This window comes from Ranitomeya imitator, chromosome 1, assembly GCF_032444005.1.
Source record: "Ranitomeya imitator isolate aRanImi1 chromosome 1, aRanImi1.pri, whole genome shotgun sequence".
NCBI classification, from domain to species: Eukaryota; Metazoa; Chordata; class Amphibia; order Anura; family Dendrobatidae; genus Ranitomeya; species Ranitomeya imitator.
In genome coordinates this window covers 813,530,669-813,602,757 of record NC_091282.1, presented here as the reverse complement: position 1 = coordinate 813,602,757, position 72,089 = coordinate 813,530,669, and positions in this window count along the sequence as shown.

The following is a 72,089-nucleotide window of genomic DNA, read 5'->3' as shown; positions in this document are numbered from 1 at the left end:
GGTGAAACCTGGCTCAGCCTCAGGAGTCCAATCCTTAGGTTTGGCACCTTTACAGGTCAAGGCAGTGAGTGGACTTACCAAAGAGGAGAAATGAGGGATGAATTGCCGATAATAGTTGGCGAATCCCAGGAACCGCTGAATGGCCTTGATTCCCTCAGGTCGGGGCCACTTAAGCACGGCAGAGACCTTCTCTGGATCCATCTCGAGACCTGTATCGGAAATGATGTAGCCAAGAAAGGGTAAAGACCTCTGTTCAAACAGACATTTCTCAAACTTTGCATAGAGACGATTCTCCCTCAATCGTTGAAGAACAAGACGAACATTCCTCCTGTGACTTGGTAAGTCGGGAGAAAACACCAGGATGTTGTCCAGATACACCACCACACAAACATAGAGCAGGTCACGGAATACGTCATTGACAAACTCTTGGAAGACGGCGGGTGCATTGCTTAACCCGAAGGGCATCACCAGATATTCATAGTGACCATCTCTTGTGTTGAAGGCAGTTTTCCACTCATCCCCAGATCGTATCCTGATGAGGTTGTAAGCCCCACGGAGATCCAACTTGGTGAAAATTTGGGAACCTCGAAGACGATCAAAAAGCTCTGGAATTAAGGGAAGAGGATATCTATTCTTTACAGTTATTAGGTTGAGACCACGTTAGTCGATGCACAGGCGAAGAGATCCATCTTTCTTCTTGACGAAGAAGAATCCAGCTCCAGCCGGAGAGGAGGACTTCTGGATAAACCCTCGAGCCAAATTCTCCTTAATGTACTCGGTCATGGCTTGAGTCTCAGTGGGAGAAAGAGGGTAGATCCTACCTCGAGGCGGAGAAGATCCAGGAACAAGATCGATGGGACAATCGTAAGGCCTGTGAGGAGGAAGAGTCTCGGCTTCCTTCTTGTCGAACACATCTGCGAAGGACCAGTAGGCACGAGGTAACCCGGGTAAAGCTGCAGGAGGCCGCGGGATAAAACCAGGCCGAACCGGTTTGAGGCAGTGATCGAAACAGGACTGACCCCAATGAAGGATATCCCCAGACAGCCAATCCAGGACAGGTTCATGGAGACGCAGCCACGGAAGACCTAGTAGAAATGGTGGAGAAAGATTCGGTAACACATAGAAAGAAATCTTCTCCCTGTGGAGTGCTCCAATTTGAAGTTCCACCTCCTCGGTGATGCCAAGAATGGAATCCTTCAGGGGTCTTCCATCTACAGAGATAATGCACTGGGTCCACTGTAGAGGAATGATTGGGATCCCGAACCGCCTGGCCACAGTTTCCTGAAAGAAATTTCCGCCAGACCCAGAGTCCAGATAGGCCATCTCGGAGAACCGCACCTTTCCGTTGATCACCTGTATGGATATAGTTAGTGGAGGAGAGGAATCATTCTCACCTAGGGAGACCTCCCTTACCTGTCCTAGGCGGAAGAGTTCTTCCGGCCTCTCAGCTCCACTGCATTGCTCGGGAGCGAAGCATCCGCTATAACAATACGGATTTCTAGCGGGCATCTCCTGCAGATTCCTCTTCACCTTTACGCGATCAAGCTCCATGGGTCCATCCGCAGAGACAAGAGCATGAGAAGGCGGAAACCGAGGCTTCGGTGAAGAAGATGCTGGATGTGGAAATTGCTTCTCGAAGATCCTCTCTCTGGAGCGCTCCTGAAGACGCAGGTCAATCCGAATGGCGAGGGATATGAGATCATCCAAAGTCTCGGGTAGGTCCCTGACTGCCAACTCATCCTTAATTCTTCCAGATAGCCCTCGCCGGAAGGCTCCAACCAGAGGCTCATTGGTCCACTGGAGCTCCGAAGCTAGGGTGCGGAAACGGATGGCATACTGACCGACCGAGAGCGAGCCCTGTTGCAGATTGAAGAGAGACTCCATGGCAGATGTAGCACGACCAGGCTCGTCAAATATCTTGCGGAATGTGTCCAAGAACACCTGCAGATCAGACACGATGGGATCATTCCGCTCCATTAGGGGGTTGAACCAAGCTAAAGCCTCTCCCTCCAGATGAGAGGCAAGGAAAGCCACCTTGGCCATGTCTGTCTGAAAATGCTGAGGCAAAAAATGATAATGCAGCAAGCATAGGTTGAGAAATCCTCTGCACAACTTGGGGTCACCATAGTAACGAGGAGGCTTGCAGAGACGAGGACAGGGTCTCATGGTGGGCTCAACCGTCAGATGCTGTACCTTAGTTAACCGGTCATCCACAGAGGTCATGTAGTCCAACAAGCGGGTCTGCGTCTCAAGTTGGCTATTGAATTCCAGACGGAGCTCTGCTAGCTGTGTCATGTTGGTGGACTCGGCAACCTGTAGAGTAGATAAGCGGGTATCCAGAGTTTGCATGAAGGAAACTAGCTGATCCTGGCCCTGACAAAGCGTAGCCAGCGCTCTCTGAACTGAGTATCGGGTATCAGCGGAATCCATGGCCTGGACAAACTGTTACGCCCACAGGGCATGGGGAAATATAGTGGACTCACTAGACCACTGATGGAGCAGTGGTAGCTGTATACCCGGTACATAAGAGACAGGAGAATGGCTTCAAAATGCAAAGGTATTTAATTAAATGAAGTTTTAAACAAACAGAGAGAGGTGCCTTAGAGAAGAACCCTCTGGACCACAACACTGAACCACGTAGTGGAGCACCGGGCAAGGTGTACCCCTATACAGGGATTCCCCCGTCACAACACCAGATGGCCTAAATGCTGCAGTACCCGAACCAGAGGGACGACCCGTACAGACCATATAAACAAGACAGTGGAATTCAAGCTCTATCAGTGAAGAGGATCCTGGAAGCTCTGTGTAGTTTCGGAAAGGCTGATCCAGCCGGCAGCAATATCTGGATAGTTCTGTGAGGAGCAGCTCAGTCAGCCTGGAGTGGAAACCGGGGAGTCCAGAAGGATCCAGAATAGGGAACTGCCAGCGGAGGATACTGAGGAGACAGAGGGATTAGAAAACCAAAAGTAAACTACACTTTGCAGAGCAGAGCACAGCAGAGTGTGGAGTGAGCAGAGGGCCATAAACAATAGAATGAACACATTGTCCAGGCACCTCCCATAATGGGAGGATGCCTTTTATGCACAGAGCATCATAGCACAGAGAGCCTTAATAGAGAACAGGTGCTCTGCTGTTTTAAGTTTGTGCAGGAAGCGGGGCGCGCCTCCTAAGAGCATTTCCAGGAGACCTGCCAAGAGGATGCAGGTTCTTAGCAGAGAAAGGAGCCGCTGATCATCTGGAGCCACGGACAGGGTGAGTAGTACCAGTGGAGCTGTGTGAAAGGTGCCGGTCTCCCTTCACAGCAGAGACTGAACCTGCAGCTGAGGGCATGATAGTCCCCCAATGAGGCGAAGGAGAAATGTTAATTTAGCCAATATTTTTTATTTTCACAAGGGTGACAGGAAAAAATCGAACCCAAAATTTGTTGTGCAATATCTCCTGAGCACGAAGATGCCCCATATGTAGAGGCAAACTACTGTCTGGGCACAGGGCAGGGCACAGAAATGAAGGAGTGACGTTTTGTAATGCAGAATTTGATGGAAAGTTGTGCAAGTGTCATGTCACGTTTGGAGAGCCCCTGATGTGCCTAAACAGTCGAACTCCCCAACAAGTGACTCCATTTTTTAAACTAGACCCCATAAGGAATTTATCTACATGTGCGGTGAGTAGAGATGAGTGAATATTTCAATGTTCGGTTCGAATTACGTTGCCCAATTTGCAATATTTACAATTAATTTATCGAATATTCACCGAACATAACCGAACGCCATTCACGTCAATGGGAGGCAAAAAGAAACGTATGCATAACACCTTATAATGTCCCCAAATGCTTCCAAAACACATCAAATGAGGAACAGACACCAGGAGAGGGGCCTCAATTCACCCACAGTACAAATCGAAACATGAAACAGCAGCAATCAGCCAGACATGAGGTATCCGAGTCTGGGACAGCATTTACAGATTTCAATTGAATGTCACAGTAAGACAAGGTGGGTGAGGGATCGGTGCAGGCCCCCTTTGCTGGGAGCCCTGATACCACATGCAACACCTCTACCTGCTTTCATGCTGATCCTCACTCAGGTGGCACAAATATCGGTTTTGTAGCCTGCAATTGTCAAAAAAATGTAAGAATAGTAACACGGGTAGTTGATTCCAAGGGAGTGGATGCCTCAGAGGCCTACTGCTACAAGAAAGACACGAAGGAGACCCAACCAGGAGTGTTCACATTTCCAAAAATTATTGGCAGACACCACCAAAGTGGCATCAATTTAACCACAGCAGAAATTGTATAATAGGGACCGACAGTTCTTCCACTACACCCAATGCAGCAGATGGACACTCAACCAGGAATGTTCACATTTCCAAAATTTATTGGCAGACACCACCAAAATGGCATCAATTTCACCACAGCAGAAATAGTATAATAGGGACAGACAGGTCTTCCATTACACCCAATGCAGCAGATGGACACCCAACCAAGAGTGTTCACATTTAAAGAAATGAGGGCCTTACACCACAGAAGTGGTATCAATTTCACCACAGTAAAAATAGTATCATAGGGACCGACAGGTCGTTCACTACAACCAATCCAGCAGAAGGACACCCAGCCAGGAGTGTTCACCTTTCCCAAAATATTGGCAGACACCACCAAGGTGGCATCAATTTCACCACAGTAGAAATAGAATAATAGGGACCGATAGGTCTTCCACTACACCCAATAAAGCAGATGGACATCCAACTATGAGTGTTCACATTTCCAAAAATTACTGGCAGACACCACCAAAGAGGCATCAATTTCACCACAGCAGAAATAGTACAATAGGGACCAACAGGTCTTTTACTACACCCAATCCAGCAGATGGACACCCAACAAGGAATTTTTCTCATTTAAAGAAATGAGTGCCTAACACCACCAAAGTGGAATAACTGTCACGAGAATAGAAATAGTATAATTGGGACCGAGACATCTTCCATTACAGCTAACCCAACAGATGTAAACCAACCATGACTGTTCACATTTCCACAAAATTGTGTTAACATTAGAGATGAGCCAATCTCAAATTCGAGCTGTTTTGGGCGGTGTTCGAGTCGTTCGACGAACCGGAACAATTTGCTTAAAATTCGGCTGTTCGATTTTCTGTTCGATAACTTAGTTCAGCAAAAGCCTCGCTTGATTTGCACATTAAAATTGTTTATCATTGTTAATAGACTGTTTCAGTGTATAGTGTGTGTGTGTGTGGGGGGGGGGGGGGGCGGTGGATAGATCTGTGCTGAAATAACGCCGATCTCCATTTTTTTTCTTCTTTCCCGCATTTACAGTGGGGTGGTGCAGTCTCTCAGCCTATCAGCAGTGCGCACACACACAGCAATGTGCATGTGATGCACACAAGCAAGGGCATGTGTCATTGGCTGTGTATGTCACATGTCCTTGCCCTATAAGAACAAGCCATTTGCCCCGTCGCCACCATTTCCTCTCTGATGCAGCTTAGCGTTAGATGGCACCGCTGCTGCTGTGGCCACAATACAGACAAAGAGTGTTTTTTTGGAGCGAATTGTCAGAGAGATAGGTTTAGGGAGTCAGGAGGAGTCGGGACTAGTTGTAATATCAGCTCTTTTCAGGGTAGGTTACAGCAGTTCATAGCACTGTTTGCCAGGCAGATCTGTGCCAGTGCTGTGCAAGTGTTTGTCACAGCATTTGGTGTAATCTAGCTCAGCCAATCCTTTTGGGCTAGTAGCATTTACTGATAGTCATCAGAGTAGCCCGCCTGTGAAACAAACTATACCGCCTGTATCTCTATTTTCACTGTATCTAATCCAGTTAATAGTTTAGGGCCTAGGAGCAGTGTCTGCACGTCAGCAGAGTAGCCCGCCTGTGAAACAAACTATACCGCCTGTGTATCTCTATTTTCACTGCATCTAATCCAGTTATTAGTTTAGGGCCTAGGAACAGTGTCTGCATGTCAGCAGAGTAGCCCGCCTGTGAAACAAACTATACCGCCTGTGTACCTCTATTTTGACTGCATCTAATCCAGTTATTAGTTTAGGGCCTAGTAGCAGTGTCTGCACGTCAGCAGAGTAGCCCGCCTGTGAAACAAACTATACCGCCTGTGTATCTCTATTTTCACTGCATCTAATCCAGTTATTAGTTTCGAGCCTAGGAGCAGTGTCTGCACGTCAGCAGAGTAGCCCGCCTGTGAAACAAACTATACCACCTGTGTATCTCTATTTTCATTGCATCTAATCCAGTTAATAGTCTAGTGCCTAGGAGCAGTGTCTGCACGTCAGCAGAGTAGCCCGCCTGTGAAACAAACTATACCGCCTGTGTATCTCTATTTTCACTGCATCTAATCCAGTTATTAGTTTAGGGCCTAGGAGCAGTGTCTGCACATCAGCAGAGTAGCCCGCCTGTGAAACAAACTATGCAGCCTGTGTATCTCTATTTTCACTGCATCTAATCCAGTTAATAGTTTAGGGCCTAGGAGCAGTGTCTGCACGTCAGCAGAATAGCCCGCCTGTGAAACAAACTATACCACCTGTGTATCTCTATTTTGACTACATCTAATCCAGTTATTAGATTAGGGCCTAGGAGCAGTGTCTGCACGTCAGCAGAGTAGGACACCTGTGAAACAAACTATACCGCCTGTGTATCTCTATTTTCACTGCATCTAATCCAGTTATTAGTAGTGTTGAGCGATACCTTCCGATATCGGAAAGTATCGGTATCGGATAGGATCGGCCGATATTCAAAAAATATCGGATATCGCCGATACCGATACCCGATCCCAATGCAAGTCAATGGGACCAAAATATCGGAATTAAAATAAACCCTTTCTTGCCTAGTAGGTTCATTCTACATGAAGGAAAACAACTAAGAATAATGTAGGATGTATTGTGGGAGGTGGCGGAGACATTAAAGGCAATGAGGTTTAGCCCAATCAAATAGAATAGCATGTTTTTTTTTTTTTTTAAGACGTTCGGAGTGAAAAAGATATTGAGTATGTAAATTTTTTTTTATTTTGTCAGATATTGATGTTTCACTATTCCACGCCCTTCCCATTCTTTTTTTTTCTTTTTTTTTTTTTCTTTTCCCACACTTTCATCTTCATCATCATCAGCATCTTTGACATCAACTTCTTCTTCACCTTATTCATCTTCTTCTTCATCTTCTACCTATTTTTTTTTTTTATTACATTCTTCATATTCATTTTATTCAACTATTATTATTCTTCCTATTCTACATATTCTTTTTATTCCACTGTTATTATTCTTCCTATTCTACTTCTTCATCATATTCTCATTTGTGACAGGCATTCCCGTAGTTGTTATCTATAAAAGTTGGAAGATTACACCTTCCGTTCTGCCAGTCACAAAAGTTACATTTGTCCGCGTTCAGTTTGGCCTGCAGCATCAGGCTTTATCCAGGGGCACCACGAGGAGGAACGGACTCACCCCCATACACTGCTTAGTCTTCTTCTGCATATAATTTAGATAATATCTTTTGCTCTGATATTAAGTCTTATGCTTAATGTTCTTCTGCTCTTTGTTCTGCAGCCTCTTGTTCTTCTGCTTCTTGGTCTTCCATGTCGTCGTCTCCAGGGTCGTCGTCTCCAGTGTCGTCATCTCCGCCGTCGTCGTCTCAGCCGTCGTCGTCTCCGCCGTCGTCGTCATCGGGGTGGTCTTCCGGGTCGTCGTCGTCGTCATCGGGGTGGTCTTCCGGGTCGTCGACTTTAGGGTCTTCAACTTGGAAATGTAGCAGAAGGTACAAGAAGGCTGAGAAAATGCCAAGAACCAGCTGATGGAACTGGAACTCGGATGGCTACCCGAAGGTTCAAGAGCCTATGGAACTACTGAGGACCAGCTGACGTTACTGGAACCCGGTTACTAAGCAGGAGGTACCCGTGCTAAAAAGCACTACCAAGGACCGCCTGACGTTGGCGGAACTCGGATACCCAGAGGGAGGCACCTAAGCCAAAGGCTCTGCCCAGAACCAGCTGACGGTACTGGAACCAGGATGGGGAGCAGAAGGTACAAGAGCAAAAGACACTGCCGAGAACCAGCTGACGGTACTGGAACCCGGATGGGTAGCCGAAGGTCCAAGAGCCAATGGAACTACCGAGGACCAGCTGACGTTACTGGAACCCGGTTACTAAGCAGGAGGTACCCGTGCCCGAAAGCACTACCAAGGACCACCTGACGTTGGTGGAACTTGGATACCCAGAAGGAGGCACCTAAGCCAAAGGCTCTGCCCGGAACCAGCTGACGGTACTGGAACCAGGATGGGGAGCAGAAGGTACAAGAGCAAAAGACACTGCCGAGAACCAGCTGACGGTGCTGGAACCAGGTGGTGGACCTGAAGGTCCACAGGAGAGGAGAGAACAGCTAGGCCGCGAGGCAGCCGCAGTTACTGAACCCCAACAGTCCTACAGGGGGAGCTGGGCCTACTGGCACTACAGAACCAGCCTTGACTACCAGTTCACGCAGCCCACATAGGAAGCTCCTAAACTGGAGGCACCCTGGAGTTGGCTAACCCGACCGCACCACGACGGGGCAAGCATAGGCGTCTCAGTGAGCTTGACACAACCCGGAAACAGCTGGCGGTGCTGAAACCAGGCTTGGCACGAGGGAGTACCTGTGTCAAGAACACTGCCGAGAACCAGCTGGCGGTGCTGGAACCCAGATGCGTTGCCCCAGTGTGCAAGAGCCAATGGCACGACCGAGGACCAGCTGGCGGTGCTGGAACCCGGTTACTAAGCTGTAGGTGCCCGCGCTTAAAAGCACTACCAAGGACCGCCTGACGTTGGCAGAACTCGGATACCCAGGAGGAGGCACCTAAGCCAAAGGCTCGGCCTGGAACCAGCTGACGGTGCTGGAACCAGGTGGTGGACCTGAAGGTCCACAGGAGAGGAGAGAACAGATAGGCCGCGAGGCAGCCGCAGTTACCGAACCCCAACAGTCCTACAGGGGGAGCTGGGCCTACTGGCACTACAGAACCAGCCTTGACTGCCAGTTCACGCAGCCCACATAGGAAGCTCCTAAACTGGAGGCACCCTAGAGTTGGCTAACCCGACCGCACCACGACGGGGCAAGCATAGGCGTCTCAGTGAGCTTGACACAACCCGGAAACAGCTGGCGGTGCTGAAACCAGGCTTGGCACGAGGGAGTACCTGTGTCAAGAACACTGCCGAGAACCAGCTGGCGGTGCTGGAACCCAGATGCGTTGCCCCAGTGTGCAAGAGCCAATGGCACGACCGAGGACCAGCTGGCGGTGCTGGAACCCGGTTACTAAGCTGTAGGTGCCCGCGCTTAAAAGCACTACCAAGGACCGCCTGACGTTGGTGGAACTCGGATACCCAGGAGGAGGCACCTAAGCCAAAGGCTCGGCCCGGAACCAGCTGACGGTGCTGGAACCAGGTGGTGGACCCGAAGGCCCACAGGAGAGGAGAGAACAGCTAGGCCGCGAGGCAGCCGCAGTTACCGAACCCCAACAGTCCTACAGGGGGAGCTGGGCCTACTGGCACTACAGAACCAGCCTTGACTGCCAGTTCACGCAGCCCACATAGGAAGCTCCTAAACTGGAGGCACCCTGGAGTTGGCTAACCCGACCGCTCCACGATGGGGCAAGCATAGGCGTCTCAGTGAGCTTGACACAACCCGGAAACAGCTGGCGGTGCTGAAACCAGGCTTGGCACGAGGGAGTACCTGTGTCAAGAACACTGCTGAGAACCAGCTGGCGGTGATGGAACCCAGATGCGTTGCCCCATTGTGCAAGAGCCAATGGCACGACCGAGGACCAGCTGGCGGTGCTGGAACACGGTTACTAAGCTGTAGGTGCCCGCGCTTAAAAGCACTACCAAGGACCGCCTGACGTTGGTGGAACTCGGATACCCAGGAGGAGGCACCTAAGCCAAAGGCTCGGCCCGGAACCAGCTGACGGTGCTGGAACCAGGTGGTGGACCCCAAGGCCCACAGGAGAGGAGAGAACAGCTAGGCCGCGAGGCAGCCGCAGTTACCGAACCCCAACAGTCCTACAGGGGGAGCTGGGCCTACTGGCACTACAGAACCAGCCTTGACTACCAGTTCACGCAGCCCACATAGGAAGCTCCTAAACTGGAGGCACCCTGGAGTTGGCTAACCCGACCGCACCACGACGGGGCAAGCATAGGCGTCTCAGCGAGCTTGACACAACCCGGAAACAGCTGACGGTGCTGAAACCAGGCTTGGCACGAGGGAGTACCTGTGACAAGAACACTGCCGAGAACCAGCTGGCGGTGCTGGAACCCAGATGCGTTGCCCCAGTGTGCAAGAGTCAATGGCACGACCGAGGACCAGCTGGCGGTGCTGGAACCCGGTTACTAAGCTGTAGGTGCCCGCGCTTAAAAGCACTACCAAGGACCGCCTGACGTTGGCGGAACTCGGATACCCAGGAGGAGGCACCTAAGCCAAAGGCTCGGCCTGGAACCAGCTGACGGTGCTGGAACCAGGTGGTGGACCCCAAGGCCCACAGGAGAGGAGAGAACAGCTAGGCCGCGAGGCAGCCGCAGTTACCGAACCTGTTATGGCTGGCAATCAGGCAACACAGCGTGCAGTAATCAGCGCACATACAGAGATCTGGCAATAACCAAAAACAATAGGACGAGCTCTGAGACGTGGAATCTCTGTAGACTGCAGTACCTGATCTATCCTCACACAACTATAAGCAGCAGTGGATTGCGCCTATCACTACCTATGCAACTCGGCACTGCCTGAGGAGCTGACTAGCCTGAAGATAGAAATACAAGCCTGACTTACCTCAGAGAAATACCCCAAAGGAATAGGCAGCCCCCCACATATAATGACTGTTAGCAAGATGAAAAGACAAACGTAGGAATGAAATAGATTCAGCAAAGTGAGGCCCGATATTCTAGACAGAGCGAGGATAGCAAAGAGAACTATGCAGTCTACAAAAAACCCTAAAACGAAAACCACGCAAAGGGGCAAAAAGACCCACCGTGCCGAACTAACAGCACGGCGGTGCACCCCTTTGCTTCTCAGAGCTTCCAGCAAAAGTTAATAGCAAGCTGGACAGAAAAAACAGAAAACAAACTAGAAGCACTTATCTAGCAGAGCAGCAGGCCCAAGGAAAGATGCAGTAGCTCAGATCCAACACTGGAACATTGACAAGGAGCAAGGAAGACAGACTCAGGTGGAGCTAAATAGCAAGACAGCCAACGAGCTCACCAAAACACCTGAGGGAGGAAGCCCAGAGACTGCAATACCACTTGTGACCACAGAAGTGAACTCAGCCACAGAATTCACAACAGTACCCCCCCCTTGAGGAGGGGTCACCGAACCCTCACCAGAACCCCCAGGCCGACCAGGATGAGCCACATGAAAGGCACGAACAAGATCTGGGGCATGGACATCAGAGGCAAAAACCCAGGAATTATCTTCCTGAGCATAACCCTTCCATTTGACCAGATACTGGAGTTTCCGTCTAGAGACACGAGAATCCAAAATCTTCTCCACAATATACTCCAATTCCCCCTCCACCAAAACAGGGGCAGGAGGCTCCACAGATGGAACCATAGGTGCCACGTATCTCCTCAACAACGACCTATGGAATGCATTATGTATGGAAAAGGAGTCTGGGAGGGTCAGACGAAAAGACACCGGATTGAGAATCTCAGAAATCCTATACGGACCAATAAAACGAGGTTTAAATTTAGGAGAGGAAACCTTCATAGGAATATGACGAGAAGATAACCAAACCAGATCCCCAACACGAAGTCGGGGTCCCACACGGCGTCTGCGATTAGCGAAAAGCTGAGCCTTCTCCTGGGACAAGGTCAAATTGTCCACTACCTGAGTCCAGATCTGCTGCAACCTGTCCACCACAGAATCCACACCAGGACAGTCCGAAGACTCAACCTGTCCTGAAGAGAAACGAGGATGGAACCCAGAATTACAGAAAAATGGAGAGACCAAGGTAGCCGAGCTGGCCCGATTATTAAGGGCGAACTCAGCCAACGGCAAAAATGACACCCAATCATCCTGGTCAGCGGAAACAAAACATCTCAGATATGTTTCCAAGGTCTGATTGGTTCGTTCGGTCTGGCCATTAGTCTGAGGATGGAAGGCCGAGGAGAAAGATAGGTCAATGCCCATCCTACCACAAAAGGCTCGCCAGAACCTCGAGACAAACTGGGAACCTCTGTCAGAAACAATATTCTCAGGAATGCCATGTAAACGAACCACATGCTGGAAGAACAAAGGCACCAAATCAGAGGAGGAAGGCAATTTAACCAAGGGCACCAGATGGACCATTTTAGAAAAGCGATCACAGACCACCCAAATGACCGACATTTTTTGAGAAACGGGAAGGTCAGAAATGAAATCCATCGAAATATGTGTCCAAGGCCTCTTCGGGACCGGCAAGGGCAAAAGCAACCCACTGGCACGTGAACAGCAGGGCTTAGCCCTAGCACAAATTCCACAGGACTGCACAAAAGCACGCACATCCCGTGACAGAGATGGCCACCAGAAGGATCTAGCAACCAACTCCCTGGTACCAAAGATTCCTGGATGACCGGCCAGCACCGAACAATGAAGTTCAGAGATAACTTTACTAGTCCACCTATCAGGGACGAACAGTTTCTCGGCCGGACAACGATCAGGTTTATTAGCCTGAAATTTCTGCAACACTCTCCGCAAATCAGGGGAGATGGCAGACACAATGACTCCTTCCTTGAGGATACTCGCCGGCTCAGATAACCCCGGAGAGTCGGGCACAAAACTCCTAGACAGAGCATCCGCCTTCACATTTTTAGAGCCCGGAAGGTATGAAATCACAAAATCAAAACGAGCAAAAAATAACGACCAACGGGCCTGTCTAGGATTCAAGCGCTTGGCAGACTCAAGATAAGTAAGGTTCTTATGATCAGTCAAAACCACCACTCGATGCTTAGCACCCTCAAGCGAATGACGCCACTCCTCGAATGCCCACTTCATGGCCAGCAACTCTCGGTTGCCCACATCATAATTACGCTCAGCAGCAGAAAATTTCCTGGAAAAGAAAGCACATGGTTTGAACACTGAGCAACCAGAACCTCTCTGTGACAAAACCGCCCCTGCACCAATCTCAGAAGCATCAACCTCGACCTGGAACGGAAGAGAAACATCAGGTTGACACAACACAGGGGCACAGCAAAAACGACGCTTCAACTCCTGAAAAGCTTCCACGGCAGCAGAAGACCAATTAACCAAATCAGCACCCTTCTTGGTCAAATCGGTCAATGGTCTGGCAATGCTAGAAAAATTACAGATGAAGCGACGATAAAAATTAGCAAAGCCCAGGAATTTCTGCAGACTTTTTAGAGATGTCGGCTGAGTCCAATCCTGGATGGCCTGAACCTTAACCGGATCCATCTCGATAGTAGAAGGGGAAAAGATGAACCCCAAAAATGAAACTTTCTGCACACCGAAGAGACACTTTGATCCCTTCACGAACAAGGAATTAGCACGCAGTACCTGGAAAACCATTCTGACTTGCTTCATATGAGACTCCCAATCATCTGAGAAGATCAAAATGTCATCCAAGTAAACAATCAAGAATTTATCCAGATACTCACGGAAAATGTCATGCATAAAAGACTGAAAAACAGATGGAGCATTGGCAAGTCCGAACGGCATCACCAGATACTCAAAATGACCCTCGGGCGTATTAAATGCCGTTTTCCATTCATCTCCCTGCCTGATTCTCACCAGATTATACGCACCACGAAGATCAATCTTAGTAAACCAACTAGCCCCCTTAATCCGAGCAAACAAGTCAGAAATCAATGGCAAGGGATACTGAAACTTAACAGTGATCTTATTAAGAAGGCGGTAATCAATACACGGTCTTAGCGAACCATCCTTCTTGGCTACAAAAAAGAACCCTGCTCCCAAAGGTGACGACGATGGGCGAATATGTCCCTTCTCCAGGGACTCCTTCACATAACTGCGCATAGCGGTGTGTTCAGGTACGGACAAATTAAATAAACGACCCTTAGGGAATTTACTACCAGGAATCAAATCGATAGCACAATCACAATTCCTATGCGGAGGTAGGGCATCAGACTTGGACTCTTCAAATACATCCTGAAAGTCCGACAAGAACTCTGGGATGTCAGAAGGAATGGATGACGAAATAGACAAAAATGGAACATCACCATGTACTCCCTGACAACCCCAGCTGGTCACCGACATAGAGTTCCAATCCAATACTGGATTATGGGTTTGTAGCCATGGCAACCCCAACACGACCACATCATGCAAATTATGCAGTACCAGAAAGCGAATAACTTCCTGATGTGCAGGAGCCATGCACATGGTCAGCTGGGCCCAGTACTGAGGCTTATTCTTGGCCAAAGGTGTAGCATCAATTCCTCTCAACGGAATAAGACGCCGCAAAGGGTCCAAGAAAAATCCACAACGTTTAGCATAATCCAAATCCATCAGATTCAGGGCAGCGCCTGAATCCACAAACGCCATGACAGAATACGATGACAAAGAGCACATTAAGGTAATGGACAAAAGGAATTTGGACTGTACAGTACCAATAACGGCAGAGCTATCGAACCGCCTAGTGCGTTTAGGACAATTAGAAATAGCATGAGTAGAATCACCACAATAGAAACACAGTCTGTTCAGACGTCTGTGTTCTTGCCGTTCTACTTTAGTCATAGTCCTGTCGCACTGCATAGGCTCAGGTTTACTCTCAGACAATACCGCCAGATGGTGCACAGATTTACGCTCGCGCAAGCGACGACCGATCTGAATGGCCAAGGACATAGACTCATTCAAACCAGCAGGCATAGGAAATCCCACCATTACATCCTTAAGAGCTTCAGAGAGACCCTTTCTGAACAAAGCCGCTAGTGCAGATTCATTCCACAGAGTGAGTACTGACCACTTCCTAAATTTCTGACAATATACTTCTACATCATCCTGACCCTGGCATAAAGCCAGCAGATTTTTCTCAGCCTGATCCACTGAATTAGGCTCATCGTAAAGCAATCCCAGCGCCTGGAAAAATGCATCAACATTACTCAATGCAGAATCTCCTGGTGCAAGAGAAAACGCCCAGTCCTGTGGGTCGCCGCGCAAAAAAGAAATAATAATCAAAACCTGTTGAATAGGATTACCAGAAGAATGAGGTTTCAAGGCCAAAAATAGCTTACAATTATTTCTGAAGCTCAGGAACTTAGTTCTGTCACCAAAAAACAAATCAGGAATCGGAATTCTTGGTTCTAGCATCGATTTCTGATCAATAGTATCTTGAATCTTTTGTACATTTACAACGAGATTATCCATTGAGGAGCACAGAGCCTGAATATCCATGTCCACAGCTGTGTCCTGAAGCACTCTAATGTCTAGGGGAAAAAAAAGACTGAAGACAGAGCTAAGAAAAAAAAATGATGTCAGGATTTCTTTTTTCCCTCTATTGGGAATCATTGGTTGGCTCCTTGTACTGTTATGGCTGGCAATCAGGCAACACAGCGTGCAGTAATCAGCGCACATACAGAGATCTGGCAATAACCAAAAACAATAGGACGAGCTCTGAGACGTGGAATCTCTGTAGACTGCAGTACCTGATCTATCCTCACACAACTATAAGCAGCAGTGGATTGCGCCTATCACTACCTATGCAACTCGGCACTGCCTGAGGAGCTGACTAGCCTGAAGATAGAAATACAAGCCTGACTTACCTCAGAGAAATACCCCAAAGGAATAGGCAGCCCCCCACATATAATGACTGTTAGCAAGATGAAAAGACAAACGTAGGAATGAAATAGATTCAGCAAAGTGAGGCCCGATATTCTAGACAGAGCGAGGATAGCAAAGAGAACTATGCAGTCTACAAAAAACCCTAAAACGAAAACCACGCAAAGGGGCAAAAAGACCCACCGTGCCGAACTAACAGCACGGCGGTGCACCCCTTTGCTTCTCAGAGCTTCCAGCAAAAGTTAATAGCAAGCTGGACAGAAAAAACAGAAAACAAACTAGAAGCACTTATCTAGCAGAGCAGCAGGCCCAAGGAAAGATGCAGTAGCTCAGATCCAACACTGGAACATTGACAAGGAGCAAGGAAGACAGACTCAGGTGGAGCTAAATAGCAAGACAGCCAACGAGCTCACCAAAACACCTGAGGGAGGAAGCCCAGAGACTGCAATACCACTTGTGACCACAGAAGTGAACTCAGCCACAGAATTCACAACACGAACCCCAACAGTCCTACAGGGGGAGCTGGGCCTACTGGCACTACAGAACCAGCCTTGACTGCCAGTTCACGCAGCCCACATAGGAAGCTCCTAAACTGGAGGCACCCTGGAGTTGGCTAACCCGACCGCACCACGACGGGGCAAGCATAGGCGTCTCAGTGAGCTTGACACAACCCGGAAACAGCTGACGGTGCTGAAACCAGGCTTGGCACGAGGGAGTACCTGTGACAAGAACACTGCCGAGAACCAGCTGGCGGTGCTGGAACCCAGATGCGTTGCCTATTAAAGATTGTCTTCCTAGAGCCCCAACTAGCGGTGTTGGAGCTAAGGGTAAGCAGGGGGAGCAGAGTGTAGGCCGAAGCCTGCACTGGAGGCAGCTTTGTGTCTGCGTTGCGTTTGCAGGACACTTTGCCGGCTACACAGTGGGGGAACAGCTGGCGTTGCTGAACCCCACTAACACAATGGCGTGTGTTTTTCTCTGTGCAGCTAGCACTTGCGGTCAAAAACTAGCGATGTTAGAGCCCGTGTTGAAGCAGGAGGAGGAGGAGAGGAGCAGAGTGTAGGCCGAAGCCTATTTGAACCAATTTCAAAGGAAACCTTTAACCCCCCCTCAGGTGTTACAAAGTACAAGAGACACACCTTGTGCAGTATTAATGCTGCACAAGTGAAAGGTTGCTCTATTAATTTGTCTACTTGCACACGCTGAATGAAAGACGTACACAATTTAGCCCATTCTACAGTCAAACTGTAGTGGATGCGTGACTTGGCTTTTTAAGGAGACGCAGCACAGGTGTCCCAAATAACGCCTTGGTGCTTGGCGCAGCTTCCTGAGCGTTGTTATTTGCTGTACAGGAGTCTGCGCTCTTGTGTTATCCTTTGGCAATGCCCTGTTAGAGCTGCCCGTCTTATGACCTCATTTCATGTTGGCCGGTGCGGTTAACGATGGCCATAAATCCCAGACCCACAGTGCCTTTTCATAAAGTCACACTGCGGTGCTGTGATTCGTGGCCTTGAGCAGTAAATATTTTGGCCGCTCACACACGTCCTTACACCTGCTTCAGACTGGGCGGCCTCTGCTGATCCCTTCTCGCATGCCGCGGCCATGAGGCTGCACAGTCTGAAGAAGGCGGAAGGAGATGAGTTAAGACAGGTGAAGATATGCACTGCTCGTGCCCATCAATCACACCCTCGCAGTCAAAATAAGACAACGAGGAGCATTGTTTCAGGCAGGGCGGACGCACAGGCGCAACAAGCCAACCAATGATGTCAGAAGACGGGAAGCGCTACCAAGGGGGGTGCTGCGTATCATTAGAAAGGAAAGTCACACCTCAGGGACAGTGGAATGGTCTCAATGAGACACATTTTGTACGTTTTGAGTTCCACGTGGGCAAGGACAAAAAGTCAGCCACCTTGTACAAATGCAGCAGTACTGCTGTACAAGGTGGCTGTTATACATAGAAACACCTGGGGGTTGGGGGCAGGCTCCCTTCAATTTCAGTTCATGTGCCTGCGTGGCGTTTGCAGGACACGTTGCCAGCTACACAGCAGGGGAACAGCTGGCGGTGCTGAACCCCACTAACACATTGGCTGGTGTTTTTCTCTGTGCAGCTAGCATGTCCGGGCAGAAACTGGCGTTGTTTGAGCCCAGGGTCAGCAGGAGGAGGAGAGGAGCAAAGTGTAGGCCGAAGCCTGCACTGCTGGCAGCTTTTGGTCAGTTGTGCCAGCGTGGCTTGTGCTAGACACGATGCCGACTACACAGCAGGGGAACAGCTGGCGGTGCTGAACCCCACTAACACATTGACTGGTGTTTTTCTCTGTGCAGCTAGCATGTCCGGGCAGAAACTGGCGGTGTTTGAGCCCGGGGTCAGCAGGAGGAGGAGAGTAGCAGAGTGTAGGCCGAAGCCTGCACTGGTGGCAGCTTTTGGTCGGTTGTGCCAGCGTGGCTTGTGCTGGACACGATGCCAACTACACAGCAGGGGAACAGCTGGCGGTGCTGAACCCCACGAACACATTGACTGGTGTTTTTCTCTGTGCAGCTAGCAGTTCCGGGCAGAAACTAGCGGTGTTTGAGCCCAGGGTCAGCAGGAGGAGCAGAGTGTAGGCCGAAGCCTAGTTGAACCAATTTCAAAGGTTACCTTTAACCCCCCCCTCAGGTGTTGCAAGGTACAAGAGCCACACCTTGAACAGCATTAATGATGCACAAGTCAAAGGTTGCTCTATTTAATTTTGCTCCTTGCACACGCTGAATTAAACACGTACACTATTTAGCCCATTATACTGTCAAACAGTAGTGGAGGCGTGACTACTAGTCTTTTTAAGGAGACGCAGCACAGGTGTACAAATTTACACCTAGGTGCTGTGCGCAGATTCCTTACCGTTGTTATTTGCAGTACAGGAAACTGCACTCTTGTGTTATCCCTTGGCAATACCCTGTTAGTGCAGGCCGTCTCATGACCTCATTTCATGTTGGCCATTGCGGTTAACGATGGCCATAAATCCCAGACCCACAGTGGCTTTTCCTAAAGTCACACTGCGGTGCTGGGATTCGTGGCCTTGTGCAGTAAATATGTTCGCCGCTCACACATGTCCTTACACCTGCTTCAGACTGGGCGGCCTCAGCTGATCCCTTATCGCATGCCGCGGCCATGAGGCCGCACAGTCAGAAGAAGGCGGAAGGAGGGGAGTGAAGACAGGGGAACATATGCACTGCTCGTGCCCATCAATCACACCCTCGCAGTCAAAATATATGAGACAACGGGGGGCGTTGTGTCGGGCAGGGGGGACACACAGGCACAGCCAGCCAACCAATGATGTCAGGAGACGGGCAGCGCTAACAATGGGGGTGCTGCGTGTCATTAAAAAGGAAAGTCACACCTCAGGGACATTGTAATGGTCTGTAATGAGACACATTTTGTACTTGTTGAGTTCCACGTGTGCAAGGAGAAAAAGTCAGCCACCTTGTACAAATGCAGCAGTACTGCTGTACAAGGTGGCTGTTATACATAGAAACACCTGGGGGGGTGGGGGGCAGGCTCCCTTCAATTTCAGTTCATGTGCCTGCGTGGCGTTTGCAGGACACGTTGCCAGCTACACAGCAGGGGAACAGCTGGCGGTGCTGAACCCCACTAACACATTGGCTGGTGTTTTTCTCTGTGCAGCTAGCATGTCCGGGCAGAAACTGGCGTTGTTTGAGCCCAGGGTCAGCAGGAGGAGGAGAGGAGCAAAGTGTAGGCCGAAGCCTGCACTGGTAGCAGCTTTTGGTCAGTTGTGCCAGCGTGGCTTGTGCTGGACACGATGCCGACTACACAGCAGGGGAACAGCTGGCGGTGCTGAACCCCACTAACACATTGACTGGTGTTTTTCTCTGTGCAGCTAGCATGTCCGGGCAGAAACTGGCGGTGTTTGAGCCCGGGGTCAGCAGGAGGAGGAGAGGAGCAGAGTGTAGGCCGAAGCCTGCACTGGTGGCAGCTTTTGGTCGGTTGTGCCAGCGTGGCTTGTGCTGGACACGATGCCAACTACACAGCAGGGGAACAGCTGGCGGTGCTGAACCCCACGAACACATTGACTGGTGTTTTTCTCTGTGCAGCTAGCAGTTCCGGGCAGAAACTAGCGGTGTTTGAGCCCAGGGTCAGCAGGAGGAGTAGAGGAGCAGAGTGTAGGCCGAAGCCTAGTTGAACCAATTTCAAAGGTTACCTTTAACCCCCCCCTCAGGTGTTGCAAGGTACAAGAGCCACACCTTGAACAGCATTAATGATGCACAAGTCAAAGGTTGCTCTATTTAATTTTGCTCCTTGCACACGCTGAATTAAACACGTACACTATTTAGCCCATTATACTGTCAAACAGTAGTGGAGGCGTGACTACTAGTCTTTTTAAGGAGACGCAGCACAGGTGTACAAATTTACACCTAGGTGCTGTGCGCAGATTCCTTACCGTTGTTATTTGCAGTACAGGAAACTGCGCTCTTGTGTTATCCCTTGGCAATACCCTGTTAGTGCAGGCCGTCTCATGACCTCATTTCATGTTGGCCGTTGCGGTTAACGATGGCCATAAATCCCAGACCCACAGTGGCTTTTCCTTAAGTCACACTGCGGTGCTGGGATTCGTGGCCTTGTGCAGTAAATATGTTCGCCGCTCACACATGTCCTTACACCTGCTTCAGACTGGGCGGCCTCAGCTGATCCCTTATTGCATGCCGCGGCCATGAGGCCGCACAGTCAGAAGAAGGCGGAAGGAGGGGAGTGAAGACAGGGGAACATATGCACTGCTCGTGCCCATCAATCACACCCTCGCAGTCAAAATATATGAGACAACGGGGGGCGTTGTGTCGGGCAGGGGGGACACACAGGCACAGCCAGCCAACCAATGATGTGAGGAGACGGGCAGCGCTAACAATGGGGGTGCTGCGTGTCATTAAAAAGGAAAGTCACACCTCAGGGACATTGTAATGGTCTGTAATGAGACACATTTTGTACTTGTTGAGTTCCACGTGTGCAAGGAGAAAAAGTCAGCCACCTTGTACAAATGCAGCAGTACTGCTGTACAAGGTGGCTGTTATACATAGAAACACCTGGGGGGGTGGGGGGCAGGCTCCCTTCAATTTCAGTTCATGTGCCTGCGTGGCGTTTGCAGGACACGTTGCCAGCTACACAACAGGGGAACAGCTGGCGGTGCTGAACCCCACTAACACATTGGCTGGTGTTTTTCTCTGTGCAGCTAGCATGTCCGGGCAGAAACTGGCGTTGTTTGAGCCCAGGGTCAGCAGGAGGAGGAGAGGAGCAAAGTGTAGGCCGAAGCCTGCACTGGTGGCAGCTTTTGGTCAGTTGTGCCAGCGTGGCTTGTGCTGGACACGATGCCGACTACACAGCAGGGGAACAGCTGGCGGTGCTGAACCCCACTAACACATTGACTGGTGTTTTTCTCTGTGCAGCTAGCATGTCCGGGCAGAAACTGGCGGTGTTTGAGCCCGGGGTCAGCAGGAGGAGGAGAGGAGCAGAGTGTAGGCCGAAGCCTGCACTGGTGGCAGCTTTTGGTCGGTTGTGCCAGCGTGGCTTGTGCTGGACACGATGCCAACTACACAGCAGGGGAACAGCTGGCGGTGCTGAACCCCACGAACACATTGACTGGTGTTTTTCTCTGTGCAGCTAGCAGTTCCGGGCAGAAACTAGCGGTGTTTGAGCCCAGGGTCAGCAGGAGGAGTAGAGGAGCAGAGTGTAGGCCGAAGCCTAGTTGAACCAATTTCAAAGGTTACCTTTAACCCCCCCCTCAGGTGTTGCAAGGTACAAGAGCCACACCTTGAACAGCATTAATGATGCACAAGTCAAAGGTTGCTCTATTTAATTTTGCTCCTTGCACACGCTGAATTAAACACGTACACTATTTAGCCCATTATACTGTCAAACAGTAGTGGAGGCGTGACTACTAGTCTTTTTAAGGAGACGCAGCACAGGTGTACAAATTTACACCTAGGTGCTGTGCGCAGATTCCTTACCGTTGTTATTTGCAGTACAGGAAACTGCACTCTTGTGTTATCCCTTGGCAATACCCTGTTAGTGCAGGCCGTCTCATGACCTCATTTCATGTTGGCCATTGCGGTTAACGATGGCCATAAATTCCAGACCCACAGTGGCTTTTCCTAAAGTCACACTGCGGTGCTGGGATTCGTGGCCTTGTGCAGTAAATATGTTCGCCGCTCACACATGTCCTTACACCTGCTTCAGACTGGGCGGCCTCAGCTGATCCCTTATCGCATGCCGCGGCCATGAGGCCGCACAGTCAGAAGAAGGCGGAAGGAGGGGAGTGAAGACAGGGGAACATATGCACTGCTCGTGCCCATCAATCACACCCTCGCAGTCAAAATATATGAGACAACGGGGGGCGTTGTGTCGGGCAGGGGGGACGCACAGGCACAGCCAGCCAACCAATGATGTCAGGAGACGGGCAGCGCTAACAATGGGGGTGCTGCGTGTCATTAAAAAGGAAAGTCACACCTCAGGGACATTGTAATGGTCTGTAATGAGACACATTTTGTACTTGTTGAGTTCCACGTGTGCAAGGAGAAAAAGTCAGCCACCTTGTACAAATGCAGCAGTACTGCTGTACAAGGTGGCTGTTATACATAGAAACACCTGGGGGGGTGGGGGGCAGGCTCCCTTCAATTTCAGTTCATGTGCCTGCGTGGCGTTTGCAGGACACGTTGCCAGCTACACAGCAGGGGAACAGCTGGCGGTGCTGAACCCCACTAACACATTGGCTGGTGTTTTTCTCTGTGCAGCTAGCATGTCCGGGCAGAAACTGGCGTTGTTTGAGCCCAGGGTCAGCAGGAGGAGGAGAGGAGCAAAGTGTAGGCCGAAGCCTGCACTGGTGGCAGCTTTTGGTCAGTTGTGCCAGCGTGGCTTGTGCTGGACATGATGCCGACTACACAGCAGGGGAACAGCTGGCGGTGCTGAACCCCACTAACACATTGACTGGTGTTTTTCTCTGTGCAGCTAGCATGTCCGGGCAGAAACTGGCGGTGTTTGAGCCCGGGGTCAGCAGGAGGAGGAGAGGAGCAGAGTGTAGGCCGAAGCCTGCACTGGTGGCAGCTTTTGGTCGGTTGTGCCAGCGTGGCTTGTGCTGGACACGATGCCAACTACACAGCAGGGGAACAGCTGGCGGTGCTGAACCCCACGAACACATTGACTGGTGTTTTTCTCTGTGCAGCTAGCAGTTCCGGGCAGAAACTAGCGGTGTTTGAGCCCAGGGTCAGCAGGAGGAGTAGAGGAGCAGAGTGTAGGCCGAAGCCTAGTTGAACCAATTTCAAAGGTTACCTTTAACCCCCCCCTCAGGTGTTGCAAGGTACAAGAGCCACACCTTGAACAGCATTAATGATGCACAAGTCAAAGGTTGCTCTATTTAATTTTGCTCCTTGCACACGCTGAATTAAACACGTACACTATTTAGCCCATTATACTGTCAAACAGTAGTGGAGGCGTGACTACTAGTCTTTTTAAGGAGACGCAGCACAGGTGTACAAATTTACACCTAGGTGCTGTGCGCAGATTCCTTACCGTTGTTATTTGCAGTACAGGAAACTGCGCTCTTGTGTTATCCCTTGGCAATACCCTGTTAGTGCAGGCCGTCTCATGACCTCATTTCATGTTGGCCATTGCGGTTAACGATGGCCATAAATCCCAGACCCACAGTGGCTTTTCCTAAAGTCACACTGCGGTGCTGGGATTCGTGGCCTTGTGCAGTAAATATGTTCGCCGCTCACACATGTCCTTACACCTGCTTCAGACTGGGCGGCCTCAGCTGATCCCTTATCGCATGCCGCGGCCATGAGGCCGCACAGTCAGAAGAAGGCGGAAGGAGGGGAGTGAAGACAGGGGAACATATGCACTGCTCGTGCCCATCAATCACACCCTCGCAGTCAAAATATATGAGACAACGGGGGGCGTTGTGTCGGGCAGGGGGGACGCACAGGCACAGCCAGCCAACCAATGATGTCAGGAGACGGGCAGCGCTAACAATGGGGGTTCTGCGTGTCATTAAAAAGGAAAGTCACACCTCAGGGACATTGTAATGGTCTGTAATGAGACACATTTTGTACTTGTTGAGTTCCACGTGTGCAAGGAGAAAAAGTCAGCCACCTTGTACAAATGCAGCAGTACTGCTGTACAAGGTGGCTGTTATACATAGAAACACCTGGGGGGGTGGGGGGCAGGCTCCCTTCAATTTCAGTTCATGTGCCTGCGTGGCGTTTGCAGGACACGTTGCCAGCTACACGGCAGGGGAACAGCTGGCGGTGCTGAACCCCACTAACACATTGGCTGGTGTTTTTCTCTGTGCAGCTAGCATGTCCGGGCAGAAACTGGCGTTGTTTGAGCCCAGGGTCAGCAGGAGGAGGAGAGGAGCAAAGTGTAGGCCGAAGCCTGCACTGGTGGCAGCTTTTGGTCAGTTGTGCCAGCGTGGCTTGTGCTGGACACGATGCCGACTACACAGCAGGGGAACAGCTGGCGGTGCTGAACCCCACTAACACATTGGCTGGTGTTTTTCTCTGTGCAGCTAGCATGTCCGGGCAGAAACTGGCGTTGTTTGAGCCCAGGGTCAGCAGGAGGAGGAGAGGAGCAAAGTGTAGGCCGAAGCCTGCACTGGTGGCAGCTTTTGGTCAGTTGTGCCAGCGTGGCTTGTGCTGGACACGATGCCGACTACACAGCAGGGGAACAGCTGGCGGTGCTGAACAGCATTAGTGATGCACAAGTCAAAGGTTGCTCTATTTAATTTTGCTCCTTGCACACGCTGAATTAAACACGTACACTATTTAGCCCATTATACTGTCAAACAGTAGTGGAGGCGTGACTACTAGTCTTTTTAAGGAGACGCAGCACAGGTGTACAAATTTACACCTAGGTGCTGTGCGCAGATTCCTTACCGTTGTTATTTGCAGTACAGGAAACTGCACTCTTGTGTTATCCCTTGGCAATACCCTGTTAGTGCAGGCCGTCTCATGACCTCATTTCATGTTGGCCATTGCGGTTAACGATGGCCATAAATCCCAGACCCACAGTGGCTTTTCCTAAAGTCACACTGCGGTGCTGGGATTCGTGGCCTTGTGCAGTAAATATGTTCGCCGCTCACACATGTCCTTACACCTGCTTCAGACTGGGCGGCCTCAGCTGATCCCTTATCGCATGCCGCGGCCATGAGGCCGCACAGTCAGAAGAAGACGGAAGGAGGGGAGTGAAGACAGGGGAACATATGCACTGCTCGTGCCCATCAATCACACCCTCGCAGTCAAAATATATGAGACAACGGGGGGCGTTGTGTCGGGCAGGGGGGACGCACAGGCACAGCCAGCCAACCAATGATGTCAGGAGACGGGCAGCGCTAACAATGGGGGTGCTGCGTGTCATTAAAAAGGAAAGTCACACCTCAGGGACATTGTAATGGTCTGTAATGAGACACATTTTGTACTTGTTGAGTTCCACGTGTGCAAGGAGAAAAAGTCAGCCACCTTGTACAAATGCAGCAGTACTGCTGTACAAGGTGGCTGTTATACATAGAAACACCTGGGGGGGTGGGGGGCAGGCTCCCTTCAATTTCAGTTCATGTGCCTGCGTGGCGTTTGCAGGACACGTTGCCAGCTACACAGCAGGGGAACAGCTGGCGGTGCTGAACCCCACTAACACATTGGCTGGTGTTTTTCTCTGTGCAGCTAGCATGTCCGGGCAGAAACTGGCGTTGTTTGAGCCCAGGGTCAGCAGGAGGAGGAGAGGAGCAAAGTGTAGGCCGAAGCCTGCACTGGTGGCAGCTTTTGGTCAGTTGTGCCAGCGTGGCTTGTGCTGGACACGATGCCGACTACACAGCAGGGGAACAGCTGGCGGTGCTGAACCCCACTAACACATTGGCTGGTGTTTTTCTCTGTGCAGCTAGCATGTCCAGGCAGAAACTGGCGTTGTTTGAGCCCAGGGTCAGCAGGAGGAGGAGAGGAGCAAAGTGTAGGCCGAAGCCTGCACTGGTGGCAGCTTTTGGTCAGTTGTGCCAGCGTGGCTTGTGCTGGACACGATGCCGGCTACACAGCGGGGGAACAGCTGGCGGTGCTGAACCCCACTAACACATTGGCTGGTGTTTTTCTCTGTGCAGCTAGCACTTCCGGGCAGAAACTGGCGGTGTTTGAGCCCAGGGTCAGCAGGAGGAGGAGAGGAGCAGAGTGTAGGCCGAAGCCTGCACTGGTGGCAGCTTTTGGTCAGTTGTGCCAGCGTGGCTTGTGCTGGACACGATGCCGACTACACAGCAGGGGAACAGCTGGCGGTGCTGAACCTCACTAACACATTGACTGGTGTTTTTCTCTGTGCAGCTAGCAGTTCCGGGCAAAAACTAGCGGTGTTTGAGCCCAGGGTCAGCAGGAGAGGAGCAGAGTGTAGGCCGAAGCCTAGTTGAACCAATTTCAAAGGTTACCTTTAACCCCCCTCAGGTGTTGCAAGGTACAAGAGCCACACCTTGTGCAGCATTAATGCTGCACAAGTAAAAGGTTGCTCTATTTGTTTTGCTCCTTGCACACGCTGACTAAAACACGTACACTATTTAGCCCATTATACTGTCAAACAGTTGTGGAGGCGTGACTTGTCTTTTTAAGGAGACGCAGCACAGGTGTCAAAATTTGCACCTAGGTACTGGGCGCAGATTCCTGAGCGTTGTTATTTGCTGTACAGGAGTCTGCGCTATTGTGATCCCTTGGCCATGCGCTGTGAGCGCTTCCTGTCTTCTGACCTCATTTCATTTCGGCCGTTGCGGTTAGCGATGGACATGAATCCCAGACCCACAGTGTGTTTTCAAAAAATCACACTGCGTGGCTGGGATTCGTGGCCTTGTGCAGTAAATAGGTTTGCCGCTTACACATGTCCTTACACCTGCTCCAGACTGGGCGGCCTCAGCTGATCCCTTATCGCCTACCACGGCCAGGAGGCCGCACAGTCTGAAGAAGGCGGAAGGAGATGAGTTAAGACAGGCGAACATATGCACTGCTCGTGCCCATAAACCACACCCTCGCTGACAAAATAAATATGACAACGAGGGGCGTTGTTTCTAGCAGGGCGGATGCACAGGCGCAGCCAGCTAACCATGATGACAAAAGACGGGAAACGCTACCAAGGGGGGTGCTGCGTATCATTAGAAAGGAAAGTCACACCTCAGGGACAGTGGAATGGTCTCAATGAGACACATTTTGTACGTGTTGAGTTCCACGTGGGCAAGGAGAAAAAGTCAGCCACCTTGTACAAATGCAGCAGTACTGCTGTACTAGGTGGCTGTTATACATAGAAACACCTGGGGGGGTGGGGCCAGGTTCCCTTTAATTTCAGTTCATGTGCCTGCGTGGCGTTTGCAGGTCACGTTGCCGGCTACACAGCAGGGGAACAGCTGGCGTTGCTGAACCCCACTAACACATTGGCTGGTGTTTTTCTCTGTGCAGCTAGCACTTCCGGGCAAAAACTAGCGGTGTTTGAGCCCAGGGTCAGCAGGAGGAGGAGAGGAGCAGAGTGTAGGCCGAAGCCTGCACTGGTGGCAGCTTTTGTTCTGTTGTGCCAGCGTGGCTTGTGCTGGACACGTTGCCGACTACACAGCAGGGGAACAGCTGGCGGTGCTGAACCCCACTGACACATCACCTAGTGTTTTTTCTGTGTAGACAACACTTCCAGGTGGCAACTGACAGTGTTGAAACCCAGGGAATCAAAGAGGAGCAGAGTGTAGGCCGAAGCCTGCAGTGGAGCAAGTTGAAAGGGAACCTTTAACCCCCCCCCAGGCATTTGTTGCTGAAAGAGCCATCTTGTACAGCAGTAATACTGCACATGGAAAATGGTGGCTCCGAAAATTATGCTCCTTGCAAACGCTGAAGTACACACTCATATAATGTGTCCCCTCACACCGTCAAACCATCCCGGAAGTGGGACTTTCCTTTGTAATGTGACACAGCACAGCCGTCATTTCAACCCCCTTGGTGCCGGGCGCCACCTCCTCAACGTTGTTTGGTTCTGTCACGGAGCCCGCGCTGTAATGTTATCCCTTGGCCATGCACAGTTAGCGGTGCCCGTCTTCTGACATCATGTAGGTGTCAGGCTGGCAGTGCCTGTGCGTCCAAGCTGCCCGAGATCCAACCTTGCAGTGTCATCTAATGTAGTCCCACTGCGGGCCAGGGATCCATGGGCATGCGCAGTGCATATCATCGCCTCTCACTCACCTCCTTCCTGCTTCTTCAGACTGTGCGGCGTCACGGCCGTGGCATGCTATTAGGGATCAGCTGACGCCGCCTAGTCTGAAGAAGCGTGAAGAAGGGGAGTGAGAGGCTAGTATATGCACTGCGCATGGCCATGGATACCAGGCCCACTGTGGGATCACATTAGACGACACTGCGAGGTGTGATTTCGGGCAGCGTGGACGCACAGGCGCAGCCAGGACGACAACAAATGATGTCAGAGGACGGGCAGCGCAAACTGTGCATGGCCAAGGGATAACATAACAGCGCAGGGTCCATGACGGAATCAAACAACGCTAAGGAGGCAGCGCACGGTGCCAAGGGGGTAGCAATGACGGCTGTGCTGCGTCACATTACAAAGGAAAGTCCCACCTCCGGGACGGTTGGACGGTGTGAGGGGACACATTACATGAGTGTGTAGTTCAGCGTTTGCAAGGAGCATAATTTCAAGAGCGACCTTTCCCTTGTGCAGTATTAGTGCTGCACATGGTGGCTCTTTCAGTAACAAACGCCTAGGGGGGGGGGGACAGGTCCCCTTACATTTTAGTTGTGCCAGCGTGGCGGTCGCATGACACGTTGCCGGATACACAGTTGGGGATCAGCTGACGTTACTGAACCCCAATAACAGAGGAGCGACTGTTGACTGTGCACACAGCACTTCCAGGCACCAACTGGCGGTGTTAGAGCCCAGGGACAGCAGGAGGAGCAGATTGGAGGTATTGCCGCACACACAGCTGGGGATCAGCTGACGTTACTGAACCCCAATAACAGAGGAGCGACTGTTGACTGTGCACACAGCACTTCCAGGCACCAACTGGCGGTGTTAGAGCCCAGGGACAGCAGGAGGAGCAGATTGGAGGTATTGCCGCACACACAGCTGGGGATCAGCTGACGTTACTGAACCCCAATAACAGAGGAGCGACTGTTGACTGTGCACACAGCACTTCCAGGCACCAACTGGCGGTGTTAGAGCCCAGGGACAGCAGGAGGAGCAGATTGGAGGTATTGCCGCACACACAGCTGGGGATCAGCTGACGTTACTGAACCCCAATAACAGAGGAGCGACTGTTGACTGTGCACACAGCACTTCCAGGCACCAACTGGCGGTGTTAGAGCCCAGGGACAGCAGGAGGAGCAGAGGAACAGAGTGTAGGCCGAAGCCTGATTGGAGCAAGTTGAAAGGAAACCTTTAACCCCCCCCCCCAAGACGTTTGTAGCTGAAAGAGCCATCTTGTGCAGCATCTTGTGCAAAAGGAAAAGGTTGCTCTTTTAATTATGCTCCTTGCAAACACCGAAGTAAACACTAAAAATGTGTCCCTTTATACCGTTAAACCGTTCCGGAGGTGCGAATTTCCTTCGTAATGGGACACAGCACAGCTGTCATTCCTATCCCCTTGATGCCGTGCGCTGCCTCCTCAGCGTTGTTTTAAGCTGTCACGGAGCCTGCGCTGTTCTGTTAGCCCTTGGCCATGCCCAATTAGCGCTGCCTGTCTTCTGACATAATTTGGTATCAGGCTGTCAGTGCCTGTGCGTCCACGCTGCTCCAGATCCCACCTCGCAGTCTCGTCTAACGTAATCCCACTGCGGGCCTTGGAACCATGGGCATGCACAGTGCATAACCTCGACTCTCACTCCCCTCCTTCCCTCTTCTTCAGACTGTGCGGTGTCACGGCCGTGGCATGCTAGGGATCAGCTGACGGCGCACAGTCTAAAGAAGGCGGAGGGAAATGAGCGTGAGCCCGAGGGGAAGATATGCACTGCGCATGCCCATGGATCCCAGGCCCGCAGTGTGACTCAATCAGAAGACACTGCGAGGCGGGATCTCGGGCAGCGCGGCCGCACAGGCGCAGCCAGCCTGACACCAAATTATGTCAGAAGACAGGCAGCGCAAATAGGGCATGCCCAATGGATAACAGAACAGCGCAGGCTCCGTGACAGCTTAAAACAACGCTGAGGAGGCAGCGCATGGCACCAAGGGGGTAGGAATGACGGCTGTGCTGCGTCACATTACGAAGGAAAGTCCCAGCTCCGGGACGGTATAACGGTATCAGTGAACACATTTTATAAGTGTTAAGTTCTGCGTGTGCAAAGAGCTAAAAAAAAAGAGCTACCTTTTCCTTGTGCAGCATTACTGCTGCACAAGATGGCTCTTTCAGTAACAAACGACGGGGGGGGGGGGAACAGGTTCCCTTACATTTAGGTTGTTGTGCCAGCGTGGCGGTCGCAGGACACATTGCCGGCTACACAGCTGGGGATCAGCTGACGTTACTGAAACCCAATAACACTGGGTCGTATGTTTTTACTGTGCAGCCTGCACTTCTGGGCCGCAACTAGCGGTGTTGGAGCCCAGGAATAGCAGTTCAGGTGGTAGAAAGATGAACACAGCAGGAGACCTGGATGACACCCAATTACTTAATCAGGCAGAGGAGTGGCAAATTCCTGCGAGATCCAGGCCTGGTTCATTTTCAGGAAAGTAAGCCGGTCAACGTTATCGGAGGATAGTCGCATGCGACGGTCTGTTAGTACACCACCTGCGGCACTAAAGACACGTTCCGATAAGACACTAGCCGCAGGGCAAGCCAGCACCTCCAATGCATACTGGCTTAGCTCTGGCCATGTATCCAGCTTAGAGACCCAAAACTTGAACGGGGAAGAGCCGTCTGGGAGTACAGTAAGAGGGCAAGCCATGTAGTCTGTCACAATCTGACGGAACCGTTGCCTCCTGCTGACTGGAGCCGCCGGTGATGGTGTAGACATTTGGGGCGGGCACACAAAAGTGTGCCAGAGTTGTGCCATACTGGGCTTGCCTTGGGCAGAGGCACTGCTTCTGCTCCCTCTTTGGGCAGAGCCTCCCCCACTGCCTCGACGCACTGAGCTGCTTTGTAAAGCACTAGCAGCACTCCTCTCAGTTGGACAGGAGAAGATGATGGAATTCACCAGTGTGTCGTGGTACTCCCGCAATTTACGCTCCCGGGTCAACGCAGGGATGAGGTTTTGGACGTTGTCCCGGTAGCGAGGATCGAGGAGGGTGAACACCCAATAATCAGGCATGTTGAGAATGTGGTCGATGCGGCGGTTGTTTCTCAGGCACTGCAGCATGAAATCCACCATGTGCTGCAGAGTGCCAACTGGCCCAGAAACGCTGTCCCCTGCTTGAGACATGATCTCTGCCCGCTCGTCATCACCCCACCCTCGCTGTACACACTGACCACTGGACAATTGTGTCGCTCCCTCCTCTGGAGGGAGCTCTTCCTCCTCCATTGACTCCTCCTCATCCTCCTCACAAATTGGCCCCTGCGTACCCCTTTGTGAGGAACCACGTGGCGCTGACTCTCCAGAAGCTGATGGAAAAGGTGACTCCTCATCCTCCACCTCTTCCACCACATCATCCCTTAACCCTTGCAAAGTTTGCTGAAGCAGGCAGATAAGGGGGACAGTCATGCTGACTAGTGCATCATCTGCACTTGCCATCCGCGTGGAATAATCAAAAGGACGCAAAACCTGGCAGACGTCCTTCATAGTGGCCCACTCTGTGGTTGTGAAGTCTGATCGGCGCTGACTGCGACTTCTTTGCGCCTGATGCAGCTGGTACTCCATAACTGCTTGCTGCTGCTCACACAACCGCTCCAACATATGTAACGTGGAATTCCACCGGGTAGGTAGGTCACATATGATGCGGTGTTCCGGAAGGCGGAATCGGCGCTGCAGAGCAGCAATGCGGGATCTGGCCAGGCTGGAACGCCGCAAGTGAGCACACTCTAGGCGGACCTTGTGCAGCAGGGCATCAAGATCCAGATAGTCCCTCAGAAAACTCTGCACAACCAAATTGAGCACATGTGCCAGACATGGGATGTGAGTGAGGTTGCCAAGGGCCAAAGCTGCCACCAGATTTCGGCCATTGTCACACACTACCATGCCTGGCTGGAGATTCGCTGGCAGTAACCACACATCGCTCTCCTGCTTGATGGCATTCCAGAGCTCCTGCGCTGTGTGGCTTCGATGCCCCAATGAAACTAGTTTCAAGACGGCCTGCTGACGTTTGGCCACGGCTGTGCTCATGTCGGTCATAGGTAAACGTTCACGGGTCCATGTGGAGGTGGACTGTGACGGATCCTGCAGAGAGGAATCAGAGGAACTGGTGTAAGAGGAGGAGTCGATGCGTACAGACTGGATTCCTGCAATCCTTGGAGTGGGCAGGACACGTCCTGCGCCACTCGCACGATCTGTACCTGGCTCAACAACATTAACCCAATGGGCAGTGAGGGAAACATATCGCCCCTGTCCATGCTGACTGGTCCACGCATCGGTGGTGAGGTGGACCTTGCTACTGACGGCGTTCAGTAGCGCATGTTTTATGTTTGCCTCAACATGCCTGTGCAGGGCAGGGACAGCCTGCCTGCTGAAGTAAAAGCGGCTGGGCACCTTGTACTGTGGGACTGCCAATGCCATCAAGTCACGGAAGCTGTCAGTCTCCACCAGCCTGAACGAGAGCATTTCCAGGGACAACAGTTTGGCAATGCCTGCATTCAGAGCCTGTGCTCAGGGGTGGTTGGCCGAGAATGCCCGCCTTTTCTCCCATGCCTGGACTACCGATGGCTGTAGAGTAGACTGGGAGTGTGAGGATGACTGGGAAGGTGGTGCTGTGGGTGGAATTACACTAGGTCTCTGGACAACAGTGGAGGAAGAGGCAACACGAGATGAAGAGGTGGTAGCTGCCGCTGTTGGTTGGCCTACGTCTTCACTATGTTTCTGTAACTCCACCGCGTGCCTGTTCCGCACATGTTTCCACATATTTGTGGTATTGAGGTTGCTGACACTTTTACCTCTTTTTACTTTCTGATGACACAGCTTGCATTTGACAAAACAAATGTCATCTGCAACTGTGTCAAAAAAGGACCAGGCACTGCAAGTCTTGGGAGCGCCCTTTTTGGCTTTGGAAAGAGACAGGCTCCTAACGGGTGCCAAAGTGGAGGCTACAGGCTCCGCAGTCTTCCCCCTCCCTCTCCCTCTTTGGCCCGTAAGGGGAAGCTCTTCCTCAGAGCTGCTCCCACCACCTTCCTGTTCCTCACGCCACGATGGGTCAAGGACCTCATCATCTCCACTACCCTCTGCCACCAACTGCTCCTCCTGGGTAGTCTCGGCAGCACAGTACGCATCAGAAAGCGGCACCTGAGTTTCATCATCAGATGCGTACTGCGCTGTGGTCACCGGAGGCACTGGCCCACCTGCCTCTTCAGAGTCAGAGAGATAAAGCTTTTGGGCATCACTGCACACTGCCTCTTCTTCCATTTCTCCAATGCTGCTTGGCTGGCCCCCTGTTTCCAAGCCAAGAGATTCAGAGAACAGAAGTAGAGACGGCTCCTGTCCTGGGCTCTCTGACTGCCTGGCAGGTGGTGAAGAGACAGATGGCTGCTCTCCAGTGCTCTGTGCCTGAGAGGATGTGGCACTAACTGAAGTCGATGCCGAGGCGTTAGCTGCCATCCACCCGACAACGGCTTCAATTTGGTCTTCACGTAGCAGCGGTGCACGGCGCTCTCCGACAAAGCTGCGCATGAAGGACTGTTCCCTGCTGAAACTGAGTGACGACGAGTCACCGGCGCCCGCAGCAGGCACAAAATCACCACGTCCTCTCCCTGCTCCTCTCCCTGCTCCGCGCCCACGCCCACGTGCCTTACTCCCTGCCCTCTTCATCTTGGTTGACAGATAAAGATAAGCAGAAAAGTACTAAGGCCTTAGTGTGCTTATTCCTGAAATGCTCCTCCTAACAGGTGTAAGAAACACTAATGTTGTAAATTGTGGACTAAACTTTATTATTTTTCAAATGTGGCCTACACAAGTGTTAAGTTGTGTTTGGTGAACTTAACTTTTTTTTTGGTGCAGATCGGGCTACAGAGCTAGTTTAAATCACACGGAGACCGTGTAGACAGCCGTAAACGGCGCTGCAAGGCCAAAAAACCCTCCTCTCGGTTATCCTATATAGTGTTTTTCCACTATTTAGCTGGATACGAGTGGAAAGACACTAATAGGAATTTTTTTTTTCAAATTTTAAACTGGCTGCACTATTTGAAAAAAAGGAAATTGTTTTTCAAGGTATGAGCCAGTAACGCACCCTGAGCTGAATCCAACCGGCTATGGCTGCACACAGACTACAGGGCGAGCTGCGCTCACACAGAGACCGTGCAGACAGCCGTAAACGGCGCTGCAAGGCCAACAAACCCTCCTCTAGGTTATCCTATATAGTGTTTTTCCACTATTTAGCTGGATACGAGTGGAAAGACACTAATAGGAATTTTTTTTTTCAAATTTTAAACAGGCTGCACTATTTGAAAAAAAGTAAAATTTTTCTCAAGGTATGAGGCAGTAACGAACCCTGAGCTGAATCCAACCGGCTATGGCTGCACACAGACTACAGGGCGAGCTGGGCTCACACGGAGACCGTGCAGACAGCCGTAAACGGCGCTGCAAGGCCAAAAAAACCTCCTCTAGGTTATCCTATATAGTGTTTTTCCACTATTTAGCTGGATACGAGTGGAAAGACACTAATAGGAATTTTTTTTTTCAAATTTTAAACTGGCTGCACTATTTGAAAAAAAGGAAATTGTTTTTCAAGGTATGAGGCAGTAACGCACCCTGAGCTGAATCCAACCGGCTATGGCTGCACACAGACTACAGGGCGAGCTGCGCTCACACAGAGACCGTGCAGACAGCCGTAAACGGCGCTGCAAGGCCAAAAAACCCTCCTCTAGGTTATCCTATATAGTGTTTTTCCACTATTTAGCTGGATACGAGTGGAAAGACACTAATAGGAATTTTTGTTTTTCAAATTTTAAACAGGCTGCACTATTTGAAAAAAAGTAAAATTTTTCTCTAGGTATGAGCCAGTAACGAACCCTGAGCTGAATCCAACCGGCTATGGCTGCACACAGACTACAGGGCGAGCTGGGCTCACACGGAGACCGTGCAGACAGCCGTAAACGGCGCTGCAAGGCCAAAAAACCCTCCTCTAGGTTATCCTATATAGTGTTTTTCCACTATTTAGCTGGATACGAGTGGAAAGACACTAATAGGAATTTTTGTTTTTCAAATTTTAAACTGGCTGCACTATTTGAAAAAAAGTAAAATTTTTCTCAAGGTATGAGCCAGTAACGAACCCTGAGCTGAATCCAACCGGCTATGGCTGCACACAGACTACAGGGCGAGCTGGGCTCACACGGAGACCGTGCAGACAGCCGTAAACGGCGCTGCAAGGCCAAAAAACCCTCCTCTAGGTTATCCTATATAGTGTTTTTCCACTATTTAGCTGGAGACTGGTGGAAAAACACTAATAGGAATTTTTGTTTTTCAAATTTTAAACAGGCTGCACTATTTGAAAAAAAGTAAAATTATTCTCAAGGTATGAGCCAGTAACGAACCCTGAGCTGAATCCAACCGGCTATGGCTGCACACAGACTACAGGGCGAGCTGGGCTCACACGGAGACCGTGCAGACAGCCGTAAACGGCGCTGCAAGGCCCAAAAACCCCCCTCTAGGTTATCCTATGTAGTGTTTTTCCACAATAGAGCTGGAGATTGGTGGAAAAACACTAATAGGAAATTTGAGAAAAAATGTGCAGCAGGCTGCACTAAGAGCAAAAAAGGACAACTGTGTGAGGCAGTGTGAACCCCCCCTGAGCTGAATACAACCGGGTATATGGCTGCACACAGACTACAGAATGAGCTGCACACACACACACACAGAGACCTTGCAGAACGCTGTTAAAACAGCGCTGCAAGGCAAGAGCAAGGTGAACAGTGAAGAACACACAGCGTTTTGCTAAATTAGCCTTTGGAAAGGAAAATAAAGCAATTAGCTAGCTCGACTGGCCCTCAGTTAGAACACAGCGTCCTGTCCCTAACTGAAATCACAGCAGAGTGAGCGCAAAATGGCGGCAGCGTTTTTTATAGTGCAGAGTGACATCATTTCAGCAGCCAATCCAAGCCTTGCCAGTACTTACATGCCCACCATGCTAAACAGGATGTGCCCACACTTCCAATCATTCCTCATTGGCTGCTGCGTTCAGTTTGAATTCTGGGAACTTCCGATTCCGGTATCCGATACGCGGGAAGTATCGGAATTCGGTATCGGAATTCCGATACCGCAAATATCGGCCGATACCCGATACTTGCGGTATCGGAATGCTCAACACTAGTTATTAGTTTAGGGCCTAGGAGCAGTGTCTGCACATCAGCAGAATAGCCCGCCTGTGAAACAAACTATACCGCCTGTGTATCTCTATTTTCACTGCATCTAATCCAGTTAATAGTTTTGGGCCTCGGAGCAGTGTCACTGACTACACATCAGCAGAGTAGCCCGCCTGTTAAACAAACTATACCGCCTGTGTATCTCTATTTTCACTGCATCTAATCCAGTTATTAGTTTAGGGATATCAAGTGCTCGTTCAAGTGGGCTCTCCTCCATGTCAACTTCAACATCACAACTAGGGTTGAGCGACCTTGACCTTTTTAGAGTCGAGCCGTGTTTCGCGAAACCCGACTATCTTAGAAGTCGAGTCGAGTGGAATCGGCCGATTATCGCGAAAAGTCGGGTATTGCCCGAAACACGAAACCCAATGCAAGTCAATGGGGGAGCATAGTCGGCAGTGAGTGGAGGCCAGGAAAACACCTACACTGCCCATTTTAATGGCAAAAACATCCATTCTTGTTAAAGAAGCTTGTCAATCGTAATTTACCTTATAATAATTGGAAGGCATTTGAAATTGGCGGTCATTTGGCTAAAGTTGTGGGGGGTAGGGCTGGATCAAGTAATTAGTGGGCCCAGTAAATCTGGACCACGTCACGGCAGTGGAGCAGGGAGAGGTAAGTATTTCAACTTTGCAAGTGCTGTGATCCTGAGCAAGCAGGGGGGGCCCACTCGTTGGCATTGGCACTGGCACAGGGCCCCTCAAAGTACAGCGGTGTGTTTGCATGGTGGGGGCGCCTCCCACCGGCAGCAACACTTTTGCGTACTATGAGAGGCCCTGTGCCAGTGACGTCGCCAACTAGTATTCCTCCCCCCACCTGATGAAGGAACCTGCACTTTCATCTGCACCTTCCTCTTTGTCCCCGTGTAAGGTGGTATGGTATGCGGGAAGAGGAACCTGACTTTCAGCAGGGTCACAATCTTGCTGTGTAGCGTGCACGGGGAATTTTGCGTTATGGGTCAATGTACCAGCAGACTCATCTATCACTGGCTGGGCAATGGGCAGGATGAGGAGGAAACACAGATATAGGCCCAAAGAATAAAGTTGGCTAAATGCAGTTCAAAATTGGTAACACAGGACTAACCAGGGGGCATTGCAGTGGAGGACAACTGGAATGAGAGGCTGACACAGAGAGTAGGCCCAAATCAGTAAGTAGTCGAAATGCAGTTCAAAATTGGCAACCGTAGTAAACAGGCGGCACAGCTTTGTTCAGTGGAGGAGAACAGCAAGGAGTGGCAGACACCGATAGTAGGCCCCAACCCAACTAGTAGGCCAAATGCAGTCTAACATTAACAACTACTTAACGAGAGCCTGAAAATGGAATTTCAGGACAGGAAACCAGGAGAACAGCAAGGAGTGGCAGACACCGATAGTAGGCCCCAAACCAACTAGTACGCCAAATGCAGTTGTTCCGTTTAACCACAATTTAATGAGAGCCTGAAGATAGAAGTTCAGGAAAGGCAACCTGGAGAACACCTTGGAGTGGAACACACCATCTCTCTACACCCCATACCCAATTTGTAGGCCTAATGCAGTGTAGTTTCCAAGAACTACTAAACGAGAGCCGGAAGATCGAAGCTCAGGAAAGGCAACCTGGAGAACACCTTGGAGTGGAACACACCATCTCTCTACACCCCATACCCAATTTGTAGGCCTAATGCAGTGTAGTTTCCAAGAACTACTAAACGAGAGCCGGAAGATCGAAGCTCAGGAAAGGCAACCTGGAGAACACCTTGGAGTGGAACACACCATCTCTCTACACCCCATACCCAATTTGTAGGCCTAATGCAGTGTAGTTTCCAACAACTACTAAACGAGAGCCGGAAGATCGAAGCTCAGGAAAGGCAACCTGGAGAACACCTTGGAGTGGAACACACCATCTCTCTACACCCCATACCCAATTTGTAGGCCTAATGCAGTGTAGTTTCCAAGAACTACTAAACGAGAGCCGGAAGATCGAAGCTCAGGAAAGGCAACCTGGAGAACACCTTGGAGTGGAACACACCATCTCTCTACACCCCATACCCAATTTGTAGGCCTAATGCAGTGTAGTTTCCAAGAACTACTAAACGAGAGCCGGAAGATCGAAGCTCAGGAAAGGCAACCTGGAGAACACCTTGGAGTGGAACACACCATCTCTCTACACCCCATACCCAATTTGTAGGCCTAATGCAGTGTAGTTTCCAAGAACTACTAAACGAGAGCCGGAAGATCGAAGCTCAGGAAAGGCAACCTGGAGAACACCTTGGAGTGGAACACACCATCTCTCTACACCCCATACCCAATTTGTAGGCCTAATGCAGCGTAGTTTCCAACAACTACTATACGAGAGCATGAAGATCGAAGCATTGGCGCGGAAACCTGGGGAACACCTTGGAGTGGAACACACCATCTCTCTACACCCCATACCCAATTTGTAGGCCTAATGCAGCGTAGTTTCCAACAACTACTAAACGAGAGCCGGAAGATCGAAGCTCAGGAAAGGCAACCTGGAGAACACCTTGGAGTGGAACACACCATCTCTCTACACCCCATACCCAATTTGTAGGCCTAATGCAGTGTAGTTTCCAACAACTACTAAACGAGAGCATGAAGATCGAAGCTCAGGAAAGGCAACCTGGAGAACACCTTGGAGTGGAACACACCATCTCTCTACACCCCATACCCAATTTGTAGGCCTAATGCAGTGTAGTTTCCAAGAACTACTAAACGAGAGCCGGAAAATCGAAGCTCAGGAAAGGCAACCTGGAGAACACCTTGGAGTGGAACACACCATCTCTCTACACCCCATACCCAATTTGTAGGCCTAATGCAGTGTAGTTTCCAAGAACTACTAAACGAGAGCCGGAAGATCGAAGCTCAGGAAAGGCAACCTGGAGAACACCTTGGAGTGGAACACACCATCTCTCTACACCCCATACCCAATTTGTAGGCCTACTGCAGTGTAGTTTCCAAGAACTACTAAACGAGAGCCGGAAGATCGAAGCTCAGGAAAGGCAACCTGGAGAACACCTTGGAGTGGAACACACCATCTCTCTACACCCCATACCCAATTTGTAGGCCTAATGCAGTGTAGTTTCCAAGAACTACTAAACGAGAGCCGGAAGATCGGAGCTCAGGAAAGGCAACCTGGAGAACACCTTGGAGTGGAACACACCATCTCTCTACACCCCATACCCAATTTGTAGGCCTAATGCAGTGTAGTTTCCAAGAACTACTAAACGAGAGCCAGAAGATCGGAGCTCAGGAAAGGTAACCTGGAGAACACCTTGGAGTGGAACACACCATCTCTCTACACCCCATACCCAATTTGTAGGCCTAATGCAGTGTAGTTTCCAACAACTACTAAACGAGAGCATTAAGATCGAAGCAATGGCGAGGAAACCTGGGGCACACCTTTGGGAGGCAGACACCGTTAGTAGGCCCTACTAAAGTTGTACCCCCAATGCAGTTTTAAAATTCCTAGAGGCTGAAAACAAGACTATTGACGCTCAGCTTTTTTCAAAGGAACACAGCTGAATTGAGTGGCGCAGACAGACACAGGTAGTAGGACTTAACCCAAAAATGTGGCTCACTGCAGCTTAAAAAAGTTACAGGGGTACACAAGCAGCAGTGCTCTGGGCAGTGGAGGACAATTTCAATAGTGGACCGCAGACAGACTTTGTACGCCTACTATTAAAAAAAGGATGCTCAATGCAATTAAAAATAGGTTCCAGGGGTCCACGGGCAGCAGTGGTGTGGTCAGTGGACGAGTATTGGAAGGAGGGACCGCAGACAGGCGTAGTAGGCCTAACATAACAAAATTAGGCTGTAGACACTGTAAAATTGGTTCCAGGGGTACACGGGCAGCAGTGGTGTGGTCAGCGGACGAAAATTGAAATTAGGGACTGCAGACAGACTTTGTAGGCTGTCCCCTGTGGACCATGCATCCAACACATTAACCCAGTGCGCCGTAATGGACACGTAACTTTTTGTGGACATGCCTACTGGTCCATGCGTCTCTTGTCAGGTGCACCTTTCTACTGTTTGATTGCCTGAGTGCTATGACAATGCAGACTTTTTCATGCCGGTGGAGGGCTGGGATGGCTTTTCTCGCAAAAGAAATGTCGACTGGGTAGCTTGAACCGTTGCACAGCGTAGTTCATCTGGGCTTTCTAAATATAAAACAAAGAAAAAAAGGAGGCTACATGCACTTTCAGCTGGGTTCCAGGGGTACACGGCCAGCATTGGTCTGGTCAGTGGAGAACTATTGGAAGGAGTGACCGCAAACAGGCATCGAAGGCCTAACATAATAACACATTGCTGTTGGCAATTTTAAATTGGTTCCAGGGGAACACGGGCAGCAGTGGCCTGGTCAGTGTAGTAGTAGTAGAAAGAACGGACCGCAGACAGGCATCGAAGGCCTAAAATAAAAAAATTGGGCTGGCTGTAGGCAATTTTAAATTGGTTCCAGGGGTACACGGGCAGCAGTGGTGTGGTCAGTGGAGGCCTAGTGGAAGGAGTGACCGCAGACAGGCATCGAAGGCCTAAAATAATAACACATGGCTGTAGGCAATTTTAAATTGATTCCAGGGGTACACGGGCAGCAGTGGTGTGGTCAGTGGAGGCCTAGTGGAAGGAGTGACCGCAGACAGGCATCGAAGGCCTAAAATAATAACACATTGCTGTAGGCAATTTTAAATTGGTTCCAGGGGTACACGGGCAGCAGTGGTGTGGTCAGTGGAGGCCTAGTGGAAGGAGTGACCGCAGACAGGCATCGAAGGCCTAAAATAAAAAAATTGGGCTGGCTGTAGGCAATTTTAAATTGGTTCCAGGGGTATACGGGCAGCAGTGGTGTGGTCAGTGGAGGCCTAGTGGAAGGAGTGACCGCAGACAGGCATCGAAGGCCTAACAATAATAACACATTGCTGTTGGCAATTTTAAATTGGTTCCAGGGAAACACGGGCAGCAGTGGCCTGGTCAGTGTAGTAGTAGTAGAAAGAATGGACCGCAGACAGGCATCGAAGGCCTAAAATAAAAAAATTGGGCTGACTGTAGGCAATTTTAAATTGGTTCCAGGGGTACACGGGCAGCAGTGGTGTGGTCAGTGGAGGCATATTGTAAGGAGTGACCGCAGACAGGCATCGAAGGCCTAAAATAATAACACATGGCTGTAGGCAATTTTAAATTGGTTCCAGGGGTACACGGGCAGCAGTGGTGTGGTCAGTGGAGGCCTAGTGGAAGGAGTGACCGCAGACAGGCATTGAAGGCCTAATATAATAACACATGGCTGTAGGCAATTTTAAATTGGTTCCAGGGGTACACGGGCAGCAGTGGTGTGGTCAGTGGAGGCCTAGTGGAAGGAGTGACCGCAGACAGGCCTCGAAGGCCTAAAATAAAAAAATTGGGCTGGCTGTAGGCAATTTTAAATTGGTTCCAGGGGTACACGGGCAGCAGTGGTGTGGTCAGTGGAGGCATAGTGGAAGGAGTGACCGCAGACAGGCTTTGAAGGCCTAACATAACAAAAATGTCAATACAATGGTATTGTCAGTGGCAGGCATTGAAGGATGTCAGCGCATAGACTAAACATTGGTGGAGCTGTGAGATAATTTTGCAAGTGGTAGAGCACTGTTTGAGCTGGGGGGGGGGGAACTGTCTTGTGGCCGGCGGTACAGGCCCAGGGCCCCTCATATTACAACGGTGTGTCTGACGTTGGGTGCGCACCACCACCGCCAGAGACACTTTATTGTACTAGGAGGGACCCAGTGGCAGTGCCGTCGACCAAAAGCGGGCACACCCACCTCTTCAGACAAACAGCACTCTCACGGGTGCTGTCGCCAAGTGTCGATACCATGGCCCCGTGTGGGGAGTTTGGCCATTTAGTGAGGTGTAAACATGTCGTATGCTGGACAATCAGGTGCAGAAAATTACGAGATTGGAAAAGGCATTCAGAATAGTCCACAGGCAAGACCTTTTCATAGGAAAGCTAGGTGTCAGCCGGGCAAGGTGGGGCAAAAGATTTCGAAATCCAGTTGTGGTTCATTTTAATGAAGGTTAGATCATCTACATTTTGGGTAGCCAGACGAGTCCTTTTTTCTGTTAGTATTGAACCTGCAGCACTGAATACTCTTTCTGATAGGACACTAGCTGCCGGGCAAGCAAGCTCCTGCAATGCATATTCTGCCAATTCTGGCCAGGTGTCTAATTTGGATGCCCAGTAATCAAATGGGAATGACGGTTGAGGGAGAACATCGATAAGGGATGAAAAATAGTTTGTAACCATACTGGACAAATGTTGTCTCCTGTCACTTTGAATTGATGCTGCAGTACCTGTCCTGTCTGCGGTCATAGCAAAATCACTCCACAACCTGGTCAGAAAACCCCTCTGGCCAACGCCACTTCTGATTTCTGCCCCTCTAACTCCTCTGGTCTGCTGGCCCCTGCAGCTCGTGTGAGAACGATCACGGGCGCTGTGTGCAGGGAATGCCAGAAGCAAACGGTCAACAAGAGTTGATTGTTTGGTTGCTAATATTAGTTCCAAGTTCTCATGTGGCATTATATTTTGCAATTTGACTTTATAGCGAGGATCAAGGAGGCAGGCCAACCAGTAATCGTCATCGTTCATCATTTTAGTTATGCATGTGTCCCTTTTGAGGATACGTAAGGCATAATCCGCCATGTGGGCCAAAGTTCCAGTTCTCAAATCTGCGGTTGTGCTTGGTTGAGGGGCAGTTTCAGGCAAATCCACGTCACTTGTGTCCCTCCAAAAACCAGAACCCGGCCTTGCCGCGCCACCAATTTCCAGTGGCCCCGGAAAAGCTTCCTCATTAAAAATATAATCATCCCCATCATCCTCCTCGTCCTCCTCCTCCTCTTCGCCCGCTAACTCGTCCTGTACACTGCCCTGGCCAGACAATGGCTGACTGTCATCAAGGCTTTCCTCTTCCTCAGCTGCAGACGCCTGATCCTTTATGTGCGTCAAACTTTGCATCAGCAGACGCATTAGGGGGATGCTCATGCTTATTATGGCGTTGTCTGCACTAACCAGCCGTGTGCATTCCTCAATACACTGAAGGACTTGACACATGTCTTGAATCTTCGACCACTGCACACCTGACAACTCCATGTCTGCCATCCTACTGCCTGCCCGTGTATGTGTATCCTCCCACAAAAACATAACAGCCGGCCTCTGTTCGCACAGTCTCTGAAGCATGTGCAGTGTTGAGTTCCACCTTGTTGCAACGTCTATGATTAGGCGATGCTGGGGAAGGTTCAAAGAACGCTGATAGGTCTGCATACGGCTGGAGTGTACGGGCGAACGGCGGATATGTGAGCAAAGTCCACGCACTTTGAGGAGCAGGTCGGATAACCCCGGATAACTTTTCAGGAAGCACTGCACCACCAGGTTTAAGGTGTGAGCCAGGCAAGGAATGTGTTTCAGTTGGGAAAGGGAGATGGCAGCCTCGAAATTCCTTCCGTTATCACTCACTACCTTGCCTGCCTCAAGATCTACAGTGCCCAGCCACGACTGCGTTTCTTTCTGCAAGAACTCGGACAGAACTTCCGCTGTGTGTCTGTTGTCACCCAAACACTTCATAGCCAATACAGCCTGCTGACGTTTGCCAGTAGCTGCCCCATAATGGGAGACCTGGTGTGCAACAGTGGCAGCTGCGGATGGAGTGGTTGTGCGACTGCGGTCTGTGGACGAGCTCTCGCTTCTGCAGGAGGACGAAGAGGAGGAGGAGGGGGTGCGAACGGCTACAGCCAACTGTTTCCTAGACCGTGGGCTAGGCAGAACTGTCCCAAACTTGCTGTCCCCTGTGGACCCTGCATCCACAACATTCACCCAGTGTGCCGTGATGGACACGTAACGTCCCTGGCCATGCCTACTGGTCCATGCATCTGTTGTCAGGTGCACCTTTGTGCTCACAGATTGCCTGAGTGCATGGACGATGCGCTCTTTAACATGCTGGTGGAGGGCTGGGATGGCTTTTCTGGAAAAAAAGTGTTGACTGGGTAGCTCGTAGCGTGGTACAGCGTAGTCCATCAGGGCTTTGAAAGCTTCGCTTTCAACTAACCGGTAGGGCATCATCTCTAACGAGATTAGTCTAGCTATGTGGGCGTTCAAACCCTGTGTACGCGGATGCGAGGCTAAGTACTTCCTTTTTCTAACCATAGTCTCATGTAGGGTGAGCTGGACTGGAGAGCTGGAGATCGTGGAACTAGCGGGGGTGCCGGTGGACATGGCAGACTGAGAGACGGTGGGAGATGGTATTGTTGCCGCCGGTGCCCTAGATGCAGTGTTTCCTACTACGAAACTGGTGATTCCCTGACCCTGACTGCTTTGGCCTGGCAAAGAAACCTGCACAGATACTGCAGGTGGTGCGGAAAATGGTGGCCCTACACTGCCGGAAGGGATGTTGCGTTGCTGACTAGCTTCATTGGCTGAGGGTGCTACAGCCTTAAGGGACGTTTGGTAGTTAGTCCAGGCTTGCAAATGCATGGTGGTTAAATGTCTATGCATGCAACTTGTATTGAGACTTTTCAGATTCTGTCCTCTGCTTAAGGTAGTTGAACATTTTTGACAGATGACTTTGCGCTGATCAATTGGATTTTGTTTAAAAAAATGCCAGACTGCACTCTTTCTAGCATCGGATACCTTTTCAGGCATTGCAGACTGAGCTTTAACCGGATGGCCACGCTGTCCTCCAACAGGTTTTGGCTTTGCCACACGTTTTGGGCAAGATACGGGCCCGGCAGATGGAACCTGTTGCGATGTTGATGCCTGCTGCGGCCCCTCCTCCTCCGCTTCAGAACTGCTGCCACCTGCACCCTGTTCTCCCAATGGCTGCCTATCGGGGTCAAGAACTGGGTCATCTATTACCTCTTCTTGTAGCTCGTGTGCAACTTCGTCTGTGTCACCGTGTCGGTCGGTGGTATAGCGTTCGTGATGGGGCAACATAGTCTCATCAGGGTCTGATTCTTGATCATTACCCTGCGAGGGCAATGTTGTGGTCTGAGTCAAAGGACCAGCATAGTAGTCTGGCTGTGGCTGTGCATCAGTGCACTCCATGTCAGATTCAACTTGTAATGGGCATGGACTGTTAACTGCTTCACTTTCTAAGCCAGGGACGATATGTGTAAAGAGCTCCATGGAGTAACCCGTTGTGTCGCCTGCTGCATTCTTCTCTGTTGTTGTTTTTGCTGAAGAGGACAAGGAAGCGACTTGTCCCTGACCGTGAACATCCACTAACGACGCGCTGCTTTGACATTTACCAGTTTCACGAGAGGAGGCAAAAGAGCTAGAGGCTGAGTCAGCAAGATAAGCCAAAACTTGCTGTTGCTGCTCCGGCTTTAAAAGCGGTTTTCCTACTCCCAGAAAAGGGAGCGTTCGAGGCCTTGTGTAGCCAGACGACGAACCTGGCTCCACAGCTCCAGACTTAGGTGCAATATTTTTTTTCCCACGACCAGCTGATGCTCCACCACTACCACTACCCTCATTACCAGCTGACAATGAACGCCCCCGGCCACGACCTCTTCCACCAGACTTCCTCATTGTTTTAAAAACGTAAACAAACTAACGGTATTTGTTGCTGTCACACAACTTACACGGTGAGCTATAACTTCAGTATGATTTAGCTACCCCTTTACAGGTGAGTGAGACCACAACAAAAATCAGGCACAATGTTACACACTCTGTTGTTGGTGGCAACAAATGAGAGAGATGCCACACACGCTGGACTGTCACTGAAGCACAAATGTAAATATTAATCTCCCACTGATTTTTTTTTTTTTTTTTTTTCAGGGAGACTTTAGGAAAAAAAAATAATAGAATAAAATGATTTTTTCAGGAAGAATTTAGAAACCAAATAAAATAAAATGATTTTTTCAGGGAGAATTTAGAAAACAAATAAAACAAAAAAAGGCTTTCTATGGCCCACTGAGTGAGAGATGACGCACACAGGAGTCAGGAGTGGCACACAAGCCCAGAGGCCAATATTTATCTCCCACTGATTGATGTAGTGATTTTTTCAGGTAGATTTTGGAACCCAAATCAAGCTAAAAAAATAATAGGCTTTCTATGGCCCACAATTGGAGAGAGAGAGAGATGGCACACCCAGGAGTCAAGACTGGCACACAAGCAGAAAGGGCAATATTAATCTCCCACTGATTTTTTTTTTTTTTTTTTTTTCAGGGAGACTTTAGGAAAAAAAATAATAGAATAAAATGATTTTTTCAGGAAGAATTTAGAAACCAAATAAAATAAAATGATTTTTTCAGGGAGAATTTAGAAAACAAATAAAACAAAAAAAGGCTTTCTATGGCCCACTGAGTGAGAGATGACGCACACAGGAGTCAGGAGTGGCACACAAGCCCAGAGGCCAATATTTATCTCCCACTGATTGATGTAGTGATTTTTTCAGGTAGATTTTGGAACCCAAATCAAGCTAAAAAAATAATAGGCTTTCTATGGCCCACAATTGGAGAGAGAGAGAGAGATGGCACACCCAGGAGTCAAGACTGGCACACAAGCAGAAAGGGCAATATTAATCTCCCACTGATTTGTTTGTTTTTTTTTTTATCAGGGAGACTTTAGGGAAAAAAAATAATAGAATACAATGATTTTTTCAGGAAGAATTTAGAAACCAAATAAAATAAAATGATTTTTTCAGGGAGAATTTAGAAAACAAATAAAACAAAAAAAGGCTTTCTATGGCCCACTGAGTGAGAGATGACGCACACAGGAGTCAGGAGTGGCACACAAGCCCAGAGGCCAATATTTATCTCCCACTGATTGATGTAGTGATTTTTTCAGGTAGATTTTGGAACCCAAATCAAGCTAAAAAAATAATAGGCTTTCTATGGCCCACAATTGGAGAGAGAGAGAGATGGCACACCCAGGAGTCAAGACTGGCACACAAGCAGAAAGGGCAATATTAATCTCCCACTGATTTTTTTTTTTTTTTTTTTTCAGGGAGACTTTAGGAAAAAAAATAATAGAATAAAATGATTTTTTCAGGAAGAATTTAGAAACCAAATAAAATAAAATGATTTTTTCAGGGAGAATTTAGAAAACAAATAAAACAAAAAAAGGCTTTCTATGGCCCACTGAGTGAGAGATGACGCACACAGGAGTCAGGAGTGGCACACAAGCCCAGAGGCCAATATTTATCTCCCACTGATTGATGTAGTGATTTTTTCAGGTAGATTTTGGAACCCAAATCAAGCTAAAAAAATAATAGGCTTTCTATGGCCCACAATTGGAGAGAGAGAGAGAGATGTCACACCCAGGAGTCAAGACTGGCACACAAGCAGAAAGGGCAATATTAATCTCCCACTGATTTTTTTTTTTTTTTTTTTTCAGGGAGACTTTAGGAAAAAAAAATAATAGAATAAAATGATTTTTTTAAGGAAGAATTTAGAAACCAAATAAAATAAAATGATTTTTTCAGGGAGAATTTAGAAAACAAATAAAACAAAAAAAGGCTTTCTATGGCCCACTGAGTGAGAGATGACGCACACAGGAGTCAGGAGTGGTACACAAGCCCAGAGGCCAATATTTATCTCCCACTGATTGATTTATTGATTTTTTCAGGTAGAATTTAGAACCCAAATCAACCAAAAACATAAATAGGCTTTCTATGGCCCACTATTTGTGAGAGAGATGGCACGCTCAGGACTGGCACACAAGCCCAGAGGCCAATATTAATCTCCCACTTTTTTTTTTTTTTCAGGGAAAATTTATAAACCCAATAAAAAAATAAATAAATAGGCTTTCTATGGCCCACTATCTGAGAGAGAGAGATGGCACGCTTAGGACTGGCACACAAGCCCAAAGGCCAATATTAATCTCCCTTTTTTTTTCAGGGAGAATTTATAAAACCAAAAAAAAATAAATAAATAGGCTTTCTATGGCCCACTATTTGTGAGAGAGATGGCACGCTCAGGACTGGCACACAAGCCCAGAGGCCAATATTAATCTCCCACTTTTTTTTTTTGTTCCAGGGAAAATTTATAAACCCAATAAAAAAAAATAATAAATAGGCTTTCTATGGCCCACTATCTGAGAGAGAGAGATGGCACGCTTAGGACTGGCACACAAGCCCAAAGGCCAATATTAATCTCCCTTTTTTTTTTCAAGGAGAATTTATAAAACCAAAAAAATAAAAATAAATAGGCTTTCTATGGCCCACTATTTGTGAGAGAGATGGCACGCTCAGGACTGGCACACAAGCCCAGAGGCCAATATTAATCTCCCACTTTTTTTTTTTTGTTCTAGGGAAAATTTATAAACCCAATAAAAAAAATAATAAATAGGCTTTCTATGGCCCACTATCTGAGAGAGAGAGATGGCACGCTTAGGACTGGCACACAAGCCCAAAGGCCAATATTAATCTCCCACTGATTGATTTATTGATTTTTTCAGGTAGAATTTAGAACCCAAATAAAGCAAAAAAAAAAAAAATGGGCTTTCTATGGCCCACTGAGTGAGTGATGATGCACACAGGAGTCAGGAGTGGCACACAAGCCCTGAGGCCAATATTTTTCTCCCACTGATTGATGTAGTGATTTTTTCAGGTAGATTTTAGAACCCAAATCAAGCAAAAAAATAAATAGGCTTTCTATGGCCCACTGACAGAGATGGCACACACAGGAGTCAAGAGTGGCACACAAGCCCTGAGGCCAATATTTTTCTCCCACTGATTGATGTAGTGATTTTTTCAGGTAGATTTTATAACCCAAATCAAGCAAAAAAATAAATAGGCTTTCTATGGCCCACTGAGTGAGAGATGGCACACACAGGGATGGCACTCTAGCAGAAATGTCAATCTTAATCTCCCACAAAAAAAAAAAAAAAACAGGGAGTGTCCAACAATTACTATCTCCCTGCAGTAATCTCAGCCAGGTATGGCAGGCAGCAATAAGGAGTGGACTGATGCACAAATTAAATAAAAAGTGTGGACAAACAAAAAAGATAGCTGTGCAGAAAGGAAGGAACAAGAGGATTTGTGCTTTGAAAAAAGCAGTTGGTTTGCACAGCGGCGTACACACAGCAATGCAGCTATCAGGGAGCCTTCTAGGGCAGCCCAATGAGCTACAGCGCTGAGGGAAAAAAAAAAAAAAATGTAGCTTCCACTGTCCCTGCACACCGAAGGTGGTGTTGGGCAGTGGAAATCGCTACAGCACAAGCGGTTTGGTGGTTAATGGACCCTGCCTAACGCTATCCCTGCTTCTGACGAAGCGGCAGCAACCTCTCCCTAAGCTCAGATCAGCAGCAGTAACATGGCGGTCGGTGGGAACGCCCCTTTATAGCCCCTGTGACGCCGCAGACAGCAAGCCAATCACTGCAATGCCCTTCTCTAAGATGGTGGGGACCAGGACCTATGTCATCACGCTGCCCACACTCTGCGTTTACCTTCATTGGCTGAGAAATGGCGCTTTTCGCGTCATTGAAACGCGACTTTGGCGCGAAAGTCGCGTACCGCATGGCCGACCCCGCACAGGGGCCGGATCGGGTTTCATGAAACCCGACTTTGCCAAAAGTCGGCGACTTTTGAAAATGAACGACCCGTTTCGCTCAACCCTAATCACAACTACTCCAGTCCTCAGAGTTGTCACCCCAATCGCACTTGCTTCCTCACAGCTCCCAAGTCTCCAGCTGCCCGTATGAGCATGGGGTAACACACATGGTTGAGTCTGTAGAGCTGTTTACTAGAGTTGAGCGACTTTTACTTTTTTAGGATCGAGTTGGGTTTTGCGAAACCCGACTTTGTCAAAAGTCGGGTCGGGTGAAATCGGCCGATTATTTCGAAAAGTGGGGCCGACCGAAACACAAAACCCAATGCAAGTCAAAGGGGAATCAAATTCGGCAGTGAGTGGAGGACAGGAAAACACCTACAGTGCCCATTTTAATGCCAAAAACATTAATTCTTATTTTTAAAGCTTGTCAATCTTAATTTACTTTATAATATTAGTTAGGCATTGAAAACAGGGGGTCATTTGGCTAAAGTTGTGGGGGGGTAGGGCTGGCTCAAGATTTTTGTGGGCCCAGGAAATGCGGAATACGTCACAGCGGTGGAGCAGGGAGAGGTAAGTATTTCAACTTTGCAAGTGCTGTGATCCTGAGCAAGCAGGGGGGGGCACTTGTTGGCACTTGGCACTGGCACAGGGCCCCTTATAGTACAGCGATGTTTGACGGCGGGTGGTGCCTCCCACTGTCAGAGACACATTTGCATACTATGAGGGGCCCTGTGCCAGTGACGTCACCAACAAGTATGCCCCCCCACCTGATGAAGGAATCTGCACCTTCCTCTTTGTCCCCATGTAAGGTGGAATAGTATGTGGGAAGGGGAACCTGACTTTCAGCAGGGTCTGATTCAGGCTGTGTAGAATGCAAGGGGAATGTAGTGATCTGGGTCAATGTACCAGCAGACTCATCTAGCAGTGGCTGGTAGAGTTGAGCGACCTTGACCTTTTTAGAGTCGAGCCGGGTTTCGCGAAACCCGACTATCTCAAAAGTCGGGTCGAGTGAAATCGGCCGATTATGACGTAAAGTCGGGATCGACCGAAACACGAAACCCAATGCAAGTCAATGGGGCAGCATAGTCGGCAGTGAGTGGGGGCCAGGAAAACACCTAGAGTGCCCATTTTAATGTCAAAACCATCCATTCTTCTTAATGAAGCTTGTCAAGCGTAATTTACCTTATAATAATTGTAAGGCATTTGAAATTGGGGGTCATTTGGCTAAAGTTGTGGTGGGTAGGGCTGGTTCAAGTAATTAGTGGGCCCAGGAAATCTGGACCACGTCACGGCAGTGGAGCAGGGAGAGGTAAGTATTTCAACTTTGCAAGTGCTGTGAACCTGAGCAAGCAGGGGGGGCCCACTCGTTGGCATTGGCACTGGCACAGGGCCCCTCAAAGTACAGCGGTGTGTTTGCATGGCGGGGGCGCCTCCCACCGGCAGCAACACTTTTGCGTACTATGAGAGGCCCTGTGCCAGTGACGTCGCCAACTAGTATTCCTCCCCCCACCTGATGAAGGAACCTGCACTTTCATCTGCACCTTCCTCTTTGTCCCCGTGTAAGGTGGTATGGTATGCGGGAAGAGCAACCTGACTTTCAGCAGGGTCACAATGTTGTTGTGTAGCGTGCACGGGGAATGTTGCGTTATGGGTCAATGCACCAGCAGACTCATCTATCACTGGCTGGGCAATGGGCAGGATGAGGAGGAAACACAGATATAGGCCCAAAGAATAAAGTTGGCTAAATGCAGTTCAAAATTGGTAACACAGGAATAACCAGGGGGCATTGCAGTGGAGGACAACTGGAATGAGAGGCTGACACAGAGAGTAGGCCCAAATCAGTAAGTAGTCGAAATGCAGTTCAAAATTGGCAACCGTAGTAAACAGGCGGCACAGCTTTGTTCAGTGGAGGAGAACAGCAAGGAGTGGCAGACACCGATAGTAGGCCCCAACCCAACTAGTAGGCCAAATGCAGTCTAACATTAACAACTACTTAACGAGCGCCTGAAAACGGAATTTCAGGACAGGAAACCAGGAGAACAGCAAGGAGTGGCAGACACTGATAGTAGGCCCCAAACCAACTAGTACGCCAAATGCAGTTGTTCCGTTTAACCACAATTTAATGAGAGCCTGAAGATAGAAGTTCAGGAAAGGCAACCTGGAGAACACCTTGGAGTGGAACACACCATCTCTCTACACCCCATACCCAATTTGTAGGCCTAATGCAGTGTAGTTTCCAACAACTACTAAACGAGAGCCGGAAGATCGAAGCTCAGGAAAGGCAACCTGGAGAACACCTTGGAGTGGAACACACCATCTCTCTACACCCCATACCCAATTTGTAGGCCTAATGCAGTGTAGTTTCCAACAACTACTAAACGAGAGCCGGAAGATCGAAGCTCAGGAAAGGCAACCTGGAGAACACCTTGGAGTGGAACACACCATCTCTCTACACCCCATACCCAATTTGTAGGCCTAATGCAGCGTAGTTTCCAACAACTACTAAACGAGAGCCGGAAGATCGAAGCTCAGGAAAGGCAACCTGGAGAACACCTTGGAGTGGAACACACCATCTCTCTACACCCCATACCCAATTTGTAGGCCTAATGCAGCGTAGTTTCCAACAACTACTAAACGAGAGCCGGAAGATCGAAGCTCAGGAAAGGCAACCTGGAGAACACCTTGGAGTGGAACACACCATCTCTCTACACCCCATACCCAATTTGTAGGCCTAATGCAGTGTAGTTTCCAAGAACTACTAAACGAGAGCCGGAAGATCGAAGCTCAGGAAAGGCAACCTGGAGAACACCTTGGAGTGGAACACACCATCTCTCTACACCCCATACCCAATTTGTAGGCCTAATGCAGCGTAGTTTCCAACAACTACTAAACGAGAGCCGGAAGATCGAAGCTCAGGAAAGGCAACCTGGAGAACACCTTGGAGTGGAACACACCATCTCTCTACACCCCATACCCAATTTGTAGGCCTAATGCAGTGTAGTTTCCAACAACTACTAAACGAGAGCCGGAAGATCGAAGCTCAGGAAAGACAACCTGGGGAACACCTTGGAGTGTAACACACCATCTCTCTCCACCCGATACCCATTTTGTAGGCCTAATGCAGTGTAGTTTTCTACAACTACTAAACGAGAGTCGGAAGACCGAAGCAATGGCAAGGAAACCTGGGGAACACCTTGGAGTGTAACACACCATCTCTCTCCACCCCATACCCAATTTGTAGGCCTAATGCAGCCTACTTTCCGACAACTACTAAACGAGAGCATGAAGATCGAAGCTCAGGAAAGGCAACCTGGGGAACACCTTGGAGTGTAACAAACCCTCTCTCTACACCACGGAAGGGCTGATTCTTAGGAAGGAAGGCTGTCGGAAAGAAGCAGGGCGCGTCCGAGGGTGAATATATTCTTATTAGGTATATACTCACCCTCGGACGCGCCCTGCTTCTTTATTTGTAATGAATGTTTATTTGCAATGTGGTTTTGACTTACTCTATTTTTTTGGTAAACAATGATTTTATTATTTTCATTGTTTTGCATCTTCTTGGCAATAATATAAAGAAGACGCGACAGGACAACACTCGGTGGATGCCATATCTGTGTTTTAAATTGAAAAAAACTTTCAGTTAACTACTTGCAGGAGAAAGTTATTGTAGCTGGTGGCCATTTTTAGTACTGTACCAGATTTTTGTTGTATGTGTTTGTTTTTAATGTTAAAATGTCTGCATTTGATATCTCTCCAGTATTTTCTTTTTTATAAGCAAAATACTTATTTTTATATTTTCTGATAATAAATTGGGCTGGCTGTAGGCAATTTAAAATTGGTTCAAGGGGTACACGGGCAGCAGTAGACAGGTCAGTGGAGGCCTAGTGGAAGGAGGGACCGCAGACAGGCTTCGAAGCCCTAACATAATAAATTGGGCTGGCTGTAGGCAATTTAAAATTGGTTCCAGGGGAACACGGGCAGCAGTAGACAGGTCAGTGGAGGCCTAGTGGAAGGAGGGACCGCAGACAGGCTTGGAAGCCCTAACATAATAAATTGGGCTGGCTGTAGGCAATTTAAAATTGGTTCCAGGGGAACACGGGCAGCAGTAGACAGGTCAGTGGAGGCCTAGTGGAAGGAGGGACCGCAGACAGGCTTCGAAGCCCTAACATAATAAATTGGGCTGGCTGTAGGCAATTTAAAATTGGTTCCAGGGGAACACGGGCAGCAGTAGACAGGTCAGTGGAGGCCTAGTGGAAGGAGGGACCGCAGACAGGCTTCGAAGCCCTAACATAATAAATTGGGCTGGCTGTAGGCAATTTAAAATTGGTTCCAGGGGAACACGGGCAGCAGTAGACAGGTCAGTGGAGGCCTAGTGGAAGGAGGGACCGCAGACAGGCTTCGAAGCCCTAACATAATAAATTGGGCTGGCTGTAGGCAATTTAAAATTGGTTCCAGGGGAACACGGGCGGCAGTAGACAGGTCAGTGGAGGCCTAGTGGAAGGAGGGACCGCAGACAGGCTTCGAAGCCCTAACATAATAAATTGGGCTGGCTGTAGGCAATTTAAAATTGGTTCCAGGGGAACACGGGCAGCAGTAGACAGGTCAGTGGAGGCCTAGTGGAAGGAGGGACCGCAGACAGACTTCGAAGCCCTAACATAATAAATTGGGCTGGCTGTAGGCAATTTAAAATTGGTTCCAGGGGAACACGGGCGGCAGTAGACAGGTCAGTGGAGGCCTAGTGGAAGGAGGGACCGCAGACAGGCTTTGAAGCCCTAACATAATAAATTGGGCTGGCTGTAGGCAATTTAAAATTGGTTCCAGGGGAACACGGGCGGCAGTAGACAGGTCAGTGGAGGCCTAGTGGAAGGAGGGACCGCAGACAGGCTTCGAAGCCCTAACATAATAAATTGGGCTGGCTGTAGGCAATTTAAAATTGGTTCCAGTGGAACACGGGCAGCAGTAGACAGGTCAGTGGAGGCCTAGTGGAAGGAGGGACCGCAGACAGGCTTCGAAGCCCTAACATAATAAATTGGGCTGGCTGTAGGCAATTTAAAATTGGTTCCAGGGGAACATGGGCGGCAGTAGACAGGTCAGTGGAGGCCTAGTGGAAGGAGGGACCGCAGACAGGCTTCGAAGGCCTAACATAAGAAAAATGTCAATACAATGGTATTGACAGTGCCAGGCATTGAAGGATGTCAGCGCATAGACTAAACATTGGTGGAGCTGTGAGAGAAAATTTTGCAAGTCGTAGAGCACTGTTTGACCTGGGGGGGGGGGACTGTCTTGTGGCCGGCGGTACAGGCCCAGGGCCCCTCATATTACAACGGTGTGTCTGACGTTGGGTGCGCACCACCACCGCCAGACACTTTATTGTACTATGAGGGACCTAGTGGCAGTGCCGTCGACCAAAAGCGGGCACACCCACCTCTTCAGACAAACAGTACTCTCACGGGTGCTGGCGCCAAGTGGCGATACCACGGCCCCGTGTGGGGACTTTGGCCATTTAGGGAGGTGTTAACATGTCGGATGCTGGACAATCAGGTGCTGCAAATTACGAGATTGGAAAAGTCGTTCAGAATAGTCCACAGGCAAGACCTTTACATAGGAAAGCTAGGTGTCAGCCGGGCAAGGTGGGGCAAAAGATTTCGAAATCCAGTTGTGGTTCATTTTAATGAAGGTTAGATCATCTACATTTTGGGTAGCCAGACGAGTCCTTTTTTCTGTTAGTATTGAACCTGCAGCACTGAATACTCTTTCTGATAGGACACTAGCTGCCGGGCAAGCAAGCTCCTGCAATGCATATTCTGCCAATTCTGGCCAGGTGTCTAATTTTGATGCCCAGTAATCAAATGGGAATGACGGTTGAGGGAGAACATCGATGAGGGATGAAAAATAGTTTGTAACCATACTGGACAAATGTTGTCTCCTGTCACTTTGAATTGATGCTGCAGTACCTGTCCTGTCTGCGGTCATAGCAAAATCACTCCACAACCTGGTCAGAAAACCCCTCTGGCCAACGCCACTTCTGATTTCTGCCCCTCTAACTCCTCTGGTCTGCTGGCCCCTGCAGCTCGTGTGAGAACGATCACGGGCGCTGTGTGCAGGGAATGCCAGAAGCAAACGGTCAACAAGAGTTGATTGTTTGGTTGCTAATATTAGTTCCAAGTTCTCATGTGGCATTATATTTTGCAATTTGCCTTTATAGCGAGGATCAAGGAGGCAGGCCAACCAGTAATCGTCATCGTTCATCATTTTAGTTATGCGTGTGTCCCTTTTGAGGATACGTAAGGCATAATCCGCCATGTGGGCCAAAGTTCCAGTTCTCAAATCTGCGGTTGTGCTTGGTTGAGGGGCAGTTTCAGGCAAATCCACGTCACTTGTGTCCCTCCAAAAACCAGAACCCGGCCTTGCCGCGCCACCAATTTCCAGTGGCCCCGGAAAAGCTTCCTCATTACAAATATAATCATCCCCATCATCCTCCTCGTCCTCCTCCTCCTCTTCGCCCGCTAACTCGTCCTGTACACTGCCCTGGCCAGACAATGGCTGACTGTCATCAAGGCTTTCCTCTTCCTCAGCTGCAGACGCCTGATCCTTTATGTGCATCAAACTTTGCATCAGCAGACGCATTAGGGGGATGCTCATGCTTATTATGGCGTTGTCTGCACTAACCAGCCGTGTGCATTCCTCAAAACACTGAAGGACTTGACACATGTCTTGAATCTTCGACCACTGCACACCTGACAACTCCATGTCTGCCATCCTACTGCCTGCCCGTGTATGTGTATCCTCCCACAAAAACATAACAGCCCGCCTCTGTTCGCACAGTCTCTGAAGCATGTGCAGTGTTGAGTTCCACCTTGTTGCAACGTCTATGATTAGGCGATGCTGGGGAAGGTTCAAAGAACGCTGATAGGTCTGCATACGGCTGGAGTGTACGGGCGAACGGCGGATATGTGAGCAAAGTCCACGCACTTTGAGGAGCAGGTTGGATAACCCCGGATAACTTTTCAGGAAGCACTGCACCACCAGGTTTAAGGTGTGAGCCAGGCAAGGAATGTGTTTCAGTTGGGAAAGGGAGATGGCAGCCATGAAATTCCTTCCGTTATCACTCACTACCTTGCCTGCCTCAAGATCTACAGTGCCCAGCCACGACTGCGTTTCTTTCTGCAAGAACTCGGACAGAACTTCCGCGGTGTGTCTGTTGTCGCCCAAACACTTCATAGCCAATACAGCCTGCTGACGTTTGCCAGTAGCTGCCCCATAATGGGAGACCTGGTGTGCAACAGTGGCAGCTGCGGATGGAGTGGTTGTGCGACTGCGGTCTGTGGACGAGCTCTCGCTTCTGCAGGAGGACGAAGAGGAGGAGGAGGGGGTGCGAACGGCTACAGCCAACTGTTTCCTAGACCGTGGGCTAGGCAGAACTGTCCCAAACTTGCTGTCCCCTGTGGACCCTGCATCCACCACATTTACCCAGTGTGCCGTGATGGACACGTAACGTCCCTGGCCATGCCTACTGGTCCATGCATCTGTTGTCAGGTGCACCTTTGTGCTCACAGATTGCCTGAGTGCATGGACGATGCGCTCTTTAACATGCTGGTGGAGGGCTGGGATGGCTTTTCTGGAAAAAAGTGTCGACTGGGTAGCTCGTAGCGTGGTACAGCGTAGTCCATCAGGGCTTTGAAAGCTTCGCTTTCAACTAACCGGTAGGGCATCATCTCTAACGAGATTAGTCTAGCTATGTGGGCGTTCAAACCCTGTGTACGCGGATGCGAGGCTAAGTACTTCCTTTTTCTAACCATAGTCTCATGTAGGGTGAGCTGGACTGGAGAGCTGGAGATCGTGGAACTAGCGGGGGTGCCGGTGGACATGGCAGACTGAGAGACGGTGGGAGATGGTATTGTTGCCGCCGGTGCCCTAGATGCAGTGTTTCCTACTACGAAACTGGTGATTCCCTGACCCTGACTGCTTTGGCCTGGCAAAGAAACCTGCACAGATACTGCAGGTGGTGCGGAAAATGGTGGCCCTACACTGCCGGAAGGGATGTTGCGTTGCTGACTAGCTTCATTGGCCGAGGGTGCTACAACCTTAAGGGACGTTTGGTAGTTAGTCCAGGCTTGCAATTGCATGGTGGTTAAATGTCTATGCATGCAACTTGTATTGAGACTTTTCAGATTCTGTCCTCTGCTTAAGGTAGTTGAACATTTTTGACAGATGACTTTGCGCTGATCAATTGGATTTTGTTTAAAAAAATGCCAGACTGCACTCTTTCTAGCATCGGATACCTTTTCAGGCATTGCAGACTGAGCTTTAACCGGATGGCCACGCTGTCCTCCAACAGGTTTTGGCTTTGCCACGCGTTTTGGGCAAGATACGGGCCCGGCAGATGGAACCTGTTGCGATGTTGATGCCTGCTGCGGCCCCTCCTCCTCCGCTTCAGAACTGCTGCCGCCTGCACCCTGTTCCCCCAATGGCTGCCAATCGGGGTCAAGAACTGGGTCATCTATTACCTCTTCTTGTAGCTCGTGTGCAACTTCGTCTGTGTCACCGTGTCGGTCGGTGGTATAGCGTTCGTGATGGGGCAACATAGTCTCATCAGGGTCTGATTCTTGATCATTACCCTGCGAGGGCAATGTTGTGGTCTGAGTCAAAGGACCAGCATAGTAGTCTGGCTGTGGCTGTGCATCAGTGCACTCCATGTCAGATTCAACTTGTAATGGGCATGGACTGTTAACTGCTTCACTTTCTAAGCCAGGGACGGTATGTGTAAAGAGCTCCATGGAGTAACCCGTTGTGTCGCCTGCTGCATTCTTCTCTGTTGTTGTTTTTGCTGAAGAGGACAAGGAAGCGACTTGTCCCTGACCGTGAACATCCACTAACGACGCGCTGCTTTGACATTTACCAGTTTCACGAGAGGAGGCAAAAGAGCTAGAGGCTGAGTCAGCAAGATAAGCCAAAACTTGCTCTTGCTGCTCCGGCTTTAAAAGCGGTTTTCCTACTCCCAGAAAAGGGAGTGTTCGAGGCCTTGTGTAGCCAGACGACGAACCTGGCTCCACAGCTCCAGACTTAGGTGCAATATTTTTTTTCCCACGACCAGCTGATGCTCCACCACTACCACTACCCTCATTACCAGCTGACAATGAACGCCCCCGGCCACGACCTCTTCCACCAGACTTCCTCATTGTTTTAAAAACGTAAACAAACTAACGGTATTTGTTGCTGTCACACAAATTACACGGTGAGCTATAACTTCAGTATGATTTAGCTACCCCTTTACAGGTGAGTGAGACCGCAACGAAAATCAGGCACAATGTTACACACTCTGTTGTTGGTGGCAACAAATGAGAGAGATGCCACACACGCAGGAGTGTCACTGGAGCAAAATGTAAATATTAATCTCCCACTGATTTGATTTTTTTTTTTTTTCAGGGAGACTTTAGGAAAAAAAAATAATAGAATAAAATGATTTTTTTCAGGAAGAATTTAGAAACCAAATAAAATAAAATTATTTTTTCAGGGAGAATTTAGAAAACAAATAAAACAAAAAAAGGCTTTCTATGGCCCACTGAGTGAGAGATGACGCACACAGGAGTCAGGAGTGGCACACAAGCCCAGGGGCCAATATTTATCTCCCACTTTTTTTTTTTGTTCCAGGGAAAATTTATAAACCCAATAAAAAAAATAATAAATAGGCTTTCTATGGCCCACTATCTGAGAGAGAGAGAGAGAGATGGCACGCTTAGGACTGGCACACAAGCCCAAAGGCCAATATTAATCTCCCTTTTGTTTTCAGGGAGAATTTATAAAACCAAAAAAAAATAAATAAACAGGCTTTCTATGGCCCACTATTTGTGAGAGAGATGGCACGCTCAGGACTGGCACACAAGCCCAGAGGCCAATATTAATCTCCCACTTTTTTTTTTTTTGTTCCAGGGAAAATTTATAAACCCAATAAAAAAAATAATAAATATGCTTTCTATGGCCCACTATCTGAGAGAGAGAGATGGCACGCTTAGGACTGGCACACAAGCCCAAAGGCCAATATTAATCTCCCACTGATTGATTTATTGATTTTTTCAGGTAGAATTTAGAACCCAAATAAAGCAAAAAAAAAAAAAAAATGGGCTTTCTATGGCCCACTGAGTGAGTGATGATGCACACAGGAGTCAGGAGTGGCACACAAGCCCTGAGGCCAATATTTTTCTCCCACTGATTGATGTAGTGATTTTTTCAGGTAGATTTTAGAACCCAAATCAAGCAAAAAAATAAATAGGCTTTCTATGGCCCACTGAGTGAGAGATGGCACACACAGGGATGGCACTCTAGCAGAAATGTCAATCTTAATCTCCCACAAAAAAAAAACAAAAAAAAAAACAGGGAGTGTCCTTCAATTACTATCTCCCTGCAGTAATCTCAGCCAGGTATGGCAGGCAGCAATAAGGAGTGGACTGATGCACAAATTAAATAAAAAGTGTGTACAAACAAAAAAGATAGCTGTGCAGAAAGGAAGGAACAAGAGGATTTGTGCTTTGAAAAAAGCAGTTGGTTTGCACAGCGGCGTACACACAGCAATGCAGCTATCAGGGAGCCTTCTATGGCAGCCCAATGAGCTACAGCGCTGAGGAGAAAAAAAAAAAAAATGTAGCTTCCACTGTCCCTGCACACCGAAGGTGGTGTTGGGCAGTGGAAATTGCTACAGCACAAGCGGTTTGGTGGTTAATGGACCCTGCCTAACGCTATCCCTGCTTCTGACGAAGCGGCAGCAACCTCTCCCTAAGCTCAGATCAGCAGGAGTAACATGGCGGTCGGCGGGAACGCCCCTTTATAGCCCCTGTGACGCCGCAGACAGCAAGCCAATCACTGCAATGCCCTTCTCTAAGATGGTGGGGACCAGGACCTATGTCATCACGCTGCCCACACTCTGCGTTTACCTTCATTGGCTGAGAAATGGCGCTTTTCGCGTCATTGAGACGCGACTTTGGCGCGAAAGTCGCGTACCGCATGGCCGACCCCGCACAGGGGTCGGATCGGGTTTCATGAAACCCGACTTTGCCAAAAGTCGGCGACTTTTGAAAATGAACGACCCGTTTCGCTCAACCCTAGTGGCTGGGCAATGGGCAGGATGAGGAGGAAACACAGATAATAAAGTAGGCTAAACGCAGTTCAAAATTGGTAACAGGACTAAACAGGCGGCATAGCTTTGTTCAGTGGAGGACAACTGTAATAAGTGGCACAGACACAGTTAGTAGGCCCGAAATAAAAAAGTAGGCTAAAAGCAGTTCAAAATTGGTAACAGGACTAAACAGGCGGCATTGCTTTGTTCAGTGGAGGACAACTGTAATGAGTGGCGCAGACACAGTTAGTAGGCCCAAATACAAAAGTAGGCTAAATGCAGTTCAAAATTGGTAACAGGACTAAACAGGCGGCATTGCTTTGTTCAGTGGAGGACAACTGTAATGAGTGGCGCAGACACAGTTTGTAGGCCCACAATAAAAAAGTTGTCTAAATGCAGTTCAAAAATGGTAACAGGACTAACCAGGCGGCATAGCTAGGTACTGGGGTGGGCTCCTCTGCTGAGTAGCAGACAGTGGTAGTAGGCGCAAAGTATTAACTGGTCTAAATGGAGGCCAGGGCCCCTGTATATTTTAACTATCATCTATCATTTCAACAAATTTGTATTGGCAGTGCCATTGAGGGATTTAACAGCACAGACTACACAGTGGTGGAGCAGGGAGAGGTAAGTATTGCAAGTGGTAGAGCACTGTTCGAGCTGGCAGGGAACACTCTCTCATGGGCGGCGGTACTGGCACAGGGCCCTTCATATTACGAGGGTGTCTCTGACGTTGGTTGTGCACCACTACCATCAGAGACACTTCATTGTACTATGAGGGACCCTGTGCCAGTGCCGTCGCCCAAGAGTGGGCGCACCCACCTGTCCAGGCAAACGGCACTCGCACGGGTGCTTGCGCCAGGTGGTGACCACGGCCCTGTGGGGGGTGTCAGCCCATTTAGGGAGGTATAAAAATGGCCTATGGTGGACATTCAGCAGCTGCAAATGGCGGAATTGGAGAAGTCAGTAAGAGGAGGCCAAAAGCAAGACATTTTCAGGCAAGCTACGTGTCAGCAGGAGAAGGTGAGGCAAAATAATTTGAAATCCATGATTGGTTCATTTTAATGAAGATTAGATCATCAACATTCCGGGTAGCCAGACGTGTCCTTTTTTCGGTCTGTATTAAACCAGCAGCACTGAAGACTCTTTCTGATAGCACACTAGAAGCAGGGCAAGCGAGCTCCTGTAATGCATATTCTGCCAATTCAGGCCAGGTGTCAATTTTAGATGCCCAGTAATCAAAGGGGAATGACCTGTGAGGGAGAACATCGATAAGGGAGGAAAAGTAGTTCGCAACCATACTGGATAAATGTTGTCTCCTGTCACTTTGAATCGATGCAGCACTACCTGTCGGGTCAACGGTCATTGCGAAATCACTCCACAAGTTGGTCATAAAACCCCTCTGTCCAATGCCACTTCAGATTTGGGCACCTCTAACACCTCTGCCATGTTGCCCCCTACGGCTCGGGTAAGAACCATCACCGCCGCTGTGTGCTGGGAATGCCTGAACCAAACGGTCTACAAGAGTTGCTTGTTTGGTAGCCAATATTTGCTCAAGGTTCTCATGTGGCATGATATTTTGTAATTTTCCTTTATATCATGGATCCAGGAGGCAGGCCAACCAGTAATCGTCATCGGTCATCATATTGATAATGCGGGAGTCCCTTTTTAGGATACGCAAAGCATACTCAGCCATGTGGGCCAATGTTCCTGGTGTCAGTTCACTGCTTGTGCTGGGTTGAGGAGCACTTTCTTGCAAATCAACATCACTTGTGTCCCACAAAAACCCTGTACCTGACCTTGCAACGCCATCAGTTTCTATTGCCCCTGAGAAGCATCCTCCTCCCATAAATATTCATCCCCATTGTTCTCCTCATCTTCGTCCGCCACCTCGTCCAGGCGAGTTCCCTGAGCAGACAATGGCTGACTGTCAACAAGGCTTGCCTCCTCCTCGGCTGCAGACGCCTGCTCATTAATATGCGTCAAACTTCGCATCAGCAGATGCATTAGTGGGATGCTCATGCTTATAATGGCGTTGTCTCCTCTTACCAGCCACGTGCATTTCTCAAAACACTGAAGGACTTGACAGAGGTCTTGGAGCTTCGACCACTGCACACCAGACAACTCCATGTCTGCCATCCAACTGCCTGCCTGTGTATGTGTATCCTCCCACAAATTAATTACAGCACGCCTCTGTTTGCACAGCCTCTGAACCATGTGCAGTGTGGAGTTCCACCTTTTTGCAACGTCAATTATTAGGCAATGCTGGGGAAGATTCAGCGACTGCTGATGTCTCAGCATACGGTTGGAAGTACGGGCCACCAGCGGATGTGCGAGCAAAGTCTTCGCACCTTCAGGAGCAGGGCTGGTAACTCCGGATAATTTTGGAGGAAGCACTGCACCACCAGGTTCAAGGTGTGAGCCAGGCAAGGTATGTGTTTAAATTCTGAAAGGGCTATGGCAGCCATAAAATTCCTTCCGTTATCACTGACTACCTTGCCTGCCTCAAGATGTACACTGCCCAGCCATGAGTGAGTTTGTTGCTGCAAGTACTCGGCCAGTACTTCCGCGGTGTGTCTGTTGTCGTCCAAACACTTCATTTGTAATACAGCCTGCTGACGCTTACCACTAGCTGTTTGATAATGGGACACCTCGTGTGCAACACTGGCAGTTGCGGATGGAGTGGTCGTGCAACTGCGCTCTGTGGACGAGCTTTCGCTTCTGGAGGAGGAGGAGGAGGGGTTGCGAACGCCTACAGCCAACTGTTTCCTAGACCGTGGGCTAGGCAGAACTGTCCCACTATGGCTGTCCCCTGTGGACCCTGCATCCATCACATTAACCCAGTGTGCCGTGATGGACACGTAATGTCCCTGGCCATGCCTACTGGTCCATGCATCTGTTGTGAGGTGCACCTTTCTACTGTCTGATTGCCTTAGTGCATGGACAATGCTGTCTTTGACATGCTGGTGGAGGGCTGGGATGGCTTTTCTCGCAAAGAAGTGTCGACTAGGTAGGTCATAGCGTGGTAGTGCATAGGCCATCAGGGCTTTGAAAGCTTTGCTTTCAACCAACCGGTAGGGCATCATCTCTAACAAGATTAGTCTAGCAATGTGGGCGTTCAAACCCTGTGTACGCAGATGAGAGGATGAGTACTTTCTTTTCCTAACGAGAGTCTCTTGTAGGGTGAGCTGGACTGGAGAGGTGCATATGGTGGAACTAGCGGTGATGGTGGTGGTGAACATGGCAGATTGAGGAGGGTTGGTGTTTCCTACCAATAACCTTGTGATTCCCTGACTGTTTTGGCCTTGCGACGATACCTCCACATTTGCTGCTGGTGGTGTCCTAACCGGTGGGCTTACAGTGAGGGAAGCAATGTAGTGTTGCTGACTACCTTCATTCTGAGCAGGTGCACCAACGGTACGGGAAGTTTGGTAGTTAGTCCAGGCTTGCAAGTGCATGCTGGTTAAATGTCTAAGCATGCACGTTGTATTTAAATTTTGAAGATTCTTCCCTCTACTAAAGGTCTTTGAGCATTTCTTACAGATAAAGTTTCACTGATCATTCGGATCTTGGTTAAAAAATTGCCACACTGCACTTTTCAGGCATTGCACACTGTGCTACTTTCACCGGATGGCCATGCTGTCCTAAAACTGTTTTTGTTTTTGACAAACATTTTTGGCCTGATACGGGCCTGCCAGATGACAGCTGTTGCGATGTAGATGGCTGCTGCGGATCATCCTCTTCCACTTCAGATCTACTGGCAGCAGCACCCTCTTCCCCCATTGGCTGCCAATCTTGGTCAACAACTGAATCATCTATCACCTCCTCTTCAAAGTCATGTGCACCTTCCTCTGTGTCACCGTGTAAGGTGCTATAGCGTTAGGGACGGGGCACCATAGTCTCATCAGGGTCAGATTCTGGCTCAGTGCACTGCGAGGGCAATGTAGTGATCTGAGTCAATGGAACAGCATTAAAATCTAGCTGTGGCTGTGCATCAGTGCACTCCATGTCCGATTCATCTTGTAATGGGCAGTTAACAATTTCCCGTTCTAACCCAGGCACGGTATGTGTAAAGAGCTCCATGGAGTAACCTGTAGTGTCGCCTGACGCATCCTTCACTTTTGGTTTGGGTGAAGGACACAAGGAAACGTCTTGTTCCTGACCAGGAGCATCCACTGATGAGTCATTGCTTTTATATTTGGAACTTTCTGAAGAGTAGGCGAAAGAGCTAGAGGCTGAGTCAGCAAGGAAAGCCAAAACTTTTTCCTGCTGCTCCGGTTTTAAAAGCCGTTTTCCTACTCCCAGATAAGGGAGCCTTCGAGGCCTTGTGTAGCGAGACAATGATGCTGGCTCAACGCCTCCAGCCTTAGGTGCTATTGTGCTTTTGCCACTACCACCAGATGCACCACCATCAGTACCAGCTTGCAACCACCGCCCACGACCTCTTCCACCTGACTTCCTCATTTTTTGGAAAATCTAACCAAAATAACAACCGTTATATGGTACTGTAAAACAAGGTAGAAGGTGTATATAAACTGTCATGATCCCAATGGCAGGGGATCACAAAAGGACAAGCACAAAAAACAAAACAAGCTCTAGGGTGATGGAAACTGAGCTGACCGCGATCCTGAACCTAAACACACAACTAGCTGTAGCCGGGGAACGTGCCTACGATGATTCCTAGACGTCTCGCGCCAGCCGAAGGACTAACTTCCCCTATTAGAAGAAACACAGACCTCTCTTGCCTCCAGAGAAACACCCCACAGAAATAGCAGCCCCCCACATGTAATAACGGTGAAATGAGAGGAAAGCACATACGTAGTTATGAAAACAGATTCAGCAAAATGAGGCCCGCTAAAGCTAGATAGCAGAGGATACAAAAGTGAACTGCGCGGTCAGCGAAAAACCCTACAAAAAACCATCCTGAAATTACTTGAACTCATGTGCCAACTCATGGAACATGAGGAGTAATATCAGCCCACTAGAGCAACCAGCAAAAAGGAATGACATATCTGCAAGCTGGACTAAGACAAAAATTAAGCAAAACGTGGAACAGGAAAATCAAAAACTTAGCTTGTCCTGAAGATTACAGAAGCGGGAAGCAGAGGTAACAAGACACACTGATTACATTGATAGCCGGCGAGGAAATGACAAGAAAGCCAGGTTAAATAGGAAACTCCTATATCCTGATAGAACAGGTGGACACCAGAGACCGCAGAAAACACAAGTCACCCAGTACCATCTGTAACCACCAGAGGGAGCCCAAAAACAGAATCCACAACAATAAACGTATTGAGATTTTAAATCTCCCTTTTTTTGGGGAGACTGAACAAAAAATCAGGCCCTGTGCAAAATAAAACACAATGTAAGTGGCTGAAAGGGGCTGTCTTATAAACGACAAACTAACAGAACAGAAGCATATCCACTTTGTGACAAATTGAATCTCCCCTTTTTTCTGAGACTGAACCACAACTTAGGCCCAGTGTATATAACAATGCAATCTAAGTGGCAGAAAGTGGCTGGCTGATATATGACAAACTAACAGGACAGAAGTATATCCACTTTGTGAGAATTTGAATCTCACTTTTTTGGGGAGACTGAACCAAAACTCAGGCCCAGTGTATAAAACAACACAATGTAAGTGGCAGAAAGTGGCTGGAAGATATATGAAAAAATACAAGAACTGTAGTACAATTTCAATCTCCCTACAATGATCTCAGGAAAAGTATGGCAGCAATAAAAAGGACTGCTGCACACAAAAGTGTGGACAAATAAACAAGATAACTGTGCAGAAAGGAGCAACAGGATTTTTGCTTTTAAAAAAGCAGTTGGTTTGCACAGCAGCGTGCAAACAGCAATGCAGCTATCAGGGAGCTTATAAGGCAGCCTAATAAGTTACAGAGCTGATGCACAAAAAATATAGCCTCCACTGTCCCTGCAAACAAATGGTGGTGTTGGACAGTGGAAATCGCTACAGCACAAGCAGTTTCGGGGCTTAATCTTCCCTCCCTAACTATATCCCTTCTTCTGATGAAGCTGCGGCAACCTCTCCCTATGCTACGATCTGCAGAAGTAAGATGGCAGTCGGCGTGCACACCCCTTTATAGCCCCTGTGATGCCGCAGAAAGCAAGCCAATCACTGTCATGCCCTTCTCTAAGATGGTGGGGACCAAGACCTATGTCATCACGCTGCCCACACTCTGCGTCCTCCTTCATTGGCTGAAAAATGGCGCTGAAAGTGTCATACGAAACGCGACTTTGGCACGAATATCACCGACCTCGTGGCCGATCCCACACTAGAGTCGGGTTTCATGAAACTGTCCACTGTCCAACACCACCATTTATTTGCAGGGACAGTGGAGGCTATATTTTTGTGCATCAGCTCTGTAGCTTATTAGGCTGCCTTATAAGGCTCCCTGATAGCTGCATTGCTGTTTGCACGCCGCTGTGCAAACCAACTGCTTTTTTAAAAGCAAAAATCCTGTTGCTCCTTTCTGCACAGTTATCTTGTTTATTTGTCCACACTTTTGTGTGCAGCAGTCCTTTTTATTGCTGCCATACTTATCCTGAGATCATTTTAGGGAGATTGAAATTGTACTTCATCACCTCACTTCACCCTCATCACCTCACTATCCAACAACCCAAAACGACTTTTTGAAACCTTAAACTCCCTCCTGAAACCTAAAGTACAGGCCCCCATCTCCAATCTCAGTGGTGAGGATCTGGCCACTCATTTCCTAGAAAAAATTAACCACATCCATCAGGATATCTCAGCCCAATCTCCTCAGTGCCTGGATCCCCTTCCCTGCCGCACCTCAAGCTCACTAGACATCTTTGAGCCTGTTTCAGAAGAAGAAGTTTCCAAGCTCCTCGCTTCTGCTCGGCCTACAACCTGCAATAGTGACCCCATTCCTTCACCTCTCCTGCAGTCTCTCTCACCAGTGGTCACCACTCACCTGACTAAAATATTTAACCTCTCTCTTTCCTCAGGCATCTTTCCCTCCTCATTTAAACATGCCATCATTACCCCTTTACTTAAAAAGCCATCCCTGGACCAGAACTGCACGGCTAACTACAGACCTGTCTCTAACCTTTCCTTCATCTCTAAACTCCTGGAACGCTTGGTCCACTCCCGTCTAATCCGCTATCTCTCGGATAACTCTCTTCTTGATCCCTTACAATCTGGTTTCAGGTCTTTACACTCCACTGAAACTGCCCTCACTAAAGTCTCTAATGATCTAATAACAGCTAAATCCAAAGGTCATTGCTCCCTGCTGATTCTCCTGGATCTCTCTGCCGCATTTGACACTGTGGATCACCAGCTCCTTCTCACCATGCTCCGCTCCATAGGCCTCAAGGACACAGCCCTCTCCTGGTTCTCCTACCTCTCTGACCGCTCCTTCACTGTATCTTTTGCCGGCTCCTCTTCCTCTCCTCGTCCCCTTACTATTGGAGTTCCGCAGGGCTCAGTCCTGGGCCCCCTCCTCTTCTCTCTATACACTGCCCCTATTGGACAAACAATCAGCAGATTTGGGTTCCAGTACCATCTCTATGCTGACGACACCCAATTATACACTTCTTCCCCCGACATCACCCCTACCCTAATTCAAAATACCAAGGATTGTCTGTCTGCTGTCTCTAACATCATGTCCTCCCTCTATCTGAAACTAAATCTCTCCAAAACTGAACTACTTGTGTTTCTCCCTTCTACTAACCTCACTCTACCCAACATCGAAATTACCCTGGAGGGTTCAACTATAACTCCCAAGCAGCATGCCCGCTGTCTTGGGGTGATATTCAACACCAAACTTTCCTTTACTCCCTATATCCGATCACTCACTCGCTCCTGTCACCTGCATCTTAAAAACATCTCCAGAATCCGACCTTTTCTCACCTTTGAAACTGCTAAGACTCTTACTGTCCTCTCTTATTCATTCTCGTCTGGACTACTGCAACTCTCTTCTGATCGGTCTCCCTCTTTCCAAACTTTCTCCTCTCCAATCCATCTTAAATGCGGCAGCCAGGGTCATATTTCTGTCCAGCCACTTCACTGATGCCTCCATCTTGTGCCAGTCATTACACTGGCTACCCATTCGCTACAGGGTCCAGTATAAACTCATCTCTCTCACCCACAAAGTTCTCCACAGTTCTGCACTGCCTTATATCTCCTCTCTCATCTCCGTCTATAGCCCTACATGTGCCCTCCATTCTACAAATGACCTAAGACTAACATCCCCCGTAATCCGAACCTCGCACCTCCGTCTCCAAGACTTCTCTCATGCTGCGCCAGCTCGATACCTAGCCCCGACCTATTCAAGCGCGCTTTAAAAACCCATCTCTTCAAACAAGCCTACCAAATTAACTACTCAGTAAACTAACTTTGTCCTGTTCCCTCCTTCCAAATATTATCTGCATGTGAATCTGCACCCTACTACTCATCTGTCTCCACACCCTCCATGCACATGATAACTGCACTTGATACTTGACTATTGCACTTAAACACACGGGCTGATGACCGGATCATGCAGCTTTATATGAAAATCCCTATTTATTATAATTGCCAGACCTGAAATAACAAGCACTTTTCACCTATTGTGTCCCCCCATTTCCTTGCAGATTGTAAGCTTGCAAGCAGGGACCTCACCCCTAATGTCACTGTTTAAATTGTCTTAACTTGTACTGAATTTATTGTCTTTACATGTCCCCGCTTATTGTAAAGTGCTGCGGAATTTGTTGGCGCTATATAAATAAAAATTATTATTATTATTATTACTTCAGTCCTTGTATTTTTTCATATATCTCCCAGCCACTTTCTGCCACTGCATCGATTCAAAGTGACAGGAGACAACATTTGTCCAGTATGGTTACGAACTACTTTTTTTTTTACGAACTTTTGAAAATCACCTCACCAACCGTTTTAAAAAAACTCTGGTGAAATTAATGCCACTTAAGTGGTGTCTGTGGCCGAATTTTTGGAAAAAATGGAGACTCTTTTATTTAGTCCCCGTGCTGAGTTTTACATGACATTGCCATCGTCAATTCCAGGAGGGTGGGGTCGTCTGCAGAGTTGTTTCCTCTTACTATGGCCTGGGATTCAGAGGTCTGCTCCAAAGCTTAAGTGTCTGCTAGTCAGCAGAGTAGCCCAGCCACCCACCGCCTGTTTACCTAAGTACTATTTTTAATGGCATGTAGCCCAGGAAATCCTTTTGTACCTAATAGCATTTTGTGCTACTCAGCAGAGTACCCCACCCGTGAAGCAAGCTACACCGCCTGTCTACCTAAGTACTATTTTTTAACGGCATCTAGCCTAGGAAATCCGTTTGGGCCTAGTAGAATTTAGTGATACTCAGCAGCGTACTCCACCCATGAAGCAAGCTACACCGCCTGTTTACCTAACTACTATTTTGTAACAGCATCTAGCCCTTTTGGGCCTAGTAGAATTTAGTGCTACTCAGCAGCGTACCCCACCCATGAAGCAAGCTACACCACCTGTTTACCTAACTACTATTTTGTAATGGCATCTAGCCCAGGAAATCCGTTTGGGCCTAGTGGAATTTAGTGCTACTCAGCAGCGTACCCCACCCATGAAGCAAGCTACACCGCCTGTTTACCTAAGTACTATTTTTTAACGGCATCTGGCCCAGGAAATCCTTTTGGGCCTAGTAGCAATTTCTGCTACTCAGCAGAGTACCCCACCCATGAAGCAAGCTAGACCGCCTTCTTTCTTTCTCAATCTAACCCCTCGGCTCTGGGGTGTCCACTCTCCCTCCAGCTCTCTCCTTCTCACAGGTGGACTACCGCGTGTTTTCACACTGTGGCGAATCTTTTGGGCCCAGGCATAAGAAGTCGTCGAGGTAATGGATAATATGTGCCGCCTTACAAATGTCCATGACGACACATTCGAGGAAGCAACTAAACGCCTCAAATAGTGAGCAGGATATGGAGCACCCCATGGGCAAACAGCGATCTATGTAGTATGCTCCTTCGCAGAAGCAGCCCAATGGGAGGACACTATTCGGAGGCACAGGTAGTAACCGGAATGCCCCCTCAATGTCTGTTTTGGCCATTAAGGTGCCCCTTACCAACTTCTTGACCCACCTGATTGCCTCGTCAAAGGAGGTACAGTACATAGTACTGTACTTGGTTCCGCATCGATGTTGTCGTTTACTGACCTGCCCCTTGGAAATGAGAAATGGTGGATTAGTCTGAATGTATTGGGTTCATTTTTTGGCACAACTCCCAATGGGGGTAACACTATGTCTTCTAAGGAAAGTGTTCTGAATGGACCCGCCGCCATTCTACCAAAAGATATTTATTTTTTTATTTTTTTGTCAAGACGTCTGGGTGTTGGTAGAGTGAGTTTAGATTTTTACTCCAGCCTTTCTTGATTTTATAAGGGCATGACATGCCTATATCTGTGTCTCCTCCTCCTTTTACTCCTCCACCTTTTTTCTTTTCGCATGACTATATGTAGTTGTTACTTTTCCATCTTTGTCCTGTCTTCTGAGCAGTTTGTCAGATTTTGGACATCTTTTAAGGTGTTTTCTATGTATTTTCCATGTGTTTGTATGTGTTTGTGTTTGCCTGCCATTGGTTTCAATGGGGTTCGATGGTGTTCGTTGAACGTTCGTCGAAGAGTTCGGCGAACACCTCCCTGTTCGACGAACTGAACCGAACCCGAACACTAGGAAGGTTGTTCAACACTAGTTAACATCAAAAAGACACAAAAGAGCACAGTGAAGTCAAAAATACTCTGTTGTAAAAAAAATCACAGTAATAAGCAAGTGCTTGTCAAAAGATGGAAAAAAACAGGGTATTTAGTTGATACGCTTTTTTGCAAAAAAAAGTGTGGCACCCCTAGGGGTATTTGCCACAAAAATAGTTACTGACACTAAATACAAGTATTAAGATAGAAAAACTGCACTACCACCTCCGGCCAGAAGGGGGAGCTCCAGAGACTCCCCTTGATCCATTCTGGTCTGAGAGAAGAACTGGCAGTTGGGCTAAGGAGCTGAAAGTGAGAGGTCATACAGCTGAATTTCTAACAGCCCTGTGACTGTTTCCAGGCCTAAATCACCGGCCTGAGGAGAAGAGGGACAGAGAAAAAGGACATTGTGAGAACCGGGTAGCATTAATCGCTACCCAGAACAGGCGCAAAGACGGATGCCGGATCCATGGCTGTATTCATTATATATAATACAGCAACCTGGAAAAACGTGAGGTGATATCAGCTTCACTAGGGCCGGACGCAGCAACAGACACAGAGTTCGG